The sequence below is a fragment of the Pagrus pagrus genome (genome assembly GCF_965226575.1).
Source record: "Pagrus pagrus genome assembly, chromosome: 7".
Taxonomy (NCBI): Eukaryota; Metazoa; Chordata; class Actinopteri; order Spariformes; family Sparidae; genus Pagrus; species Pagrus pagrus.
Genome location: NC_140191.1, coordinates 1,458,565 through 1,529,367, shown reverse-complemented (window position 1 = coordinate 1,529,367; position 70,803 = coordinate 1,458,565). Strand labels below are relative to the sequence as shown.

The window sequence follows — 70,803 nt, the reverse complement described above, 5'->3', positions numbered from 1 at the left end:
CAACAACCAGTGTGTTGTTTGCTGTTCTCTTGTACACACACACACACACACACACACACACACACACACACACACACACACAGTTTCCGGCTGACGTGCTGAAGAACGAGGTCAGAGGTGTTCTGTGTTTCCAGTGGAGCGACTTCGTGAATGAACATGAATGAGAAGGTATTTCACCTGTTTGGCAGCGTTGTACTTATGCAACATAACAGCAGTGGAAATGTACAGCTGCTGCTGCTGTTTTCATATTTACAATCTCAAATTCATCAGTTAAAGCTGCACCTGGACCATTTTTATGACTCATGACATCTTCAGAACCTGCAGACTCCTGAGAATCATCTGAGCAGCTCATCCAAACTCAAGAGTCAGATAAAAAAAGAAAACAGAAACCTGGTCCAGTAAAGACTTATCTGGTTTAAACTCTGATCAGTAAACCTCAAACCTGGACTACAGCACCACGTCCTGTTTCAGCATCTAACCATGAAGCGTGAACAGTAGTGAGGTACGTGTAGATACAGTAAGACTATAAACTAGCACGGAGAATGACTTGTTGTGACTTTAATATGTAAAGTATGAACAATAAACCAGAATACAGAAGCAGAGCTGTGATATAATGATAATAAACGCGCTGCTGTGTTTGTAGAGAGAAGAAGAAGAAGCCTGTTTGTCCACTTCAGTGATGATACAACACTGAATATCACACTGACGAGTCTGCTGCTGTGTTTTCCCTCGATGAGCCGGCTGCTTCACTTCAGGTCCAGATGAGACTCACCACACTCTGCAGTGTAACGACTGCAGGACACCACTAGAGGGCAGAGTGGCATCAGAGCACAGAGGACACCTTCAGGCCACAGCAGCAGAAACATCCATTCACACCTGTCCTGAGTTCGGATGCTGGCATGAACCCTGAACACCCTCCTGGTGCAGTGGGCCCTGGGTTCCTCCTGGTGCTGGTGCAGTGGGCCCTGGGTTCAGTGGGCCCTGGGTTCCTCCTGGTGCTGGTGCAGTGGGCCCTGGGTTCCTCCTGGTGCTGGTGCAGTGGGCCCTGGGTTCCTCCTGGTGCAGGACATGCCCGGCCTCATGGGGCCAGAGTGAGAAGACAGCTCCTGGATGATGAAGGCATTGATGTCATTGACTGGCCCTCTCGTTCTTCTGACCTAAATCCAATGGATCACATGTCTGACGTCATGTATCGGTGCATCCAACGCCTCCAAGTACCAACAGCAGCTCACTGACGCCCTGATCCAGGTCTGGGAGGAGATTTCCCAGGACACCATCAGCTGACTCATCAGGAGCATGCCCAGATGTTGTGGGGACTGCATACAGGCCTGCGGGGGCCAGACACACTGCTGAGTCACATTATGAGTCGTCGTGATAAAATTCACACAAGTTGGTGTGCATCTGGTGAGACATGTGAATGTGGTCTGAGCTACCAGACCTCAAATGCTTCCTTAGTCTAAAAGACGTCCACCGGAGAGCCAGAGTTAAAGTTTCATCAGCTTCATCACAAATCATAATTTGGTCACCAAATCTTCATCATGTAGGAAAACGTTCCAAGGTTGGACCAACACGTGGCATCTATTTAGGCTGATGAAAAGCTCTCCTGCTAAAGTTCATGTCTCATTCAGACTTCTGAGTTTGAGACCTGGGGTTCAAATGCAGCCTGTAGTTTTTGCTGCGTGAAGTAAAATCTGTCCGTCATAACAGCTTTAATATTGAACTCCAAGAAGTTCTTTAGAGTCTGTGACTGAAGCTGAACAGAAGTCTAACATTACACTTACTCACTCGATAGTGAACGTTGAAAAACCCTTTTAAAAAAACCCTTTCAGTCTGGCTCTCCACAGGACGTCTGTTCAACGTCGGCAAAGAATGTCTTTTGGATCTGTTTTTACTTAGTGGGTCGGACCAGTCACATCCGGCCCCATGAGGACACATGAGGACACATCAGGCCCCTCCCAGGCAGCTTATAACAGTCACTGGTGATTCCCTTCACAATTTTTCTTCTGGTTGGCAGGTCACTTGGTTTTGAGAGAGGAATAATTATGCCATTTTCAGAAGATACATTTCTCAAAAATCCTCTGGATTACCTTGATAAATGCAAAGTTAAAGAGATGGAAGAGGTGGCTAAATTTTATGGACTCAAGTTTCCCACGGCAGGCAGCAAAGAGGAACGAAAGAAAAGGTTCATTAATAAGTTCATCTTAAGAGGGCTGTACCCACCAGCTGCAGCAGTCGCTGATGCTCAAGCGGCGGACGCGGGAGCGGCAGCGGTAGATGATGCTCAAGTGGAAGGTCTGTCTCACGGGACCGCGCTTCTTCAACTTGAAGGAGATTCACCACGTGGATCACAGCGTTAGTCCCACCTTTCTGTGAGTTGACTCTAATAGCTGTCGCTTTAAACTGCCCCCAAACTGTATTTCAGACATACAGTTTGATCTTGTCGGCAAAAAGTTAGAGATATTGATAAAACTCCCAACCAGAGGTTAGTTGATGAATGGTGTGTTGAGGGCGCCTGTCTTCTCTGCTGCTGCTGCTTTATAACCAACACTCACACTAAGTCGCTGCTCTCAGTGTTGCCGATGTGCCAGTTGTGTGTGTGATTCAGATTGAACTCAGTAGCTCTTTAAAACCTTTCATGTCTCAGGGCTTTGTTTCACTGACTGATGAGGGTCGTTTCCCATCAGTCAGCTGCTTTGAAACAAAACTTTGAGTGAGTCTGTTTCTTTGGTGTGGGCTTTTTAAAATGGAGGTCTGTGTGTGTGTGTGTGTGTGTGTGTGTGTGTGTGTGTGACCAGGTCCTGCAGCATGTGACCTGGTGCTCTCTACAAATGCACCTGTTGTCGGTGTCGGTGCTTTCTCATTTTGTCATTTGCAAAATCAGCTGGATCATGTCAGGAGTGAAGGAAAGGGTCAAAAGAGGACGCCGGATCGTGGTTTCTTGATATGGCATATCTGGCCCTCCAAGCTTGTCTCCTGCAGCTCGCTGGCAGATAAAGGCTGCATGACCATTTCCTGAGCCTCTTCATTTTTGCTCCTTCTCTTTGCTGCAGGTCTTTCTCCTTCTCTGCTCACTAATGAAATGACCCCTCAGCAGGATCATGTTGATCTTTGGCTGTGACAGCAGCAGGTGCACAGACACACTAACAGTTGTCTCTGCTTTGTTTTTGAGTACAGCAAAGACACATGAAACACATCCCTCAAAAGATGACATTCTTTCACCACTGAAATGATCAGTGTGTGCTTAGAGATTCACACACACTCTCTCTCACAGGCACACACACACACACACACACCTGCGGCAGGTGGCAAACTGCGCCTGCTGAAGAGCCCTGGTCTCCACGTTACCTGCTGCCAGATGATTTCGTCAGTTCAGCGTGGTGTATGGCTCCTGCTAAGTCGCTTCACGAAGCCTCTTGTCAGTGTTTTCGTGTTTTCTCTTTGAGATCTTATTGTCGTTTGTTCTACCTCCAGCGATCACCTGCTACCAGTGGCGACGCACCCGCAACCCAGCTCAGCACCTCTGCAGTCACCACCCTCGCCCTGAGCTTACCTGAGCCTCCACGAGCCACACTATCCACCTGTGCCACCGGGAGCAACCTCTCCTCCAACACCTCTCTCCTCTCCGACGGAGTCTCCAGCCAGAGCTTCTCTCCACCTTCACCTGCATATCTCTTGTGTAAATCTTCCTGCGCTCCACTCCTGCCTCGCTGTCCACTTTCAGGTCCTGCCAAGCACGACACGGCGTAACATCACGTTCACCAGCTGTGTTTGTGTCGGTCTGAACTGCTGGTGTGGTGCATTAAAGTGAGGGTATCTGGACATGTCAGTGCACACAGGCACAGGAAAGGGGCTTTGTTATAACTGTGGTCATGTTGTATGGCAGGTGTGTGTCTCTTTCCATCACTGTGACACTGTGCATGATGTGTATGGGGTGTGTGTCCTCCTGTCCATGTTAGTGAGGGAGGTCAGTCTGTGTTACCTGGTTTCTTCTGAGCTCCTCAGGTGATGTTCTCTTCCTCCTCAGTGTGATTTGTTGTGTTGGTCTCTGCTCGCTGTACTTTTCATCTCCAGTTGGGATTAAACTGAACCATACTCAGTAATCTGTCTCTGCGTCTTCACAACATTAATGAGGTGATAATACAAACTGTTTCTCCATCAGTGAATAAACCAGCTGCTCTCAGAGGAACATAAGGTCCCAGAACACTGTTTGAAGCTAGAAAGGTGGCAGGGTCCGCCACATATAAACACAGTAAACAGTATAAACTGTGTTGTCCTTTAAGGTCAGTGTGTTTATTCAGTCATGAACACAAAGAGAGTTTGATTTTTTAGTTCTGCTCGTTAACATTTCTTCACCACAGCTACAGACTGCTCCTTTAATATGTAAAGTATGAACAATAAACCAGAATACAGAAGCAGAGCTGTGATATAATGATAATAAACACGCTGCTGTGTTTGTAGAGAGAAGAAGAAGAAGCCTGTTTGTCCACTTCAGTGATGATACAACACTGAATATCACACTGACGAGTCTGCTGCTGTGTTTTCCCTCGATGAGCCGGCTGCTTCACTTCAGGTCCAGATGAGACTCACCACACTCTGCAGTGTAACGACTGCAGGACACCACTAGAGGGCAGAGTGGCATCAGAGCACAGAGGACACCTTCAGTCCACAGCAGCAGAAACATCCATTCACACCTGTCCTGAGTGACCACCTGGGATCAGATGTCACTTCCTGCTCTATATGCAGATAAACATCACTGAGACAAACAGACTCCATGTTTCTGCTCAAAGACAGAAAGAAGTTCATGCAGAACATTTGCTGAATTCACAAGAAGGAACAAATAAGTCAGAATCAGTCAGAGACAGAGTTTCACACAGTTTATAAAGTGTCTCCAACTCAACAACTCACTAAACTGACACATTTGTTAAGGGAGTCTGGGGACAAAGAAGTCGCCTATACTGGTTACTGGTTAGTGTGTTTGTAAAATGTGACATGTTTAGATCAATAACATGTTTCTTCTTTCATAAATTGAGTGTAAATGGTGAAATCAGTGTAAACAGTGTGTTCAAACAGCTGCTAAATGTTGGCAGGTAAGACTTTAGCACTTTAGACACAGAAGCAGACAGGCTGGTGCAGCCATGCTGCCACAAACTGACACTTTGTACAAGGAAACAAACAACTGACTGTTTTCATTTAATGCTGAATTTACAAGAAGGAGACAATGATTCAGAGTCTGTCAGAGACAGAGTTTCACTACGTTACAAAGTTTGTTTTAACTCAACAACTCTTAAAATCACCACATTTGTTAAGGGAGTCTGGTGATGAATCCGGTTGTTTAAAGCTCAGTGCCAACAGCAAACTGAGATCAGAAACAGCACAAATGAAGCACATTTCCACAAATGTGCTGTTGATTAGTAATCGTATTAAACGCTGGATTATAAAACGTCACCAACAGGAGAGAAAACGGGGATTTGTTGGAGCTATATTAAGACTGAGACACGGGGAGACAGCCGGAGGGATGTCGACATGTTTGTGTGTGAATTTTAACCAAATAAAAGAAATATGAATCTGACGTCATGACTCAGACTCATGAGCGCTGCAGGCGATGCTGCGGGCCTCACGTCACATGCTGGTCGTGTTGAAGCGGCTGGTTTCATGTGAGATCAGCTGAAGTCTGCTCAGTGAAGAGTCCAACAGTCCTGGCAGACGTTTTCTCCTCGACCGCCTTTTTTAATTTTCACCATCCTGTTTCATCACAGACGCTCTGAGTTCTGACCCAACTCGTCCGTGTGTCTTCAGACTGAACGAGAAGTGAGTTTTAACAGCAGAACTGGAGACACGTCTCTGTCAATACGATGATGAAATGTGTGTTTCTGTAAACGGACTCTGGTGGACGTGTGTTACGGTCCCACAAGGACCTGCTGCCAGCTGAGGTGATCGACTGAACCACATCCAGAACCTCAAATATGTAAACAGAAGGCCCGGATTAAAAACACTGGACTTCCCCTGTTAGATCATGTGGAGGGTAGAAAGAAAGAAAGAAAGAAAGAAAGAAAGAAAGAAAGAAAGGTCCACGAGCTCTTCACCATCATCATCCGACTAAAAGACAAACAGCATCAAATATTAATCTTTGATGTTTAATATAATGAATCTTTCATCGTCTGATCTTAACTGTTGTTTTTCCGTCTCATTAAGTTTCATTCATCGTCTGAGCGCCGGCTGTGTTTGGGGCTGAGGCCTGGCTGGTCGTCATCAGTCTGTCGGCTGATGTTTCCCGGCTGTTTATCTGATCGCACAGACAGCTGCTGCTTTCTGCTGCAGGCTGAGAGGCAGCAGGAGCTGAAGTGTTGTCAGAGTTACACACAGTTATATCATCACAGCACAAAGCCTCCATCCTGAGGAGGAGCAGGCAGAGGACACACTGTAAACTTCAGTGGATATAAGTCCAGTGTGAGCGTCCTGAGAAACCACACGGTCTTTGTCTCCTGAGACGTAGATGACCACAGTGTGTATGAACATGTGGACATTACACTGAGACAAAGTTCACCAGAAAACACAAAGGCAAGAAGAAACTGTTGTTGGTTGTTCCTGTGAGGAAAACAGAAATGATTCAGTTGTGTTTTGTTTTGCATACAGGGAATAATCAGGTTATGATAATATTCTGATTTGACGTGTTTGGATGCACTTTAGTGACGCGATAATGGAAAGAAAAACAGGTTTACATGATTTCTTTCCAAGTACATGACGTAAAACTGGGATATTTCAGCTGCTGGATGCGTGTGAGGAGGATGTCTCGAGCCCGAACCACCGACGAGATGACGGTACGTGACCTTATACCTATAAAAATGCAAGTAGCGTTGTACAAGCTGCAGAGAGTGTAGGTCGGGATGTAACATCGTTGATTTTAAACGTGTTACTTCATGTGAAACTCATCGTGCATCGTGTGGTTTTTCTGTCAGGGCCGCTCCAATAATTGAACATTTCCCTTCTAACATCGGTGGAACATTCTCTCAAATGTGAAAAGATTAAACACAGATGACGAGGACGTCTCTGCTGACTGACGGTCTTTATTCCTGCAGGTCGAACAGGTCGAACAGGTCGGACAGCACAGTGGTCGTAGCTGTGGCTCTGGACTCACACATGGTTTCTCTTGAAGATGAGTATTGTATGCAGTAGATGGTAGAAGGTAACACAGAACAACACGGCTCTAAAATGTGATTAAAGCTCCAAATAATCAACATAACGTCTCTTTTTCAGTTTCATTAAACATCCGAGACAGTTTGTTGGGTGTTTTTGTGCAGGACGACGCTCCGCAGAGAACAACACGGCTCAAACCAGCTGAAATACTGAAGCTGTGATCTGCTCATGTTTAAAATCAACAACGCTGGAGTGAAGCTGCTCGTTAACGACACCACAGCTCCTTAACAGCCGTCTTACAAACGAGCGTCGCCTCAGCTCAGTCTGCAGTTCGTCAGTCTGACGCGGTGGACAAAGTGTGCAGACGTCTGCTGAAGCTCTGCTGCTGCATCGCTTCATGACTTCACCTGAGAGGACGCAGACCTTCACACTTCTGTTAGCACGCTGCTCGTCAACACGCCTGCAGCTTCACTGTAGATTATTCTGGATTACTATAAATACAAACTGCTGAGGTTGTGATTAATGATGCGAGTTGTATGAAGTCCTTCAATAGGGACGAATTAGCACTTTCAGCTCAGGTGTGCAGAAGCTGACCCACTTTGGACTGAACAGGACCGGTTTCCTCTCCTCTCACCTCCCGTCACAGCTGGGAATAACCTGCCAGCTTCGTCCTTGGAACGATCTCCGTCCGCCCCCATCGTCTTCCCTCTGAACAGAACTGGGCTAACGAGGAGTCCCAGACTGGGAATTCTGGGAAAGCGGGAATGACCCGAAACAGGCGGACGATGTGTCGTCCCCGTCGGCTCGCGCTCTGGAGCGGTCATTAATCCTGAGCAGCTGACACGTGACTGAAACACTACTGCATCCGAACTGCAGCTAATCGTCTTTATTTCTATTTATTTACAATAAAATATCTTTTATCTATTCGATCAAAAGTCCAGAACCAGAGAACATTCAGCTTTTTGTGATATAAAACAGAGAAAAGTAGAAAATCCTTCACAACTTGTGGATTAATAACTGCATTAGTTTCAGTGCTGATCCAGACTTTCATCAGTTTGGATTAAATCACTAAATTCATTAAATCAAGTATCTTTTCAGATGTGTGTCTATTTTCTGGTCCACACACTTTGACAACAATCTCATTAAATATGATTGTTGGATTATAAACTGCCGTCAAAGAGTTCGGTCCTAAAATAACCTTTGAAATCTGCTGTGAAAGTTCAGTTTTGCCCTCAGAGAGAAGATGTTTGGTCAGTCAAGAGGATGTGACTTCTTCTGTCCGTCCATTTGAAGCTGACGTCAGAATAAAAAGCTCTCATGTTTTCTGAAGGAGGAACATGAGAAGAGATAAAAGTCAGAGTCGATCCTCACATCAGCGGATGAATCCAGCTCGGAGCAGAAGACTCGGCCGATAACTCCTGCGGCTCCACATGTGGCTGAACACGCTGTAAACACACCTGCACCACCTGCACGGACCCGTTTCTGCATCGTGTTTCATGAGGACGAGACAAAACTTCTGTGTCCTCGTTGGAGCGAAATGTATTCAGGGAACTTGTTTGCAGAAAGACAACGAGTCCCGGCGGAGAGGACGGAGTCGGGACACGCCGGCGGGCAGGAGACTTGTCACCAAACAGGGACGACTCAGCCAGGAGGACAGAAAGTGACCAGAGGACAACAGGGGACGTTTTACTGTCGAACAACTACTTTTACTTCTCACACTTTAAGTATAAGAATGATGATGATTCTCATGAACTTCTGTTTAAGTTGGATTTGAAATGCAGGACGAGTAAAAGACCTGAAGACGTCCACCACCGCTGGAGAGCAGCCGGCATTCAGAGAAGAATTCATGTTGCAGATCAAATCATTGAAAACGTGATAATCTGCTGCAGCTTCTGTCTTTTGTTACGGCAGAGTTTCATCAGAGGAGGAGGAGGAGGACGAGGAGGAGGAGGAGGACGGGGAGGAGAAGGACGAGAAGGAGGAGGAGGAGGAGGAGGAGGACGGGGAGGAGGAGGACGAGGAGGAGGAGGAGGAGGAGGAGGAGGAAACACCGGAGAGAATTAAAACAAGTGGAAGGTAAACTGTTATGACAAGCAGAGACTCTGATGACGGCCCGAAGAAAAAAGACTTTGAACGCCTCATGGAGTCTGTTGAGTGTCTTCATGTTACATCCTGGAGGACTTTAACGTCCACAGATTATTTTAATGAATTTAAAATAAACTACAAAACACGACGACTCCATCGAGTCAGGTTATAGTTTGTGTTTGATTATCGGTTGGTTCAGTCGAGGTCTTTAACTCTGGAGTCCAGGGTTTGAATCCGCGTGAAGCTAAAGGACAAGTTCATGGAGTTTGGTGCCTTTATTTTGAAAGTCTAAGCAGCCGGCCAGCTGCGACAGGTTTGATCAGAGCCTGTTTCTTAGTTTAATTAACGAGCTGAGTCGTCATCACTTCTCTTCAAACCTGTATTTAACCTTCGAGCCTGCAGGTAACACGTCCTCGTTCTCTGCTGACTTGCTGTGTTTCTTTCTCTGAGCTTCAGGTAGGACGTGAAGATTTGAGCTTCAGTCGACGGATGTCTGTTCACGCTGCAGCTCGGAGGCTTTTAAAAGCTCCTCCGACCGTTTCTGTAAAACAAAAAGAGGACACGAGGAGACGGAGCGGGGAGTCAGTGGAAAAAATGAGGTTCTCTGGGGAACCTGAACGGGCTTGAGGGGATAACGAGCCCGTCTGAAGTGAGACGGCGTTAAGTAGGACAGCAGAGCCGCCTGTGAAGCTCAGAGCACAGGACGCTGTGATTGGTGGAGCTCAGCGTGGACACGAGGAGGAAATACAGCATGTGTAACAACTAAAGGCTCGACAACACGTCCTCATCACCCTCCTCCAGTCCGCCTCCTCTGGGGTGATGTTTGGTTTGTTTTATAACTTAGTTTATGGTGTTCTGGTGTTCTGACCGGTGTCGTACTCTGGCAGGAGGTCGTCCACCTCGAGGTTTCACTGCAGTATCACAATCTGGACTTTTTCCAAATCAGAACAAGCTGCATCAATTTGTCGCTCCATCACTAGTTTTACCGCGGCGAGTTGAGACGAGCCTCGCCCGGGACGGACCCTCTCCAGAGGAGGTCCAAATCAACATCAGCCGACCGGCGCTGACCACCTTCTCTGAGATACAGACGGTTTTAGCTTCTCTCCAGTGTCGCTCTTCTTCTCTCACATATCTGCTGTGTTTGAGTGTTTCATCACGTTTGCTTTCAGCTGTTTCAGGAGTCGTGGAAATCCAACATCTCCTGACTTTGCTGCTAAATGATGGAGGATTTAAAGGAAAATAAACATGTTATAGTAAATGAATGGAACGAAGGAGGAAGAGTGTTGGTTTTTACAGCCAGTTCTCTGACCGCTACACAAGACAAGCTAACCATCGGTTAAAGACGCACCTTCAACCAGGCAGCCATCGAAATGTAAATCTCTGCCGAGCCGGGCTGACGTGCCGAGTCAAAGCGAGCAGAACCAGGCCGGCAGGTGTGACGGTGAAACACTAATGTCTCACGTCTGCGTTGGTTTCTCTGCTAGAAGTTAAAGCTGAAACTGCAACAGAACGGTCGTCCAAGTCGTAATTCAACCTTCAGGAAGCCCGAAGTCGCTGATATAAACTCATGACATCACACATGACATCACAGCAGTATGGCGGCACACGGTGACCAGTTACTTCTCACACTGAAGCACCTGGATGACTGAGTGATAACACGCTGCACGAACTCTGCCTCCGTCTTACTTCTGTATTTTGCGGGCACCTTCAGCACAGCGACGTCAGGACTTCCTGCCTTCACAGCTGACCTGGATTCACCGTTCGATGCCTCCGGCTGCAGCCAGGAGGTAAAAAGAGTCTGTCCACAGAGACCTCACAGGGAGGGCAGCGTCAGCAGAAACCTCAACTCCTCCATCACCAACAGCAGATAGGCTGATAGCCAGGAGGTCAGAGGTCACAGCAAGAAACAGGAGATCAAACATACAGACAGAAGAGAGGAGGGTGTGGTTCAGTGTGTCGCAGCACAGCTCGTACAGTCAGAAAATATTGTTATCTGCACCACAAGTTTGTGATCCGCTGCGTGAAAGTGTTGGACGAGTTGACCTGATGATGGCGCTGCAGCTGCAGACTCAAAGTTCAGTTCATCCCGAGGGAAACATGAACGTCTGACACAAATCTCATGACAAACAAAACCAGAAATAAACAGACAACTAACATCCAAAGACTGGTCCTCGCTATACTGGAAACTCATCTTTACTGGAGGTTAGTCTGTCTGTGCGTTCACGTGTTGGAATAATCAGAAATACGTTTTTCTGACTGGAAAGTTGATGTCATGTAACGCTGAAAACACGGCGGGTGAAAGCGAACGCTGGGTTGATGGTAATGTGGTGTTTTAGCAAAACTAAACAACCACGTTGCTCCAATTCTGACTCGACGCACACGAACACACCGAAGTCGGAAGAAACGAAGTGAGGGACCATCCGATGAGGACGTGAACGCAGCATCGACATCTGCTTTGTTTAATCCACAAACACAAAGAAGAGTGAGAACCAGAGGACACGACAGGTTCACACCTCAGGTGTGGAGCATCAGCTGAGAGCCTGACACAAAAGTGTAAATCAAAGCAGAGAAGAAGAACGTGCTGCTAAAAAAAAGATAAAAAGGTTGTGTTATATAATCACACACACACACACACACACACACACACATACACACACACACACACACACACACACACAGCCGCTGGATGTCACCGACGGTTCTCTGTAACCTTTTCTTCATGAGACGACACCTGAAGCCGACACGAGAGGCGTCTGTTCAAACTGTGAAACGAATCGAAGTTAACGAGGCTGAAAACAGACGAGACATCACACCTCCACTGTGTGTGTGTGTGTGTGTGCGTGTGTGTGTGTGTGTGTGATGTCTTTGAGGTCTGGACCCCTGATGAGGTCGCACGATAAACAGATGGTGTGTTAATGTTTTTTAAATGATGACACTGCAGGACAACAAACCCTGAAGTTAGCAAGTCAGCATTTCTCTGGTTGTGGGATTATTGAACTGGATTCTGGATTATTACAGAAGATAATCTGAAGGTTCTGATCCGTCCAGGTTCTGTTCAGCAGATAATCTCCACAGATGAACTCCACTCTTTGATGTTTGAAGGTAAATTAAATGTGTAGCAGTAAAAAGCTAATGCTAGGCTACAAACAGACGACATCACGGTCACATGACTCAAACGTCTCCACCACTGAGCGTCTTACTGCACAATTACTATCCAGGTTTCTATAAACTGATCAATGTACAAGTTGTAAAGTCAGAGTGAGAACAGTGTGTAACTAAAGTGGGCCTGTAAAGACGGACTAGTGAGGAGACGAGTCTCCGTGTTCGCTGTGAGGACGTTTAATGTCCCCGACAACCTCTGTAGTCTCATTCAGACACTTGTTAGCAACCGCTAACAGTTTTTAACACATGAAGAGCTTCATAATTAAACTGTGGACATTTATGATGAGTTTATGTTGGAGAAGTTCAGCCTGTGGTGACCTCACAGCTGATTACACTCATTTAACTGGAAACACATTCAACACTCTCAGACTTTGAGACGAGGGGAGAGGAAGTTAAACTGTAGTCATAAAATATTATATTTCTGACTTTATTTTATTGTAAAATTAAGACATTTAACACTTTCTCTTATAAAATTACAGCTTTACTCGTGAAATATCACTTTTTTCTTGTACTATTATTTTTTTTGTCTCTTGTGGTGACTTTAGGAGCCCTGGTCGTCTACAGTTTAGCATTATGGGGTTTTTCTCCAACATTTTCTCCTCATCCTCGTTAAAATTGCCTTTAATAATCCTTTTATCCTCTTAAAAAGAAAAAGAAAATGTAAATTACTTTCAGATTGGCTTGCCGACACTCATGGGGTCCGGGATCAGGAGGACTTTGGACCTAAAAATACGGGTGCAGATAAACTAGGTTGAGAACATCGAGCATTACGGGTACGATGTAAATATCACATTTTAGGGTCAATACTTGTGTCTGTGGTCAGAGGCAGGTTCAGGGTTGACCGACATGTTTCTCTGCTCTCGATTTAAAGGAACATTTTAACATTTTGTGTTAAAAGTACCTGAACTCAAATCCACACACAGCAGCTGATCTCCAAACACGACCGTGAGGAGGCAGAAAACACGGAGGCAGCCGCTCACAGGTCAGTGTTTTAATTCAGGCCTTCAGGCGTCACTGTGATATTTGAAAAGAGCACTCTGAGCAGCAGAACGAGGAGCCTTTATTGCACGACTGAGCCACAGAGCGACAACAGAAACTACACAAGAAGCACCGTGACCAAAAAAACAGCCTGAAGGTTTAAAACTGACTTCTACACAACATGTATTAATGCATGTGACCTCTCTGAGGAGGTGGTGCACAGAGATCATGTTTGGACGATGAAAACACAGAAATATTCTGAATCCAGAGGCGTCAGATCCTGTTTCGTGTCACATCACGTCCACGTTTCAACATTTAGAAGTCTGGACATTTGAAACACGACGTCGGGACGCACACAGTCACGTTTGAGGCGACAGAATCAGGTATTTAAATCCCAAACATGATGTTTCTGACCACAGTTCATAGATCACACCAACAGAAACATATAATATCTGGTTTATTCTGCAGTTTGTGTTGTTTTCGATGCTGCAGCTGTTTTACTGTGACGCTCCAGAAATGTTTTGTGGACAACGAAACCTGCCTTTCATCAGCGTGGAGGTGATTGAATTTAATCTTCCTTCAACGTCTTGACTGTTTTTGAGAAGCACATATTACATCACTGCATAATCCCCCGTTTGATTTCAGCTGGTGTCGCATGTCATATCTGTCACGCTGCAGCAGAGACGCTGCGTCAGACAGCAGGCGGGAAATGTGATGGATGAGGTTTAATAAGGATTTCTGCAGCACCAGGAGCAGGCGAACAGAACAGAACAATCTCAGAAACACAGAAAGAGACCGGACCTAAATACAAACTGAACTAACGAGGGGATGAGGTGCAGGTGGAGGGAGGCGGAGAAACACAGGTGAGGGAAATGAACGGAAAAACACCAGACGCAGACAAAGAGCTGGGGAAACACTGGAGGGAGATGAAGTGCAGGTGAGGAGGGAAAACAGAAGACTGCAGAAGGACTCAGGTGACAGGCTGGACTAATTAAACAGATACAAGACAGGTGAGGAGGAAAAACACACAACAAGAACCCAGAAAACACACAGATAACACACACAGTGAAACTGAAATGATCCTTCTCTCTCCCCGTGTTTCCTGTTTGTCCTCACTTCCTGTCTTCACCACCGACCCTGAAGATAATCAGTTCGTATAAAACTTATATTTCCTCTTTTAAATCTCTTCAAAAACTCACTTGTGTTTAACAACTTTTTCTGAACTGATGATTTTTGTTCAAACAGCACTCTCTCTCTCTATTAAACTATTAAAGTGCGTTAATGTCGCGGTCTGTGTCGGACATTAGAAACAACCTGACGTGTCGCAGCATCAAGTCTTCGTCAGGACTTATTTGCTTTAATGATTTATTTGTTTTAATTATATACAAATTATATTTTTGTTTCAGAAGCTGAACTCAGAAACTGTTGGACATCTTTCTGTGAAAGTGATTATTTGATTAATTTTCTTAATGTTTAACTTTACGTCAGTCTGGAATTAATCTCTGTATAAAGGACTTTACTGCAGTGTCAGCCATCTTCATCTGACCTCCAGAGGGGTCAGAGGTCAGCCAGGAACATGAGCTCTGACAGCAGTGAGGGTGTCAGTGCCTTGCTCATGAACCCCTCAGTCATTGACTCTTGGGACTGGACCGGTCTCAGTCTCCTGGTTCTGGTTCTACCACCACAGTTCTTCTCCTCCGCTGCTCCGGGTGCTCACCCTCTCTCGCCCGTGCAGCCTCAACATCTCCAGGACGCTCCGGGCGTAGGCGTCCCTCAGGTTCACACTCCCCGCCATGCTCGCCCCGCCCACAGAGCCGCGGGCCAGCCTCTTCAGCATCTCGCCCTGCCGCACCGCCGCCTCCTTCATCTTCAGGGTGAAGTAGCAGGCGGAGAAGCGCTCGTTGATGATGGCGATGGGGAGCGCCAGGATCAGGATGCCGGACAGGATGCAGAGGAAGGCCAGCACCTTCCCCACAGCCGTGTCCGGGCGGATGTCTCCGTAGCCCACCGTCGTCATGGAGGTGGTCGCCCACCACCAAGCGGCCGGTACGCTGGTGAAGGTGGTGGCGGGGATGTCGTGCTCCAGAGTGAAGACCACCGTGGCGAAGATGGAGATACCGACACCGAGGAAGAGGAGAAGGAGGCCAACCTCCTCGTAGCACTGAGCGATGGTCATCCCCAGAGACTTGAGGCCTGGACAGGAACGAGGACAGAGGAATATTTTAGCTCCTCAGCAGCACATCACACGTTCCCACATTCAGCTCCAAACATCGTCTATAAAAGTGGTTTGAACTTTCACGTTTCAGCAGATTTACAGTCACAATCATGAACTTTGTCAAAGTTACAGTCCCTGAAAAAAAAATGTAATGTGTCCAAATATTAAAAGTTAAAATTCACTGTTTTCTTTCTGTAAACCAGAATTAGTTCATAAAGTCTACATTGACTCATTCCTGCCGGTCGGAGCTGACCAACAGCGTTTCTCTCTCATAGCAGCAAAGAAACCTCTTTGTGACGGAGCTGACAGCATGTGGTCGTCTCCTCACTTCACTCTCAGGAGGGACTGTGAGGAGAAAATAACAAGCGGCAGAAAAGAGGAAACAGCAAATTTATAAATACAGCCACATGTGAGCGCTGACAGCGCCGACGTTCACACCCCAGAATGACTTATTCTCCTCTGAGACAAAGAAGTGAGCTCTGGTGTCGAGGGTTTGAAACGAGCTCATAAAGAGGTTTTTCTTCGGTGCAGCTGTGTGAAGCCGCTTCTTTACTGCAGAGATTTAAGAAACTGAATCGCAGCTAATCGGCCTACACGACTGTTTGCTTTCATTGTATTCAGAGTTCAAAGTGTGAAAGCCGTTAAAAAGTAAATGCTGCTCTCATGGATTTGAACAGTAGGAGGGTCAGTCGGGTCTGTGTGCAGCTCCACGTCAGCCTCCGTCTGATCCCGCTGAGAGCAAGAAGATACAAAACAGGAGATTTAAATAAATATGAAGTCCATGAATGAGAGCTGCAGAATATGTTGTGGAGACGTCTTCTCCTCTGGATCTGTTCAGATCTCAACCGAGCTCACAGGAACAGCTGAGACATTTGGATCTCAAGGCTTCAGGAGACTTGGACGAGCTGCGTGGAGACATCTGATCGGTCGTCCTCAGCTCCTTCAGATGCTCAGAAGAAGAAAGGAGGAAAACATGTGGACTTAATACGCAGGTTCACTGCAAACAGGAAGTGCTGATAGTTAATTCTGCAGAGTTTTAATGAAGTTTTGGAGTATTTTTATTTATTTCTTGGTTGTTTTTCCGTTTTAAATTAAGTCTCCAGATACTTCAGGTGTTTAGATGACTGAGATTGTCACAAATGACGACTGGATTTACATTTCTGGGTGAACATCATGATTCGGTCTTTAGAGAGTTGATGACTGTATTCTTGCAGAGTTAAGTCTTAAAAATATCATAACACCCAGTGCTACTCTTGTGCGCAGTGACGGTTGGTTGGTTGGTTTGCGATCAATAACTCTCCAGTGTGTCATGTTGGTGCTGTTTGGCTGGTGAAGCTTCCTTGTATGAACAGCTCTCACATGGCTTCCTCTCTTTTTCATTTTCTGTCGCTCCCCTCCTCCTCGTCCTCCTCGTCCTCCTCCTCCTCCTCGTCCTCCTCCTCCTCCTCGTCCTCCTCCTCCCTCCATGTTCCCTTTTATTATTCATGAGTTGAGTCCAGGGATCATCATCCTTCCCAGAATCACTCAGATCAAAGCGCTCACACGTCCCAGTCTGACACACTCAAACACACACACTCCTCTCTTCCCTGCGTCTCCTGAAGGAATTTACCAAAATATGAATCAATTTTTTTTCCCCCCGTCTTCTTTGTCGTCCTCAGGAAACCTCCCGGCTGTAATCTCGCAGCAGCAGCTTCTCACCGAGGAGAATTTCGATTTCTTCTTCTCTCTCTGGATGTTCGCGTCGTGTACTTGAAATCCCCTGACAGGCTGAGAACATGTGCGGAGGTAAACCCAACGAAAAAAAAGTCTCCTTCAGCTGCTGATCATGTGCCCTTGAGCAAACTCATCGCGTACTCATCTTCAACGCCCATTTTTCAACGGTTGACAGGGAAAGTCAAGAGTTGGCAGCGAGGTAAAGAGCTCACTACTTTGTTTTGTTTTAGAAGATCTGATAAAGTTCAGCTCCGCCTCTTTGCCCATCTTTGATTAGCCAGTCAGGTGGAGTCAGGTGGAGTCAGGCGCTGCCAAGATGGCGACGACCTCCCACTCTGAGCTTCGTTCTGGCTCTTCAGAAACCCGTGGGTGACGTCACCGTGGCTCGCTCCAACCTCAAACCTCAGCTGTGCCGAGGCACAGTTGAGGCTTCAAGCTAAATGCACATGACCACACCTGACGCCTGAATCAGACCTTTTACATACGATACATGAATTTCCTTAACAAGATGCAAGTGAAGCTACATAATTACTGAAGCAGTGTGATCTCTGCTGTTCAGACGTGTTTACCTGTCGAGTGTCGTCCCAGCTTCAACATGCGGAGCGACCTCAGGAGTCGGAGGACCTGCACCACGCGGCCCATGTTCTCCAGCTCAGTGCTTCCTCCGTGGAGGTTCTCCACCGCCAGCGTCACGTAGAACGGCAGGATGGCCAGCAGGTCGATCACGTTGGGGATACTTCGACTGAAGCGGCACTTATCCCTCACGCAGAGGAAGCGAAGTGCCAGCTCACCGGTGAACCACACCACGCACACGTACTCCAGGGCGTCGAACAGCAGCGGCGCTCTGCTGCCAACGCCGCTCACACCCAAGTCCTCCTCGAGGTCCAGCGAGATGAGCACCATGTTGATGACTGACACCACCACGAAGAAGACTGAGAGCGAGCCGAAGGTGCGAGCGGCTCGTGACGAGTCAGGTTTCTCCAGAAGGTCCCACAGGCAGCGGCGGAAAGCCGGGCAGGCGGCTCCCACGAAGTCCTCAACGTCGTCCTCGGCCTCAAACTCTCGCTGCACGTCGAGGGTCTCCTTCTGCTCCTTGCGGCGGTAGTAACGTTCCCGGCAGCAGGGGTTGATGCGAAGCTCGTCGATGCCCCAGTACTCGATCTCCTGCAGGAAGGAGATCTCACACAGCTCCTCCCTCACGTGAAGGTGACCCGTCTGATAGTAGTTCATCACATACCTGTCAGCAGAAACACACACCAGCGTCACAGCACAGCTTTACAGAAGTAATCCATGAGCTTCACAGTTAACACACAAAATGGGACTCAGCGTACTCTTTTTTGTGTCATGAATATCTGCAAAGCCCGGGTGGTTTATCTCAGTGAGCCTGCAAGAAGAAGCTGAACTGCAGATCAGCCACGACTACATCTGCTGTCGGTCTTCTCATGTTGTGATCTGATCTCAGACACACAAACAAATACTTCTATCAACTTCCTACACAACACAGGACCGCCTGATGAGAGAGAAAGAAAGAAGTAAAGAAAGAAAGAAAAGAAAGAAGCAGTTCCTCTCGTGGCTGTGCTCTTCCCTGCCTGTTATTGACTTGTGATCTGCATCAGTCGTCACAGTTGAGTTCAGTCCATCAGAACTTCACCAGGTAACGAGAGCTGACAGCTCACCTGTGCGGACGACCGCCGGTTTGAACATCAGGTGCTGCCGTGACTCAAACTCCCGTTTGACTCGAGGCAGGAACGCAGTGGAAGCATCAAGGTGAGCACAGTTCAGGTGCGTCGTGTTATTTTCAGATGTTCAGCCTGAAGCTCATACACCATAAAGCCACTGACCTACATTAATGGTTTATGTAAATGGTGTTTTACATGCAGGGTGAAGTTATTTCATTAAAAGTGCTGCACGCTGCTCAACACGATGGATTTCAGTGTGACAGTTTGTGTGTAATCTGTAATCTGGCAGCCGGATCGAGAGGCCGAGAGCCGACTGCTGGTAGGACACAAACACAAACAGCCTCATCCGTCAGATACTTTCACTTTTGCTTTGAGAGACTCGTCAGCAAAATGTAGTTTGTTTCAGATGTTGCAGTCATTTCTCTGGTGAAGTCTCTCAGAGCTTAAAGCTGCATGTTGGACGGTCGATAACCTCGACTGAGACCAAAAGTCTGACATTCACATGGGTTCATTATTTGCGTCATTTAAACAGCACTTTCTTGTAATTAAATATTAAACTGATATAATGAGTTAACAGGCTCATGTTTGAAATAAGTGTCAGCTTCACATGTATTTAAATATATATTTAATAATGGGCTTGTAATGTATTACCCAATATATCAGATTATATAATCTCTATTGACAAATATAGCATATTTCATACATTGCAAAAAAATAAATTACCATATATAAAAATATATTATTTATTAATAAGAGCTAAATAGATTTTAAGTGATAGATTTTTAAATACATGTCAGTGTATAATACCAATGTATTATCAAAATGTACATGTACTATATATTCTTGAAGGGAAATGACAATATTTATTTCATTGTGCTTCCATATATATTACATGTGTTTTTAATATGCAACATTATATTTTTCTGTATGTGTCAATATGTTTGATCCATGAAGGGAATGAAAAAGTAAAAGTCCTTTTCGGTTTATAAATAACTGGATGACTCACACATCACTAAAAATAAATCACAGTTTGTGATGACAGCTGATCTGTGCAGCTTTTTGAAAGGTTTTCTTTGCACTTCATTTCCAAATCGCACTGGTGTCAAATGGTTTTAACACTTTAAAGGTCTTGCACTTGTATTTTGAAGCTACGATGGCCAGATTAGTACACATACGCCCGGAGGAAGAGAAAAAGGCTCCACCTACTGGAAGGTCTGTGAGTTTCGGTCAAAGAAGAACTCGTTCTCCAGGAAGTCGGCGTCGTCGCAGAGCTCCAGCGCAGAGTCTCGGCTGCAGCAGGCTAGTTTCCCCAGCCGGGTCTCCGGGTAGGACGCCAGCAGCTCCTGCGACAGCACGTAGCGACTTCCCCCAACGTTGATGATGAAGACGTCGAGCGGGTCTTTGACGCAGGACGCCGTCATCTCACTGAAGAAAACACTGGAGTCCAGGGACACAGGGGAGGCGCTGCCGCTGTAGAGCTCTGCCTCAGAGCTCATGGTGGAGGAAACCTGAAGGGCGAGAGGAGTCAGAACAGAAAGACCAGTTTATGTCAAACCCAGAGAAGAGAAGAGCTTCGAACCTTAAAGGTGTATTTACTGGTTCTTTTACCACGAGGGGGCAGAGGAACTGAAGATGTAACTCACAAAGATGGTGTGGCTAACATGTTAGCAAACAGCTAAACACAACATGGTCATCCTAATAGAGTCAGCTCCTTCTGCCTCACTCCACCTGCACCTCGTCCTCTTATTAGTTTAATTGTAATGAGGTCCAGTGTTTAACTCAGTCTTTGTCCAGTCGTCTGGTGTGTTTGAGCCCGCTCACGTGGTTTATTTTGAATAAGCGTTCTGAGACTGATCTGCCAGCCTTGCATTTGGGTCCACCTGCTTCTGCCCTCAGCCTGACAGTCGCTCTGCTTACGCCTGTTCTGATCAACGGTTTATAGCCGTAGTTTCCCCAGTAAACACACCGACCTCTTCAGCCTCCCTCCTGGTCTTCTGCTGCTCCTCTTGGTGTCACTCGTCCTCCAGAGCCGCTCTTTTCACTGCAAGAGTGCAACAGGCCAGGTGAACACAGGGCTGCTTAACGAGCCCAGAGACTCAGTGATGTGTTTACCAGGTAACTTCAGCTCACACGCTGCTGTATCAGCTCGCTCGACCGCTGTTTGTTTTAGAAAACAACCAAAAGTAAAGCACAGACGCACATTAACACCAGACGTCATCTGTGGGCAACTAAAGACTGGGAAAGTTGTTGAATGCTCCAAAAACGCCTGTTGGTAACAGGTGACAGTATCATGATTGGGTGTGAAAGGAGCATCAGTCGAACAAAATGTGACATCTCAAAAACAAAAAGGCTGTCAGGCGTTACATCCCCCCCTAAAAAACATTTTAAAGTTGTTGTTGTTTCTTTTTGTCATGTTGTGTAATAATTCCACAGCTACAGGAAATGTATTTGAAATGTTCCCCGAATGATTCTCCATTTTTATTCTCCACACATCTTGTAGTTTTGTTGCTGTTGTGTGAGACCCGGGACGGCTTAAAGGAGCTCTTTCATGAATATCCTCACTTAACCTCGGCACAGAAAGAATGAATCAAAGAGGATCACAGCCAAAAAATGCGGGAGGACAAAAGAAAAGCGAAAACGCAAAGATGGGTCTACGAAATGAGAAACAGAGAGATGTGGAGTTGAAGGAGATGAAGCCTCTGGCGGTGTCCTACTTCTCGCCGATCTCTGGCTGCTGCAATATTTAAATATTTTAGCTGGCTTAGCTAATTGATAGATCTGATGCTACTGCTCCTGTGATCATTCATTCTCTTTTGCTAGGTGTCTCTGTCCAACACAGTCATCTCACTAACGCTCACACTCTGAATGTTACATGAGGCCATTTGAGCAGAGACTGAGGTGGGCTGACAGACAGACGGACAGAGTTCTGGGTCAGCGCCGTCCTCGTGCAGCTGTTGCGGTTGCAGGGCGGCTCTGAGTCCTTCAGCGGTTCTGGAACATGCAGGTGTTGCAGAGGTTGGTTGTCTCAGGGCCACATGTGATTTGTTGTCAGGGGCCCACAGCAGGAGCCTGCGTGTTCGTTTGAATCATTTACACCAGAACATGAAATATGCAGCAGCAGCTCGTCAGCAGCTCGTCAGCTGCTCGTCTCCGGGGTTTGATTCTGACATGTGAAAATATAAACATGGTGTGAGACTGATCACTTTAAACGGCTCCCTATCTCTGCCATTGTTAGACGGTCACATATGGGTCAGTAAAGAGCATCAGATTAAATAAATAATAAACAATAATATTCATTAATAGAAATTATATTCACCAGAAATAAAGATTCCTGAGGTCAACAACAAACAGCCGCCTTCAGTGATCCAACAAAAAACAACAAAAGATAGAAATTTAGTTTGTTACAAAGTTCAGTTTCTCAAATCTGTCCAGAGTGAACCGTCTTCACATTCAAATCAATAAAGGATCTCTGACAAAGAAAACAAACCAACATGTCCGACACCGTCAGAGTTTGGTACCAGTCAGCTGATCGTCTTCATCACACAGGAGTCTGGAAGTGACGCTGCAGGCTAACGCTAAGCTAGCTGTGCCGTCCTCAGACACACTCGAGTGCTTTTGATTTCGATCATCGAAATCGAGAGTTTCCTTCAATCGATTATTTGAATTAGGATCAAACTCGTGACACCACTAAATACAGACTGCAAGAAACCCAAATTGTATTTTTACATGTCAAGTTTATTCTCTCCCAGTGTCTGCACAAAGCAAAGTCAAATATTAATAAATGCATAATTAAGTGTGTGTGTGCATATTTTAAGATCTGAAGACAATCCAGTCATCCAGAAAAGTTCGATTATGTGAAATAAGTGAATGTTTTTCATGCATGTGTGTATGGTGTGAGCTGGAGGAAGTGTGTTTGTGTGTATGTGTCACTAATTAATGTGCATGTTTGTGTGTGTCTGAAACTGTGTGACGTGTTTTTCATGCAATCGACGGACTCATGACCTCACACAGCATCACTGAAGTTACTGAAATGGATTCAACTTATGTGAGAGATGAAGAATGTTTCTGAAACGGTTCAAGACTAAACAGAAAAATCCACTTCATGTTTAAATTATCACTCGGAGGCTGAGATGTTTGTAGAGATGTTTGATGTCTGCTCGTCTTGTTTTGTGTCATACTCAGATGGTTAACTTAAGTAAAAGTATAAATAGCAGACTGTGAAAATACTCCACTACGTGCATTCAAACATGCATGTGTGAGTACTGTAATCAAAATGTATTTAAGTATGAAGAAGTACTCATGTCCTCTTAGATCTGATGCTGTTGTATTAATATCACTGCTGCTCACTTGAACTCCTTTATCTACTGTTGGCTGGTTTCATCTACAGCGATGCATCATTTCCTATAAGATCGCCATGTTTGTCTCGTGGCTGTCCTGGATCTGTTTTCAGCTCTGTGACAATGAGTCTCCAGCTGATCTGAGAGGGTTTTTAGAGATTTAGAGTTATTTTGTCTTCAGGAGGAGGAAGATTCTTCAGTTTATCACAAACATTCAACATCAACACATCTGGAGATAAAACACTGAATACTGAAGTAACTAAAGCTTTCAGAGAAATGTAGTGGAGTAGAAGTATACAGTTGTAAAAAATGGAAATACTTTTTGTTACATTCTGTTTTGAAGGATTTTTTTTTACAGTTAAACACTAATGAATATTATTGGACTTGATACTCAGACATGTGATATTTGCTGCATCTTGAGCCAAAGTTCAGAACAAACAGCTGATGAAACAAGATGAATCTTACCTGATCTAACTGAAGAGGATCTGAAACATCCTGGTTTGATGATAGCTCCACATTTTCACGAATCCTCGAACAAAGCAAGTTGACTTTATCTAGAAATGATCACATGATGTGAAGAAATCCACGTTTGCTCTGAAAATACAGGAGGAACTGTCGGCATCAGTGCAGAGAGGCAGCAGGAGGAGGACACGGCTGCTGCTGCTGCTGCTGCTGGCTGCACTTCGCGGTGCAGGTTTTAAATGGAGTGGTGGAGGTATGAGAGGTGATCAGTGACACACAGGAGGCGGGGGAGGAGTCTGAGGGTCCAGTGGTGGAGGAGGAGGAGTAACCCTTTAATTAAGTGGAGACACTACAGGTGAAAATCTATGGCAGAGTATGAGGAACAGGGGTGAGAATAAAAAGGGGGGGAAGTTTTATGTTTTTTTTAATGATGCACACCAAGAAAAAAGTCGAAATGTGGAGAATAAAGTTGACATTTAAAGATTAAAGTCGACCTTTAGAGACTACATCAAAAAGCGCATACGACCAGTGTTGGGTAACGTTACTTTTAAAAGTAACTCGTTACGTTATCTACTGAGAAAAGTAACGCGTTAGAGTACTTTAGCTTAACGGTAAAACCCATTTGCGTCTTGTTGTGCATGTCAGTTATATTGTGTAACCAACTGTACATGAACCTTTGAATATATTGTCTCTACCGTCATTTTGTAGCGTTCAGTTACAGTCGGTAACATCAACTTTCACAAAACTTGTAATACAAAAAAATAATTGTATTAATGTAAGTAATCAACTGACAAAGCTCTATAGTCTTCCTTCAAGTAAAAGCATTAATACTATAAAAATACTCAAGTAAGAGTCCTGCATTAAAAGTATAACTTAGGTTAAAGTATTTAACTATAATCATGAAAATGTACTTGAAGAATCAAAAGTAAACAGTAGAGCGGTCAGTAAAATGCCCTGTGACGTATATGATCTCATTAGAGGATTGAGACTCAGTCGTTAATGTAGATCAGGATTTTACAGTTGAAACTCATTGTTAAGTGTTTTGTATCAGACATGACCCTTTTTATTAAGTACTAACCTGCTGATTATCTCCTCAGTTAACCAAAGTGTTGTTGATTATTTGGTTTGTAAAGATGCTGAAAATTGTGAGAAATGTCAACTTAATTGTTAAATTGTCTTCTTAATTACCTGAAGTTGATTTTCATATCTTCACTCTTGTTTTTCTGCCTGACGCTGCAGCTGCATCGTCTCTGTGAAGCTGTCTCCATCTAGTGGCTGAAGCAAAGAACAACACTGTGACCGTTTCATCCTCCTCTCCTCATTTGTGATTTGACTGCATGATGAATTTGTGTAAATGTGTTTTAAAGGTGCTTCTGTCAGATCTTAGTTGAACCCGGCTCCCCTCCAGGTTGTGCTTCTGCTTTGGGCTGAGATCAAACTGAACTCTTAATAATGCACATTACAGCAGCACATTAATGTGCACTGTGTCACAATCACATGTTAGACAGATATATGAGGGGAACTATCAGTTGTCTGCATACTTGAAAGGGTTTGAGAACAAAATGCATCAGAAGGAACCGGTTTGAACCAGTAAAAGACGAACGGCCACTGTTGTCGTTACGTTTTATTTACAAGTTTAAATACAAAAACCGTCCTGACTGTAGGACTGGACCTGTTTGATGAGCCAAACATCTTCATCATCTGAGTGTGAACTTTCTGAACTGTTGAGAACTGTACGGGTTGAGTCAGAGTGAGAGTCCGCTCATTAAAAACACTGACTTTGATAACAGAGCTTTGTCATCTTTTGTTTGTGTTTGCGTCAGCGTAAGTTCAGCACTCTGGAGAGGCACGGATCCACGTCACAGAGGGCGGCGATCAGAACTGAGCTGGCTTCAGTTCCCTTTCTTCGCACAATGTCAATCACGTCTCGTGCTTTGACTGCTCTGGTTTTTGTTGTGGCTGACTGCATTTCCTCATCATTTATGACATGACCTTCCAGAAGTTTATCCAGGAGCTGGTTCAGAACAGGTTCGGACACTCTTTTGACAAACTTGCTCCGAACCAAGAGCAGCCTGTCCTCTGCTGGGACACTGTCGTCAGCTGGGACGCTGTCCTCTTCTGAGACATTCCTTTGTTGAAGTTCCCTTCTTGGACCTGAAGGACAGCCAAGGAAAAGACTTTAGTTTAATAACCAACACTTTCAAATACATATCTCTTAACTTTAAACTTTAAAGTTGACCTAAAATTAACTGTTGTGTTTTTGTCTGCTCTGCCAATGTTGGCTACAGCGCCAGTTTGTTTACGTTGTTTTCATTTCCTCCAGCGAACTCTTGTTCCCTACGGTGCAACACGAACAATCTTTTGTTCCCTACAGTCAATCACCAGCAAACTCTTGTTCCCTACGATATGACACCTGCAATCTCATGTTCCCTTCAGTCAAGCACTATCAGTCTCTTGTTCCATATAGTGTTACACTGGCAATCCCTCATTCCCAACAGTGCTATCACCCGCACACCATTGTTCCCTACTGGGTAGCACAAGCAATCTCTTGTTCCCTACAGTGTTACATCTGCACTCCCTTGTTCCCTATTGATTAACACCACCAATCTCTTGTTCCCTACTGTGTAACATCAACACTCCCTTGTTCCCTTCAGTGTAACACCTGCACTCCCTTGTTCCTTACAGTATATCACAGGAAATCTCTTGTTCCCTAAGACTGGCACTTCTTCATTCCCTCAGGTGTAACAGCATTACTTTGTGCAAGTCTACTATGAACGGGAAAAGTAAGAAGAACTAAGGGATGACGAGGGATCCACCGATGGCTGGAAGATGCAGACAGCTGGCTCTGTCGCTTCTACAGTGAAAAGACCACAATTTTAGCTACAATATGTAAAAAACTGTTTTGATATAAAAGACAAGCTCACTGTCTTAGAACTGCTCAAACTAATACACAGCTGACCAGCCAGAAATCCATCTACTGATCCTCAAGGCAAACTGATCAGGTGTCAACATTCCCAGCGGTGGATTGAGAATAACATGTAAGCTAAATAAAGAACGACATGAGACGGAGCAAATGTGTTTTATCCTCTTTTATTCTATTCTATTCAGATGGAGTGCTGCTGTAAGAGGGGGAAGCCTTTACCTGCCAGGTACAGCTCACGTTTCCAGACTTCTGTCCTCTCTTGGTCCTGGACCATCAAAGTTAGTTTCTCTGGGATCGTAGTCAAGATAACTTCAAATGTTGGATGGAAATTTGGTCCATACTTTGATCGAAATTGTGCAATCTGGAAAACCAGTAGCAATGTGTCATTTAATACTTCCCTTACTGTGAATATATTTTCAACATGCAGCCAGAATATCATTCATAACAATAGTGTTTATGACCATTATAAGTGTAAAAGTGAGTTGATTCACCTCAGGCTGTATTGTGAAGCCCTGAGGTTCACAGTGGACACTGTACCTCTGACCAACGCAGAGATGACACTCAGCAGGGATCCTGATGTACTCAGCATCACCTTGTTTGGCAGCAACCTTCAGCAACGGGACATTTTTATTATTGTGTTTTATAATCAGACAGTCAAGTCAAGACCCTGTCCAGGAGTTTTGACTCTTGGATATTAGGTGGTACACAAAAACATCCTAATACATTTTTGCAGTTATTAAAAAGGGAACGTGAGAAATGTAGCTTTTCAGCAGGGTGATCCATATCAGGAAGTTTGTAAAGAGGTAAATAAGTATTGAGATTATATTGATCACTAAGGTGAAAGTATCACAAATTACCCTTAATAAAAAGGAGTGAAGTGTGACTGACCTCAATCATCTTTCTGGAAACAGCGGTGGCTTAAATCATAAGTTTATGCTGATGCTAAGCATTAATGAGAAATAGGTTTACCTGATTCACAGGGATGTTTTCCTGCAGCACAAATACATAGAGCACGCGAGGCCATGTTTCTGGGGGTCGGATGAACAGCAGGACTTGACCGTTTACTGGCAGCGTGATGTTGAGGAACCTTTTAACAGCATCCCATACCAGACCAAAGTCAGATAAGTGAGGGACCTTCACAACCACATGAGTCTCTGTAATCTCCAGTGGCTCCAAGATGCTCATCCCACCATCAGCGATATGGATGACGGACAACCCGTTATCAACAAACAAAGCTGTGAAAGCAAAGAGCCATTAACAGGTTGATTTTCACCCGATTCCTTTCTGACCATGTGACGTCTGAGAGTTAAAATGTATCTATTGTCAATAACACGGACAGTTGGCTTTTATTCTTTAATTATAACTTTAGATGTATTGTTATTTTCCTGTCATACCTGTGAGCTGTCTGGATGTGATGCACAAATTTCATTTTTTTTGCATGTTGCCTGTGCAGCTTATTTTAGGAACAAAAAATGGCATTAATATAATCTTTGAACGCCACGTCTTTACCATCCTTTGTTTCACAGTGGGGGAGGTGGAGCTGACAGAGAGCGTCCTCAGAACACTTGATATTGAACAGCAGCCCTGCAGCCATCTTGCCAGCTGATTGAAGGAGATCCTCATCCCATTGGACAATCCTGTACAGCAGCTCCGCCTCCTGAGCCATGTCGAACACCAGTCCAGTCAAATAACACTGGAACACACCTGGACCAGGACACCTGAACCTGAAGGACAAGGACACAGCAGGGCCAAATTCATATATATTAGATATTCTGATATGCTGTCATTAAAGCAAAAGGGGGACAAACTAGATACACAGATATTCTGAAATGTACTGTATGTTCATGTTTTTTTAAAGATTCAACTTTTCTCTCCGATTGTTAAGATGATATCATTTGTAATGTAAGTATTTTGACTTGAAATGGTGAATAATGAAAGAAGTTGGAGACATGTTTTGTCATTGTAGAGATTACCTGTATTCAGATTCATTATTGTACGTTACATGTTCAGGTGAGAAGGATAAAGGAGCCTGGAATCAGAAATGCACAAAGTTAGTCAGGTTGTTGCAGTGTTTAACAAAGTACTTATCCTGCAACAACTGCTTTGTTTCGTTGTTGCTTTGAGTAAAAACATACTTGTTGTCAAAAAAGAGTGGAAACAACAGTACATGACGATGATTCAAATGAAAAATACTTAAAGTGTACTTTGTGTTTGCAGTTGTGATACATTAAATTTTTTACAGTGGTTTTTACATGTTAAGTCATTAATGATTCATAATGAAAGATTCTCGATCTCCTCGTGTAGCCTTTGTCTCTTTCATCTCCCTCCCTTGCTTTCTTTTTTCTTTTTCACCTTTATGCCTTCCTCTGGCAGGTTGTCTTTCACAACCAGTTCGACAGCAGAGTCATCTGATGCAGAGAAGAAGTAACAATAATGAAAACTTGATAAACATTAAACCAAATTATTGAATATTTGTCCAACAAATGTGACATCAATCTGATCACTTTATGATCAGATTTTAATATACGATAGCTTGATTAATGGGGACAGTTTTCCAATACTTACCAAATAACTTCTCAGCTTTGATCACCTTGTCGTTGATCCTGTAGGGATTAAAACAAATCCAAACGTAAAGGATGATATTAAGGATGAATAATTGTTTATTCAAGTCCTGACAAAAGCTGACTCATAAAATATTTAGGATTACATCACATCTGCAGCACAATTGACTGTGACATTTATGTTCTGAGCCATTAGTGTGAATAACTAGATCCAAGAAAACATAACAGGAAATTAAAAAATCTGTATTTTCACTCTTTCACACAGTCAGCTTGAAGGTAGAAGTGGAGGGATACCCCAACATGGGTATTGCATTAGCCTGCCTTTAAGTTTAATATTGCTTAAGCAGCATGGACTGAATTAAACCCATTACTGACTTGAGAGTCTCCAATCTACAGTGTGGACTCTTCACAAGATCAGACAGCAGCTTCACTCCTGAATCCTTCAGCTTGTTGTAGGTCAGGTCCAGCTCTCTCAGATAGGAACGGTTGGACTTCACAGCTGAGGCCAGAGAGGCACAGCTGATCTCTGACAAACTGCAGCGACTCAATCTGAAAATGGATGAGATGATTCTTTTGTTATCTTTTGTGATTTTTTTCATTGCTGTAGTGGTGATGAAAAACCTTTACCAGCTGCTGGTTATGATATACAATTATGATTTCGAAAAGAAAATCATTGGGGGCTTATTTGCAAGTCGCACTGTTGCTCTTAGTTATGACTCAAAAAATGGTCGCAAAATGCACTTGGATAGTGGATAATGAACCAAAGCAATGCTCCAAGCTATAAAGAACTATTTAGCATAGAAGCAGTCACCAGATCTCAACCCTATTAAGCTGTTATGGGAGTAGTGAATGTATGGTACGTAAGAATTCAAACCCATTAAACCATTCCAACCAGTAGACCATCAGATTATACAGACTAACTGACAGCTAAAAGGACAAAAGTCTGCAAGTGATGCAAATGAAGGATTCTTTGGCAAAAGCTAAAGATTGATTCTTACTGTGATGTAATACCGTCACCACAAAAAAAGAAAAAAGAAAAACTAATATACTGTAAATTTTAGGTCATATCACCCACTCCTAGTGACACCACAACTTTCACATCATATTCATCTCAGCACTGAAGTTAAAATGGTGTCTGACCTCAGAGTCTCCAGTCTACATTGTGGTCTCTGCAGAAATTCACACAGCAGCTTCACTCCTGAGTCCTGCAGCTTGTTTCCACTCAGCTCCAGCTCTCTCAGATGGGAGGGGTTGGACTTCAGAGCTGAGGCCAGAGAAGCACAGCTGATCTCTGACAAACTGCAGTCACTCAGTCTAAATAAAGAATAAAAAATGTAGAGGAAAAATATACATGTATATATCGTTTTATTTTTGGAAAACACAATGAAACTAACGGAAACCAAATCGATTGATTGATGAGCAGCTACATGTGATTGACTGTTATTAAAGACGGTTCCAGAACAGATCAGACTGAATTGTTATAGATGAGACCTGGAGGAGGACTGAGCTTCTGCTCTCAGATGTGACGGGTTGGACTGAGCTTCTGCTCTCAGATGTGACGGGTTGGACTTCAGAGCTGAGGCCACGACATCAAAGTGAGTCTCTGAGAGTCCAGAGGTAGAAAGCCTGTCATGACACATGCATTACAAATGACGATGTGAATGAAAACAGATTATAATTACTTCATGCATTTGATGACAAAACAGTGTGACGTATGCTGTTTTGATTAACATTTGCTCCTCACATCAGTACTTCAACTAACCTTATCTCACTTTTTGACATACATCAATAATTCTCATCTCTCTCCCATACCTGCAAATAATGTTATTATTTGTAAACTTGCAGTTGAAGGGAGAGAAAAATATTTAGGCTTCCACTATGCCCACAGCCTGATATGATCCCATGTTTGTCTCCACAAAGTTAGCATGATGCACTAAGTAGAAAAATTAATTTATCAAACAGAAATGAGACATATCGCTTGACCTGTAGACTTGTATGAGAGGTGGAAGAAAAAAATCAATTGATTAAAAATGGAGGTGATGAAAAATGAATGTGAATTGACAAATAGATTGATGCATTTTAAAGTGATTTCATTAATTGAATTCTGATTTGATTTAAAAAACAGTCATGGTCTGACGAAAACAGACCCATGTTTTATCATTAACCACGTCTTACATTCATCATTCATAACAAAGAAAATGTATCTTTATCTGATCTCTGACAAACTGAAGCTGCTCAATCTGAATAAAGAATAAATTATGTAGATAAGAAATCAATTTATTATAACTGTTCAGGTTTTAGATGTCTTAAACATGTTTGGAATTTACACTACCGCTCAACAGTTTGGTATCACTTAGAAATTTCCCTGTTTTTGAAAGAATTTTCTTTTTTAAATTAGACAGCATTAGATTGATCTAAAATTCATTAATTATTAATGTGGTAAACGATTGTTTTAGCTAGAAATGGTTGATTTTTAATGGAATATCTTCATATGTGTACAGAGGACCATTTTCAGCAACCATTACTCTTGTGGTCCAATGGCACATTTTGTTACCTTAAGCGAAAACTGTTGTGCTGATTAAAGAAGCAATAAAATTGGGCTTGTAGACCAGTTGAGTATATGAAGCATCGGTATTTGAGGGTTTGATTTTGGTCTCAAAACGGCAAGAATTTCTTCTGAAGCTCATCAGTCTGTTCTTTTCTGAGAAATAAAGGCTATTCCACGTGAGAAATTGCCACAAAACTAAAGATCTCTTACAATGGTGTATACTACTCCCTTCAAAGAACAGCACAAACTGGCTATAACCAGAACATAACTACCGTCACCACAAAAAAACAAGAAACAAAAAGGAAAAACTGTAATATACTGTAAATTTTAGGTCATATCACCCACTTCTAGTGACACCACAACTTTCACATCATATTCATCTCAGCACTGAAGTTAAAATAGTGTCTGACCTCAGAGTCTCCAGTCTACATTGTGGTCTCTGCAGAAATTCACACAGCAGCTTCACTCCTGAATCCTGCAGCTTGTTTCCACTCAGTTCGAGCTTTCTCAGGTGGGACGGGTTGGACTTCAGAGCTGAGGCCAGAGAAGCGCAGCTGATCTCTGACAAACTGCAGTGACTCAATCTGAATAAAGGATAAATGGTGTAGATGAAAATCAATTTATAATCTAGTCAGATGTTTTCGGGTCTTATGTGTTGCTCAATATAAAACATTTTCAGTTTGAACAATTCAGTCACTATAGGCATCATACAGCTTCATAAAAAGGACTACTCCTGAATGTATTTATGGTGAGATGAAATAGAGATATTTAATGTTTTGTATTTATATTTTTTTAATGTTAGTTATTTAAAAAAAAACATGATTGAAAAATGAATTTAAAAGTCTTTAAGGGGTTCAGAGTGAACTATCCTATCCAGCATTACTTTTACTTAAATGAAGGTTTTAAATATATTTGTTCTGAAACAAATATCTGAAAGATCTGATTTGCAAAGGATCAGGTCAGATTTTTGTGTCCAGACATCACCACCATATGCGCATGGTTGCTGTGGCAACGATGTATGTGTCAGCAGCACTGTATGCTGATGACACAGTTTTCAAACACAGAAGCTGCTAGTAGCAACACAGCTCTACTCATAGCGGCTTTTCGCCTGCAAGTGAAGCAAAAGACACTTTGAAATCCAAAATGACTGTCCACAGTATCCAGACTGTTGCTGCACTCCATTGCACCTCCATTGCACAACAGTTATCCAAGTCAGAATTCCAAGTTGGAAGCTCTAAGTGCCCTAAATTGTTAAATCAGTTGCTGTGGTTGCTTGCAAAAATCACAGTCTTTCTATACAAACATCCATTTGCTGGGGGCGTCTATGTTTTCCCAAGCAAACGCACCGAGACACATTTAGATTGGAGGTTAAGAACACCAACTTGGAAATACCAACTTCCGACTTGCAATGGAATGCAGCATCACACATCTGCAGAAATCCAATTTCAAATCACCTCCAAATGTGATTTGAATTGCATTAGCAAAAATTGCATTTCATGTGGTTTGCTGTCCAGACTTCTTAAAATCAATTTGGATACAATCTGGATGTGCCACAAAACAGATTTGGGCTGGTAAATTGAACATAGCCTTATAGACTTTAGCATTAAGATATCTCAAGTTTAATTTTAGCACAAAAGTCAATAGTGGTGTCTGACCCCAGAGTCTTCAGTCTGCAGCATGGACTCTGCAGATAATCACACAGCAGCTTCACTCCTACATCTTGCAGCAGATTTCCACTCAGCTCCAGCTCTCTCAGATGGGAGGGGTGGGACTTCAGAGCTGAGGCCAGAGAAGCACAGCTGCTCTTTGAAAACCTGCAGTATTTCAGTCTGAATAAAGAAAAAATGATGTAGATAAACATCCATTCATTGTATCTGTTGATGTGATAAATTTGCAGTTCAACATTACTATGTCCTAATGGTAAGTGGACTTTCCAGTCTATGGACGTAGCATCCTGCCGACCTGCTCATCAAAAGTGATACATGATATTTCTATGCTCAGCCATTCACACACACACACTGACAAACTGATGTAACAGCCATCAGGTCTCAGTATTTGGGGTTTAGTCTCTATCCAACACTTTGACATGCAGCTGGAGCCAGGGATTGAACCTCTGACACCTGGATTAGTGGAGGACCCACGCAACCTCCTGAGCCACAGCCACCCCAATCAATCAGCTTTTCCCGAAAATGTATTGGTTTACTTTGTCATCTTGTTATTGTGGATAATCATAAGCCACAGTCACATTCCAAATGACACATTGGAGCAGCTTGATGCCGGCACTGCTTGGTTCAGTGTGAACTAACAAAGGCAGCGTAAAGGCAAGCCTTCGTTGCAGTGATAATGCAGAGTCTCTGTCTGAAAAGGGCTACTATGTCAAACTTTTACAGACATCACCCAAATGTCACACATTCACACACTTATTCATGTAGATACTGAAGGTGAAAAGGTTCCTTCCTAACCCAACTATGTAAGCTAGAGTCTGTGATCTTACCTCAGAGTCTCCAGTCTACAGTGTGGACTCTGCAGTCCACGAGACAGCAGCTTCACTCCTGAATCCATCAGGTTGTTTTGACTCAGGTCCAGCTCTCTCAGATGGGAGGGGTTGGACTTTAAAGCTGAGGCCACAACATCAAAATGAGTCTCTGAGAGTCCTGAGTCAGAAAGTCTGTTATGACACATGTATTTCAAACGACGATGTGAATGACAACAGATAATTACTTTACACATTTGATGACAAAACAGTGTGACATATGCTGTTATGATTAACATTTGCTTGTCACATCAGTACTTCAACTATCCTTATCTCACTGTTTGAGACAATAATTAGCTAGCGTGCTATTTCATAATTGTATACGGATGTCTGGTGGTACTGTATTGTATCAATGTCTTTCTTGTTGTTGGTTGGTAAAGGAAACATTCAGTGGCGGAGCTGATTAGCAGATTGTGAGCTATAGTTTGCACACCAACCTCTTCAGTTGTGAGAGAGAGTAACCCAGAGTGACACTGCAGCAGGCCGGGCAGGATGCTGAAGAGGTTGGTGCATTTACAGGGAAACTAGAGATCATAAACCTTTGTATTGGAGCTGCCACTTTTTTCTACACACCCGAGGTAGACAAAATATAGACTATGCTTGATTCAAACTGTGAGTTTGACTCAGTCATATTCATACCTAAATTTGACCAATGAAGGCAACCAATTAGAGGCATAGAAGGGCGGGACTTGCTGAGTAGGTGTGATCTTTGTTTTTTCAGGGCAGAAGTAACAAAAACTACTTGCTGTAAGTGATGAATGGTAGTCCTGTTAAATATCAGAGAAATAAGCAGATAAGATGACAGTCAAGTTTATCCATTTTAAAAAAAATATCTAAATTATATTTTAACTTATATTACCTGTATGTATGATTGCATAGGACACCTTGCAGAACCTACTCAAGTAATAATTACTGACTGCATTCATTGACTAACATAAAATATTGCTATATGTTGTGATAAAATGCCGCTATGATTAAATTTCAACCACAACTGTTAAGTCCTTCATTTGTTTTGTTTTTGTTTGCATGTCGAAGAAAAATTTAAAAAAAAACTGTAAAATGTAACAATTATCAGAAATAACTACAATATGTGTGAATTTACTTGACAGCAAAACCAACTGAAACATCAACATTTTTGGACCACTGTGTTTAAGAACTAAATGAATAATCTAACCTGGTTTATAAAATCATTCACATCTGGACTTACAGAGCCTTTCTGCAGTTCCTCACAGCTGGAATCAGTCTCTGTCGTCCCTCCCTTGATGTGTTGTACTTCTTCAGGTCAAACTCCTCCAGAACCTCCTCTGACATCTGCAGCATGTAGGCCAGAGCTGAGCAGTGGATCTCAGAGAGTCTCTTCTCTGATCTGTTCTCTGACTTCAGGAACTCTTGGATGCGCTGATGGACTGAGTGGTCGTTCATCTCCGTCAGACAGTGGAAGATGTTGATGCTTCTGTCAGGAGAGATATCGTACATGCTCTTCTCCTTCAGGTTGTTGATGGCTCTCTGGATGATTTCTGGACTGTTGTTTGTCTGACCCAGCAGGCCTCCTAAGAGTCTCTGGTTGGACTCCAGAGAGAGGCCATGAAGGAAGCGAACAAACAGGTCCAGGTGGCCATTTTTACTTTCAAGGGATTTCTCTGTGGCTCCCGTCAAGAAGTCATCCAAGTCGGGATAATCAGTAAGGACACGGCCCCACTTTTTCCCCAGGAAGTCCTTCAGTACCTCTGTGTTCCTGTTGGTGTAACAGTGGAACATGTAGACTGCAGCCAGAAACTCCTGAACGCTCAGATGAACAAAGCAGTAGACTGTTTTCTGGAAGATCACACTCTCTCTTCTGAAGATCTCTGTACAAACTCCTGAGTACACCGAGGCCTCTGTGACATGAAGACCACAGCGCTCCAGGTCTTCTTGGTAGAACATGATGTTTCCTTCCTCCAGATGTTCAAACGCCAGCCTCCCCAGCTTCAGAAGAACTTCCCTGTCAGCCTCCGTCAGCTCCTGTGGACTCGTCTCATGTCCCTCATCGTACTTCTGCTTCTTCCTCTTTGTCTGAACCAGCAGGAAGTGTGAGTACATGTCAGTCAGGGTCTTGGGCAGCTCTCCTCTCTGGTCTGTAGTCAACATGTGCTCCAGAACTGTAGCAGTGATCCAGCAGAAGACTGGGATCAGACACATGATTCGGAGACTCCCAGAGGTCTTGATGTGTGAGATGATTCTGCTGGACAGATATTCATCACTGAACCTCCTCCTGAAGTACTCCTCCTTCTGGGCGTCAGTGAAGCCTCGTACTTCTGTTACCCTGTCGACACGTGAAGGAGGGATCTGATTGGCCGCTGCAGGTCTGGAAGTTACCCAGACGAGAGCCGAGGGAAGCAGCTTCCCCTCGATGAGGTTTGTCAGCAGCACGCTGACTGATGACTTCTGTGTGACATCAGACACGACCTCATGGTTCTTGAAATCCAGTGAAAGTCTGCTTTCATCCAGGCCGTCAAAGATGAACAGAAGTTTACAGACAGCGAGCTTCTCTGCTGTCACCTTCTGTAATGTTGGATGGAAAACATGGAGCAGCCTGAGAAGACTGTACTGCTCATCTCTGATCAGGTTCAGCTCCCTGAACGAGAGCAGAACCAGCAGACTGACATCTTGGTTTTCGGAGCCCTCTGCCCAGTCCAGAGTGAACTTCTGCACTGAGAAGGTTTTTCCAACTCCAGCGACGCCGTTTGTCAAAACGACTCTGATGTGTCTCTGTTGGCCAGGTAAGGCTTTAAAGATGTCGCAGCACTTGATTGGAGTTTCATTGAAGGTCTTCTTGGAAGCTGTCTCTAGCTGCCTCACCTCATGTTGGGTATTAACCTCTTCACTCTGTCCCTCTGTGATGTAGAGCTCAGTGTAGATCCTGTTGAGGAGGGTTCCACTTCCTTTTTCATCAGTTCCTTCAGCCACACGTTCACATCTCCTCCTTAGACTGATCTTATGTTCATCTAAAACCTCCTGCAGACCACTATCTGCTGGAAGAGAAAGAAAATGAGAAGGTTATTATTTCATGAACAACATTAAAGCAAGCAATACAAAAAAAAACCCTGTGTGCATTTGTGTGCCTCTGTACAAGTTGTAGTTGACAATCAAGTCAACTCAAAATGCAACGTTCAAACTTTCAGCAACACATCTGTCTCTGAGTATACCCCCGACCAGTAGCAGCCCTCTCACACCATCTGAAATGTCCTCTATACTCCCTGGTGAGCAGACCCATAGTGCATGTGCTCCAGGACTTCGACAAGATGCAATATTTTTTTCTGTTGCATATGTTTTTGGGGTTTGTGCATTTTTGTATTTGCACATTTTTCTAATGGGAGTGTTTTGGGCCACTGCTGGATATTTGGTTGTGTTGTGTGTATTTGCAGTACATTTCCTAAATGCTGCACATGTGTTGTCATATTGATGAAGATGGCAATAATCCACAGACATCCTCAATCACAAAAGGCGAGGAGCACAGGCTGCAGCTCCCCCTAATAACTTCCAGCATTATATGTGTTTTAACCTCCTCATCCTGACTTAGAGGGATTCTACGATGACACCGCTTAACTGCGGTGTGGTGTCATGGTGTATGACTTCGGTGCAGCCCAACTCACTATCACTCCCTGCAGACACATCTGCATTCTCATTCAACAAATTGTTAACCTAAGCTACCTGCTGCTCATCTATATGACGACAGTTAATGTCAAATGGAAACTTGGGTACCCCTGCTGATTGCTGCTCCACTGTGGCCTCCACATGCACTCTGATGCTTCCACTTCCTGTGGCCCTACTTCCTGGAAAGCTACAGGGATAACACCCCCGGTCACCGCCTCTGTTTCGCGCAACTGCATAGGTTCAAGCACACATTTGCATGACCAAGATTAACAACAGGGACCATTATTTCTCCTGCTTGCATCCACACATAAGATGTTGACACCAACAAATTACCAAGTAGCACCCCTTCATTCACTCCTGAAGCCTCCATTACCACTGCCCGACCCGTGGAGTTGTTACTCTGGAAACCCGAAGCGGAAACCACCATTCTGTACCAACCAAAGGCACATGGACCCTGCAGGTATTACAGGATGTGAAGAGGCTAGCACCTTAGCATAACCTTTAGTAGTTGCTGAGCAAACCAACTGTGGTGCTTCGTTAACCCACTTATGGATGACAGTCTTACCTTCTGCACTCATCTTGACAAACTTGCAGACAGCGATGTGTTTACGCCTCGCTCTCTGGATGGCTTGAGCATAATAGTTATACTTTGTCTCCTTCGCCTCCTCCAACAAGAGCTGCAGAGATGAGAACAAGACAGAGACAACAAACATAAAGGCAAGATGGAGACAGACCCTGATAGGCTGGATGGACTGAGGGTTTATGCAACAGGGATGTCACAGAGTTGTTTCCACATCAATGCATGCTGAGAGTTATGAGGACTGTAGTGTTTGGAGTCATTTCACAGACCAAAACTGAGAGAAAAAAATCTGAAATAGACCAGAACAGCCTGGATAAATGATCAGGAGGTTCTTCTGCGGTTCTGGTTCAGGAACTCTGAACCTCAGTGTCCCTGGTAACAGTTACCGTTGACAGGAAACTTTACTTTAGGATTGACCACTACCTGAGCTACGTTTCCTGATTGTGCTTTGAAGACTTTGGTCTCCAGCTGGAATTGGTCCTGGTTCAAGTTGATGGAGGTCAGAAGAACTCCCTGGCGCTCTTTTCCTTCGATGAGGCCGGGAGACCTTTGTCAGGATGGTGAACACAAATTTCTGTTGGCATATTTGAAGCAGCACGACTAGGGTTGGGTACCTTTCACATCTGGATCAATAACCCTGGGATCGGGTACTGGTGTTAAAGGATAACTTTTTTTGGGTACTTTACTCTCTCTGAAATGACAAATGTGCCATTTCACTTGTGAAGAAAGACGACGAGCATTGCATCAACAGAGGGAGCTGTTCAAAGACCTGGAAGCAGCTGGAGAAACTGTTTGTCCTCGTGCACGTTACTCCAGCTGGTTACAAGGTTCAAGGTTCATTTATTTTTCATTCTTCAACATGAGTTGGTTTAAAACAACAAGTATAGTAGCAGTAATGCCCACAGTGACTCAAAAGTTATGTCAGAACAATGAAAATTATTTAAGAAATTATTTAAGTGTTAACAATATTAAACTTCGATGAGCATTTCAAATTCTTAGATTGGCTGTGATGTATGTGGCAGGTGGAACCACCATGACTGTGTGATGAGTCCTATATGAGTTACATACAAACACACAGTTTATACACTATACACACTCAAAAGTGTTAAAATCAGGTCAATGACCTGAGCTAAAATAACAGTGGGTTAACCAGCACCCAATATCAGTTCTGCTGACTGATACATGAGCTGTTAACACTCAGTAAGGACGCTTCAAATCAAACTGTAATCATCTGATAAATTATTTTATAAACTTATATGTGACCGTTCTCAACAGACACATTACCTGGACATACAGGTCATATTCCTCTTTCTGTCCCCTACAAACTAAATATGATGGTTTTCTGTCCCAACAGACACTTTCACAGGACTGAAGGTCAAAAGATCATCACACTTTTTGTTTTATTTTTAAATAAAATCCATCATCATCATCATCAAGTTATAATATGAGTTTTGTGTGGGTCTCTAAGGAAAGTAGCTCAAACCAACGTTAGGACTGAAATAGATATAAATAAGATAATGGCGCATATATGACCATATGTAGGGCTACACCTGCGTAATTAGCACAAACGGATACGTTCTTTCCACAAAGAAAAAAAAATCATGTGAAACAGCTGCCGAATGAACAAGTAGGCCAACATAGTTAAGCTTGTGTTGTCGACAGCGTCTCACAGCGGTTGTACAGTTTCTCCTAACGCAACAAGTTTTAAAATTGAGCGTTTTTTAAAGGGAGTCCGGCGAAGAAGTAACAGGCTTTCACAGCGATGCCGCGAAGAAACTGACACTTTTTACAAGGAAAGAAACATCTTCATGTATTGTACTCAGTGCCGAATTCACAAGGAGGTATCAATGAGTTAAAATGTGTCATAGCCGGTTCACAAAGTTGATTGAGTTTCTCCTCGTGATGCAGCAACTCTTAAAATCAGTCAATTTGTAAGGGAGTCTGGGATATTGCCGTGACCTTCCTTATCCGCACCATCATAAAAACACAAACACAACAGGCTCAGGTTCAGACACTGAATACTCCCAGTGAAATTCATTCATGTGTTACTCGTTATGTCTGAGAGCTGAACGAGTTACACTGGACACACACACACACACACACACACACACACACACACACACACATTAGCAGATTAATCAATAGTAAGACTAATCGTTATTTGTAACACTCACCTGTCTTCCTGTCTTCCCCCCTCTGATCTGCTCAACATGGAGTCTGACAACAAACCAGCTCAGTATCTGGGTGTGACTCCCCCTCTGTCCTGTCACCTGCTAATACTAGAACATCTGTTGCCCACAGTCCTCAGGTCCAAATCATCTGTTCAGTGTGTGTTTCTGAGGTTTTTGGGTCATTTTATTAATAAAGACCAGAGTGTGTCCGTGCTGCTGCCACTACTACTCATTATGTTCATCGGTCATTAACCTGTATGTTATTTTATCAATCAATCATTTAATTATTTGATGAATAAAAAGCAGAAAAATAAATAAAAATATGCCCAGTATAATTTCCTAAAGCCCCAGCTGACTTACTCCTTCAGCTTTATTGTCCAATGAGCATTAAAAGGCACTGTGTAGTTTAGTTTACAATAATAGTACAAACAAAAATACAAACTCAGAAATATGTATTTTTTCCATTAGTGAAAAATTGCATGATGAGTTTTCTGATTTGCTCTCTGTGGCATTAATCCCACTTCATACAGGACTGCAGGTGCTCAGCTCCTTCACTGAAGTAGACCCAGCCTGCTGACCACTGAGGGCGTCTGAGCAGCGCTGCACATCTCCAGCAGCAATTACAGCAGCATCCAGACGTCAGCCTGTCATCCAGATGTTCCTGCTGCACATCACTGCTGCCCCACATCTCGTTATTCATGTACGTCAGAATAATGATCCCTCAGCCGGTCAGGTCAGTTCAGCTGGGACATTGTTAGTCTGTCTGATAATCAGAGGTGTGCAGGAGACACAGTCTGTAATCCTCATCTTATCAAAAATGATTGAAATATCAATGTGGAAGCTTATATATAACTTTAAGATGAGTAAATTAACTGTTGTGTTGTTGCACTGCTGCCATAGTTTTACAATCTGAACACTAACAAGCAAAAGTTGTCCGGTTGTGCCAAAGTCAGTTTAAAACAGAAACTTTGTGACCCAGTTACATGATCCACACTACCTCCAAACATGTTGCACTCAGAATGATCCCGTCTCTGAGTGTCCTGCTGATGGACACCAATGATACATGAAGCTTCAGCTCACAGCTAAACTTTCTCTGGTGATACATGACAATAAAGTTTGGTGTGTGTAAACAACTTTGCAGCATTTCCTCAATATTATTTTTGTGTAACTTGTGATTTAATTATATGACATTGTAAACATTTATCATGGAGAGCTGTTGAGTGTTTCAGTCCATTTATTACTTTTAATACTTTTACTACTCTCCATTTTCTAATGCAAGATAGTTTTAATTCTGCCCACCTGCACACACCAAGAGCTCCTGTGTATCTTTCCAGATGGCAAACACAATGTGTGACTGCACACAGTTTGATCTACCAATACATTTGTGTAGTCCTCTGCCCCTCTAAGGTTAATGTAAAGCTTAAAGTTATTGTCTCCCATAGAAGAAACAATAAAAACACATCAAATAAAAGCATGTGTGCAAACATTAGTCTGATTAAATAAGCAAACTAGTAACATGAGTTCACTCTGGTAAAATTCTTCTTCTTCTTCTTCTTCTTCTTCCTATTATTATTATTATTATTATTATTATTATTATTATTATTATTATTATCAGACTCCAAATAGTGCAACCCATTTTCGCCTGAACGCCATGTCGACAGTGCAACACCAGGGGGCGGTAATGCAGCCTTAACGGGCTCGAGCCACCATTAACAACACGAAGAAGGACAACGTCATCAGTCCCTCGTCCAATCAGTGGAGCGGCCGCCGCAGTAATCCCCGCCCCCCTGAGAAACCGCCATCATGAAATTAAAAACAAGAAAGTGACAGATGAGACGCAGCTCTGCTTCATAACAAGGTAAAACTTTTAGCGCCCAGTCCGCTAACGTCACGGAGTGATCGTTTGGATATGTGCCGACATTCAGCTCGAGTTAGTTGCATCGCTTCATGAAGTTGTAAATGGTTCACACCGTTATTTCTCTCTAATTACCGCGCTGTGAGTGAACGTCACTAACATTATGGTAGCTAACGTCAGTGTTAGCAAGCAGTGGCTAGCTGTGTGTTAGCAAACATTTACGCCTGGTTTGCTTTTTAAACTCCGCTGGGAAAAAAGTTAACAACGGATAAGTAACGGACAAACAGCGAGTGGTGGCACAGACGGGCCTGTGGAAGTTGTAGTTAGTCCCTGAGCATCATAGCGGGGCTAACTGAACGCGCAGCAGCTAACAATGTTCGGCGTAATGCAAAGTTACAGCGCGCCAATCCGCACGGACGTTTATTGTGAAGGACTGGAGACACTGAACAGCATGGAGGACAGGTGGAGTACGGGACATAGTAAGCCGACGGTCTCCTGAGAAGCTGACTCAGGTCTGCGACTCGCGTTTCATCTACAGACATAAGTTGTAATTGAATTTAAGAGTAGATTCTGCTCAATAGAAGTCCATTGACCGTAGTGAACATCTGCTATTAGTGTGAACTAACGGTAATTCTATCCAAGCCACCAGACACCGTTCATAATTCTCTCAAGTTTATGGTAAAACGCTCCTACTTGGAAAAACACGTATTCACAATGCCTAATTATTAGTCAGAACTGATTATTAAGAGACACATCAGCGTTCGGCATACGTCTAATACACCAAACTACGTAAAATAAAGAACATATTTAACATCTGTTGATGCTGGCTCCAGGGAAATATGCTTTAAGTGGACGTTGAGTGGAATTTTGTCAAGCAACGCTAATCAGGTTTTGATTGATTGATTGATTTCTGAACGGAACTTTTACTTGATGCTCTCACTCAAGATGTGCATCCAACCAGTCCCACGGGTTAAAACAATACAGGTCCTTAAATAAAAGTGAAAAACTCCAGCATCTTGCTAACTGTGGCATTGTGTGAGGAGAAATGTGTTCAGTTATTCAGCAAATTTAATACAGATGCTTAAATGTAAAGAGTAGAAACTTCTATTCACAGAAATGATTTATTTCTGCACGTGAGTGAGATCAGTGTTATCAGTGTTTCTTAATTCATAACTGGATACAAGGCTCTGTAAACGCTCTTGCTGTAGCTTTTGAATTATTTTGTGTATTTATGATTGTGCGTGTGAAACACATTCATTACCAGACCAGCATCAGGGGGGGACTACAGTGATATAAACATCTTTCTCCTGTTAGGATAAACTGATACCTGGACGGACAGAGGCTGCACAGATATGAGTGAGGTGGCGGAGGAAGCGATGGACAGCTCTGCCGTGTCAGAGGAAGAAGTGGAGGACCAGCAGGAGACGTCACAGGAAGACCAGTCGAGTCCGAACAAGAGCAACTCCAAAATATCTGGTAAAGGAAAGAGGATGGTTTACTCCCTCTGTTCAGTCTTCCAGTCAGCAACTAAAATCACACCTGATGCTGAAGAAATCTGTCTCTGGTGGTGAGACATGTAACACCACTCTGACACATTTAATTAATTACCCATGTGTTTAATTACACATCCGAGGACAGGATGTTTTACTGTTCAGCCACTCCTCAGTCGTGGTATAAGAGCAGCCAGTAATGTTGGTTTATTTTTCCCTGTCATCGCAGCTGCAGGTGATATCATTGAGGGCAAGCGGGCAAAGAAGAGCGTTGAGAGGCTCGATTTCCAGGCGCCGAAGCAAATGGAGAAGCTCAAGATTGGAGATGGTAAATATTTGACTTTGACAGACACAGTTTTGGTTGTTGTTTGTTTGAGCAATGGCTGGATAGATTAGCTAACAGGCACTTGTTTAATTTTCTATATTTTCAGGTAGCGGAGATAAATTGGGTGACATTCCTCGCACCGGCCACCAGATCACCAAGATGAAGCCGGCTGACCTGAAACCTCTGCACGCCATCCTGTTCGACAGACCAGGAAAGGTACCAACATCTGGATGACTTAAAATGAGCCAACATAGAGACAGAGACTGAAGGTTCAGTCAGTGGGAGGGAAGTTTAATGATTGACTTAATACATTTTCTTTTTTATTACATCACTTATTACTGAGATTTACTGAGATTACTGAACATGAGCAGACGGCGTCAGAGAGGAGAGATCGTTCCTTTCAAAACTTGACAGGTTGTTTCTCTCTTGAACTCTGTGCTGTGAACAAAACTACTAAATACAAAAAAATAAACATTTGCAGTGAAGAATAACTATTTATGTCAAATTATTGTTTGTTTGTTTTATCAGATGGCAACAATAAAGAAGAACCTGCGTCTGTTTAACGGCTTTGCTTTTGATGCGGACAGCGAGCAGTACACGAAAAAACGAGAAAAACTCCTCAAGTAAGTTTACGGCCGACACACTGTCTATTCAATCATCACGTGGACTCAGGGAGAAGGAAGTGGAGAATGTTTAACTTTTCTTCTTTAATCAAGAAAAAAAGATAAAAATAGAAGTGGCGTCCCATTTTAAGATGATTTTGTCAGATGAATTAAAGATGTTTTAGGATTCAAACTGCTTTTTACTAGACTTACTGGACTTCATCATGCTACAGATTCCTCTTTCTTTTCATCTGCATCAATTAATGTGAGATGTAAGTGGATTTGCACTTAACTGAATGTGCTGGAACTCATGTGATATTGTTTATTCTGTGTGAATATCCACTGTTCTGTGTGATAATGTGTTGTGGTTGAACTGAGCACAAGGTCTGTGGGACAGGATCCTTATTTACAAAGTTGAGTAACCGTATAAAATGGCATTAAAGATACAAAATATTAAGAGATACAAAAAATAAAACCGAGTATATAAATACAGTTCGTATCATAGAAGATGCCACATACAAAAAACAAGCACAACAGAGTCTAAATGGTTGATAATCATGGATTTAAATTCTCCAAATGGTATAAATTTTTCATTTCAAGCAAAAAAAAAACAAAACAAAAAACAGCAAGTATTCAGTAGTCATTGTGAACTGTTTGATTATTCTAAGATCTGCTGTTTGTATGTGCTGTAGCATATAGCGGCACCAACATATAGCGTCACTAGCATATACCTGCCTCATGTTGAAAAGACCGTGCTGCATGTTTTAAGTTTTTTTTTTTTTTTTTTTTCCTTCCCCCAGACAAGACCGCAGTCACATGAACTATTTGACGTATCCTAATTAATTGGATTTTCAAAAATCATGACCAGGGATGCAGAATATATATCGAACAGACAAATTATCGTCCCGATAATGGAAAATTGACATTATCGGTTATCGGCAGATAATGAAACTATAGCAAAGTCATATAGCTTTTGCTGGCTTAACAAGTGCAGCATCTACGCACAGCAGGTGGTGGTATGCACCTTTAAAATTGTTTTGTGAGCAGCCAATAAAAACAGAAGAACAACAAACACGCTGATGTCGCGCTCATAACGTCAAACTGCTGCAGCTGTGTAAAGCCACGCAACGTAGACGAGCATCACTAGTAATAAAGCTTAGAGCAGAATGATCAAAAGCAGAGTGGAGGCAGATACATGCATATAAACCACATCACTGTAATCCATAAGAGAGAGAGACATCTTTTACATCCTGTTTACTACAAACCTTTGGAAAGTTAGCTCGACTTCTATAAAGAAAACAAAACGATCATTGTCGTCATTTGGAGAGAAGACTGTACGATATCTGAATGTTTATCTGAGGTATTTATATTCTGCAACTCTCTCAATGTTTGTTCATTGTACGGTGGACATAAAGTTTTTGCCATCTACATCTCCAGTTTTATAGATCGGTCCAAAAAGATGGCAGCACTATGTTTTTAATACAATAAGCACTGTCCTTTGTTCTGTGTTTGAATGTAGGAATTCAAATTTCACCAACACCAAACTGAAGGTCGTCTGTGGTGTTTTGGACCTGGAGAAGAAAGGAACCCACACAGATCTGGTCGACAGGATCCTGACTTTCCTCGTCGCACCGAAGAACAGCGGGAAGGTGAGCAGTGAGCTCGCCTCAGTGGCTCTAATTCATCATGTGATCGCCAGTTATGTTATATTCTTAATCAAGAACAGTTTGTAGTTTGATATACTTTTGTCGCTCTGACCCCACAGAAGCAGTTGAGTTAAAAAAAATTAAATTTGGGGGTTCATGCCCCATGTTTATTGAACTTTTGGCTCCTTCACTTTTGCTCCTTCTGTCTATAAAAGTCTAAAATACTCTTGAGTTGGTTCAGGGTTGATCGTAGATGACTGCGGTACAGAGACAGAGCTGAGGACACTCCCTGTGAGTTATTCTACAAAATGTCATGAATGAACGATATGTTGAGGTCATTCAAAATATGTTGTGGCGTTGTTCCTTCGGAAAAATAAAGGATGAATAAAATGCTAAAATGTGTCGCCAAATATACTTGTGGCGGACCATCCAAGTAAAATGTATGTGTGGGAAACACTGGTATGAGTGAGTCGCCTGATAAATGCTTAAAAGGTTTAACATAATGATTTTAGCATGACTGGTTTGTCCTTTTTAAAGAAAAACATTGACAATTTCTCCAATATACAGTGAATTATTAGACTTTGAAATTTATTTGAAATGAAAATATAAATCAACCACAAACTTTTACTCCGTTCTTTGCTCTAGGTACGTTTTGAAGAAAGAAATTCAGACCTTTGAGGTTTCCTCTCGATCAGGAAGCAGCTCATCATTTCATGTGTAAACTGAAAGTGCTGTTTTTTTCTTTGGCAGCGTTTGCCCGTGAAGAAAAAGAGGAAATCAAAGAAGAAACTGTCGGGCGACGACTCGAATGCCAAGACCAAGAAGAAGAGCAAACCCAAACCCAGGAGCTCGTCGTCCAGTCCCAAGAAGTCCAAAACAGGAAGCAAATCCAAAGCCATCGTCATGGACTCCAGCAGCGACGAGGATGACGATGAGGAAGATGAAAAGGCAGGCGCTTCAGCTGAGGCTGAGGGATCAGATACAGAAGACAGACCATCAGAGAAGGAGGAGGACCAGTCGGACAAGTCGGAGGAGTCTGCAGACGAAGAGGAGGAGGAGGAGGAGGAGAAGGAGGAGGAAGATGATGAGGTGAGGTTGTCCAGCGATAAGTCGATAAACTGATCAGTCGATCAACAGAAATTAATCAGAAACTATTAACTATGAATTGATTCATCAATCAAGTTATTCTTGAACAAAAATGTCAAATATGAGTTACTTTATTTTATTTATTTCATCTTGAGCTCACAGAAAATCTTCTTCTGACATTTTAGAAATCAAGAAATTAATGGAGAAAATAATCAAACAGTTGTTAGTTGCATGTAAAATACAGATGTTACTGTCTAGTTGAAGGGACCCTGTGGAGTTTTATTGCAAAAACAAAAGTTATGTTTAGAAAACTGTATTTAATCCAGCATTGCTTACGTCCATATTTCCCAGCAGGCAGTCGTCAGGTTTTAATCCACAAACATTTTGTGTCAGTCTCCCAAGTCAAAGTCAGGCAGAGGGAAGTCGGCCTCCAAGAAATCGGCACCAGTGAAAAGACAGAGGACACCAGCGAAGAAGACGGGTCCTCCTAAAAAGAGATCGAAGAAGGAAGTTTCAGATGAGTCAGAATCTGACGCCGACAGTGATGATGAGAAGGTACAAATCACGTCTTGTACGATAAATAACATTTTTAATGGTGTGGCATTAAATGGAAGCAGCCTCAGAGACGAGCAGTGTGAACTGTGCGTTTGTATTGAATCTAAATCCATTTAACTCTCATTTATTTTGATTCTGATTGTCTTTTTTTAACTTGCTCCTGGGTGGTTGTGTAATGTCCAGTCCTGTTCACACATGAGCTTTATCCTTATTTACATGCTCGTTTTCCTGCAGGTTCTTCCTCTCTCTTATTTTTAAGCTTGGTAAAGTTACAGCCTCGTGTGTTGTTGAGCTGATGTTTGTCTGTTTGTTGATTTACAGCCCAAAAAAAAGAAATCAGCCAAACCTGCCGCCAAAACCAAGAAGGCTGACAGTAGCAGCAACAGCAAAAACAACACAAACACAGGTGAGTTCATGCTGATCAGCACAGAATGGACGATTATAGATACTGAGAATATTATAGAAACCTCGTTGATAACTGTTTAGCTTAGTGAAGAATTTTAACTCAGAAAATGAAAGTTCAGAACATTTCTGACTAATCATGAAACCGAGTGAAAAGCTTTGAATGGGAAATACTTCTATCAGTATTTTAGTTCCTTAAAGTTGATTATTGTCTCTCATTTACACACAAGAGGCAAAATCTGTCTGAAGGTGTAGTTTCATTTTACATTGTTTATGTATATTTTTATATTTTAACATAACTTTTATCCCAAAACATTGGCCATTTCACTGCTGTACAGTTTGTGTGGAACAAGCTGCATTTAAAATGTGCTTCATCTCCTCGTTTCACTATAAGTTGTGTTTGATGTAGAGGAACAACAGCTGTGGTGAAGGAATCTCTGAATTGGCTGTAAATGTGTTCTTGTTCTTCTTCAGACGTTTGACTCGTGAAGCCGTTTCACTGCAGCATCATTCACTTCTCTGTGTTCTTCTGTTTGTACCTGCAGCAGAGGACAGTTCGGACGACGACGAGCCGCTCATCAAGATGGTGAAGAAGGCGCCAACTGACGAGCAGCTGAAGGAGACGGTGAAGAGTCTGCTGAAGGAGGCCAACCTGGAGGAGATGACCATGAAACAGATCTGTCAGAGGGTAACGAGCCTCCTCCTGTTGACACCTGCAGGACTGACACTCACACTAAACAGTGGAGATGTTAATGCCTTGATTTCAATGAAATCCACATTGTATATCATTCTGCGAGTGCAGTGGTCGCATTATATTGTGTTGTATGCCCTAAAATTAATAACTTGGTAAAGAATATATTTGTTTTCTTGTGTCCTGCTTGTTTTTAGGTGTTTGACACTTACCCAGACCACGACCTGACCGGCAAGAAGGACTACATCAAACAGACCGTCAAATCTGTGAGTGTCAGAAAACTTATGAGAAAACAGCTTCCCTCTCTGAGAGTGAGAGCCAGACAGGGTCAGCAATTTACTGTTGGTGATTGTATGATGTCATTTAGACCAAAAAACTTCTATTTGTCACTTTCCACGATGCATCGCGGGCCAGGATCTCAATCACAGCACATTATAACAGCATCCATATGATTAGAAACAGTTTGCTGAGACATTGTTAGATTTCAAGTGTTAAAACCAGGTGGACACATGCTAAAACATTATGGTCTGCATCATCACACCTCTTTTGGTTCGAGTTTCCAGTTTCTCTCCGTATCTGCTGCTTTTCTCTTGTTACGTCAAAATAAACAGTACAAACAATACAACAGTTACAGTCAAGTATACACATTGACCTCACATCATCACCAACTATAAAGAACATACAAATATTTGTACTCTTTGGGAAATTATTAATTATTAATTGCTTTCAGTAGCAGCAAAGAAAATGATGGTTAGTTGCTGCCTCCTCTCCCTGCACGACCCTTGACCCTGAAAATAGTCACAAAAAATCAAATTGTCGGCCAATCTTTGATACTGTGATTTCACTGGACATTTAAAACACAAATAATTATGGGATACTCAAATAAAAGCATACTGAAATAAAAACATACTGAAATCTGCAGCCAACACTGTGACTTGAGAAAAACATGCACATCCTGCTGTTCCCCAGCAGAGGTCACCTCATTCCCCTGTTGCACACAAAGGGAGTAACACACAAAGGGAACAGGAAAGAGGAAAATCTGAATAAAGGAGATCTCTACAGAGACGCTTGTTTTCTGTGAACATATTCAGCCATGTTCTTGTTCACAGTAGAGCATGTGTATCCTAACAAAGACCAACGAGCTGTCAACACCAAGAACGAGAACTACAACAATAACTATAAATAGACAGTTTTAAAACATCTTTCTGACTCAAGTGGATGGCAGAGTCCACACCACAACTATAACAACAGCCGTAGTGAGGAACGATATCGTTCAGAGTAATTAGATGAATGACAGAAGCACTGACAGACAATCAAAATACACTCAGAATCATGTTTTCCTATAAAATAATGTTGCAGGAGTGAATATGATGTTGGTTTCTAACTGTAGCCGACCTCTTGTATGTCGGCTAACTGAAGACATTCAGGAAACACTTTTCAGATGGTTTACTCTAAGAGCTCAGTCTTAGATATTTATACAATAATCATCACATCTGTCTTCAAAAGAAAAAGCAACTCTTCATCTTTGAAGATTTTCAGAGAGCCATATTCTTCTTGAAGAGACATCTGAAGGTGACCCGTTGGGCTCTGGGAACCTGTGATGTGGATCGTAATGGATCAAATGATAAATTGAGAGAATAATCAGTAAACTGATATAAATATATAGAATGAAATAATCAGTATTTTCACCTGTTTTATCTCTTAAAGGGGCAGAAGTTTTGTTCCAGTGGAGAAGATTTTATCCATATTACCAGTCCTGATGCTGACTGTGTTGAAAGTGTTGTGCGTCGTGTAGCTCCTGTCGTTATTAATATTAATTTGTTTGTCGGCGCTGTTTTCTCTGTTGGTTTGTTCGTTACTTCATGCTTCTCTGAATGTTTCCTCGCAGCTCATCACATGAAGATCTGAAGAAGAATGAAGCTGCAGAACGTCACAGGAGGAAACTTCAGTAGAAATGACTGAAAAGCTCCTTTTTCATTAGTTTCATATCAGTTTGTTTTCATACAAAACAGTTTTATACATTATTATGTTTTTTATGAATGTGTGACCCGTGTATAGATTTCAGATCAGTGTTAATCAGCAACTCTTTTTTTAATGTTCTCTGGTAAAGTTGAGATTAACGAGAAAAAAGACATTTCTGTTTTCGGCCGTGTGAAGTTTGTCAGTCGACTTTTAGTCATCGTGTTTAAAAAGCAAAAATAAGTCAGAATTTTCATCATTAACGCCAAAACTGATCTTTGCTTGTGACTCGCATCAAATTCAGACTCATGTTGTAATTAGATGAAGCCATTTTTGATTAACACACTTTGACTCGTCTTTCTGGATTTCTGTTTGTCTGTTTTGCTCCGTCAAACGTTAATGTACATTAATAATTTACTTACTTATTAAAATTGTACCTTTTTGAACAAAATTGTCTTCATGCGTTTGAAATATTTACTCATTTCAAGAAAGTTGAGATTCTCAACTCACGATCAAACGTCCTTAAATATTATATTCATGTTTTCTGTGTGACCTGCGTGACCAAAGGATGTATCTGCAGTTTTTGATGCTGCAGCTGCTTTTCTGAGACGCGACTGTGGAGATGTGAGGAAACATCTGCTGATTTTCTTTGGAAGTAAGAAAACAACTTATTTGACTTTTATAATTTCACTTCTGAAATCAGTTTATTTGTTGTCTTTGTGATTTTTTTCAGTTTGACAGATTTTCAGTTGAGACCTCAGTTGAAAATGTTTTAATATAAATATCAGTTATTGAAATGTGAAGTTTAAACTAAAGCAGTTGTGGAAAGTAAGTAATGCACTTCGAGCTATATTCGAATATTCATATTTTATGCTTCAATACTTGTAAATCTAGATTTCACTCTACACTTATTTACTTCAGTTATATCTTCTTTATTTTGAGATTTTATGTTCAATAAGATCTGTTTTCTGTTTCTAAGATATGATCCATTGATATTAAACCACCAGTTAGGTTTTCAGGGTCAAAGTAACATGAAATGGTTGATGATTGTCAGTATACAACCTCCCCGCAACAGTGGACTCTTGACTGCTGTAAAATACAGATGGGAGGATAAAGATGATGATGATGATGATTTATTGTCTTTTTCGCCCTGGACTTCACCTCTCAGGTCGTCCCACCTGGATGTTGAGTGTGCAGACAGTATTCAGGACTGAAGGAAACATCTGGACCTGAGCAAAGTTTATAGGTAAGAAGTCACAGTGATAGAATAGTAATAGAAGATTTTTTTAACAGAACATGTTCAATAAAAACAGATCTGAGTTCAGGTGATTCAGATGTTCAGGGAAACTGTTAAGATCCGGAGAGAGACTCGACACAGACAAAGATCTGACATTAACCGGAAATAACTTCTAGGTGGTTTCTGCAGTGAAGAGGTTTATTTCATATTCAATTCTTAATATTTATTTAAAGCTTTATAAATGATATTCAGGCGCTAACATCGATGTATTTCTTTGCATTTCTTCTGCATAATTTGCACTTTTGTTTAACATGTTTTGTTGTTGAATCGATTTTCCCTCCAACTTTTTTCAAAAAGCTATCTTTGTGTATGTGTATATGTATATGTGTGTATATATTTTGTATATGTATATATTTATACGTGTGTGTATATAGGCTAAATATAATATAAATACATATGTATGTATATATATAATAATAATAAACTTTATTTATATAGCACTTTTAAAAAAACAGTTTACAAAGTGCTTTTGACAAAACAAAGCAAAATTGTAGTGGACAAACGAAGTAGATGGCATTTAAAGTTAAGCAATTTGTAACAAATAACTGAAGAACAGAGGTAATGGAGAAATGGAAATAATTCAAAAATGGGTAAAATAAACAAAACAAATACATTAATATAGTAAACTCAAACGGTAGGAGCAAAAGGATGACATCACAAAAAGTCAATAAAAATGGGTTTTAAGAAGTGCTTTAAAAGAAGTTACCGATCCTGCGAGCCTTATCTCCTCAGGCAGGGTGTTCCAAAGGTCGAGGGGCCCTGCTGGCGAAGGCACGATCACCTTTGGTTTTTAGCCTCGACTTTGGAACGGTTAGAAGGGCCCCGCCTGTGGATCTAAGGCTGCGAGCTGGCTCATAGGGAATTAAAATGTCTGTTATATAGGTCGGAGCGGAGCCAGCCCCACAAGTGCTTTAAAAGTGATCAGTAAAATCTTAAAATCATTTCTATAACGGACAGGGAGCCAATGAAGGGAAGCTAGGACTGGGGTAATGTGATGTCGTCTGTTAAAACCAGTTAGAAACCTGGCTGCTGAATTCTGTACCAGTTGGAGGCGCGACAGTGATTTTTGATTGATGCGGGAGAGAAGTAGTCTAATCTGGAAAAGATGAAGGCATGAATGATATATGTGTGTGTGTGTGTGTGTGTGTGTGTGTGTGTGTGTATATGTATATGTGTGTGTATATATATGTATGTATATATATGTGTATGTATGTATGTATATATGTGTTTGTATATATGTGTATATATATGTGTGTATATATGTATGTATATATATATGTATGTATATATATATGTATGTATATATATGTGTATGTATGTATATATGTGTTTGTATATATGTATGTATATATGTGTTTGTATATATGTATGTATATATGTGTTTGTATATATGTGTATATATATATATATATATATGTGTGTGTGTATATATATATTTACATATATGTATGTATATAATATATAATATATACTATATATGTGTTTATGTGTACATATGTGTATATATATGTGTTTATGTGTACATATGTATATGTATATATATATATATATATATATATATATATATATGTAAATATATATATATATATATATATATATGTAAATATATGTATTTATGTATATATATGTACATGGATCAAAGTTCTCCGTCGCTACGACGGATTTCCGTCATTCAAACTTAACAGAGGACTTGTGAGATCAATGTAGATCGGAGGAGAACTGTTGGCTGATTTATTGACAGATTGTCACACTCTACAGCCAATGGTATCATTAACAGCGTGTGCTCGCCTGACCAATGACAGTGTAGAGACCCACACGGGGCGGGATCTCAACACGGAGCGGCGCTAAAGTTTAGCTGCTTAGCTAGCAAGGACTCGTCGCGCTGCTACGTTATCAGCTGTGTTTAGTCAGCACGTGAGAACTCGTCTGACACGGAGAGTCTCCTGTTGTGTGCTACATGTGTGAAACAACAACTATAGTCTGGACTTTGTCTGCAGTGTATCTGTGTAAACGGCTTCATTCAGCGTCTCTCCCTCCCCTCTGGCACCGTGAGTTACCATGGTTACAGGACCGCCATGAAACTTTATACTGATGATCAATAAGAAGTGTTTGGTTAGTTTGACTGTACAGAGTCATGAATGTTGCCTGATTGTAGCTCAATGCTGAAATCTTGTATTATAACATATAGAACAAAGCCTCAGAGCTTCTTTGATTATTAACATGTTAGTGATGACAGAAAGTGATAACTCGCCATCAGACTGACAAGGCTGCAAGAGTTGCTGCTTGTATGATGTATTTTTCTGTTAAACGATAAGAGGCTCACTTTAAACAATATTATTATTAATAATAATTAATGATAATGATAATGATGATGAGAAGAAGTAGAAAATAGCTACTGAAAAGTTCTGTAGATGGTTGATTATTAGAGTAAAACCTGAGAGAAGCTTGGCAAAAAAAAAGGCACAGATTGATTTCATAGATTGAAAATTACATTGAAAAGACAAAAAACATTTTAAGTGTGAATAGAACAGCTGTTCAGATCATCCTCCTGTAAAACACTGTTGGTCAAATATTTAAACTTGATGTCTGCATTAGAGAACATGGTGTGGGGTGAGGCTGTAAATCTTATCTTATTTTTTTTAGCACGTGTCAAGTAAAATGCCCTGTAACATGTTTCACAAATTACAAATTGGGAATATGACTTGGCTACAGCTTGAAAAAACATTTCAGTCAAAAGATTTTTTTTTTTGCTTTAATCCATGTATGTATATGTATGTATATATGTATATGAAAAGACAACCGAAGCCAAGGAGCACTTAAGGTGTAAAAAAACGTTCTGCTTTCTTTAGATCGTAGTAAAGCTCGGTGTAGTCTGAAGTGTTATTGATCTCCTTCTCATAGATTTACTGAGGGCTTGAAGATGAGTGAATCAGCATCTTCGACTGACGGCTTTAAGTCTGCGAAGGCTGACGGCTCCAAAGATGATCCACCAGTCTTTGAAATTAATCCTCCATGTGCACAAACAAGGTAAGAGACGTTGTTAATTTCATCAGACGAGATGAGACGAAAAATATTCGTCAACAATGGTGTTTTTCATGACGAAGACGAGACGAAATCAATGCCCTTAAACACTGACTGTGACGAAATTAACACGCATTTTTTGTTGATGAAAAAAGATGAGACGAAATCTACTTAATCGTAGCTTCATCTGGGTCGATTTACCTGCTTAAAAAAATAAAATTTGGTGGGATCTTTGGCAACCTATTACCTATCTTACTTCAGACATCACATCAGTGCTTTTGGTTCACATCGGTGTGGCACAGGCCGACAGAAAGCAGCAACACGTGTCTTTGCAGCTGCTCCTCTACTCTCCGGCGTGTTGCGGTAGCCTACTGTCAATCTGCTTTCAAAGACTAAAAAAAGACTATTGACTAAAACTATACTAAAATACTTTGGATTTTCTTTGACTAAAACTAGACTAAAATGCCAAGACTTTTCGTCGACTAAAATGTGACTAAACAAAAAAGAATACAAGCTGACTAAATATGACTAAAACTAATAAGGGCATTTGACAGAAGACTAAGACTAAAACTAAATTGAAAAATAGCCAACAAAATTAACACTGGTGAGAGATGTTGTTTAAAATAAAATAGGGAGGACATTGGAGGAGTCTTAAAACTTACATTTCCTCTTAAAATGTAAAAGACTAAGCACCTCAATTGGGGTTTTAAAAGTTTGTGACACACGGCCTGTGCGTTGTAAACAAACCAGCCAACAATTATATTCGCCAGGTATGTAATGGGGATATTTGTAATAGTATTAACTTTCCATTTGCCATGTAGCTCAGTCAAAATATTGTGTTTTTGTAATGAGGGCAAGAAACAGATTATTGTGTGCATGTAGACGTAGTCATTCAGCCCTGTCACTGACCTTTTTCATAGACTTGCTGAAGACCTGAAGATGAGTGAACGTGGATCTGAGAGAGGATCAGCGTCTTCAACAATCAGCTTCAAGTCTGCACAGAGTGACCGCTCCAAAGGCCGTGTCCCATTCTTCAGCAGTGAACCCAAACTTTTACAAACAAGGTAAGAGCTTTACTGCCTGATGAATGAAACTGATAGATGTTTGTTTGACTCATTTAATCTCAACCTGATGTATATTACATCATTTGGGATGCCAGTATCAGGCATGTTGATGCTAACTACATCCACTACTCCACATTCTGACTGGTTGCCTTCATGAATCATCTGAATTACTTGTATGCAATCTTGAAATTCCTGTTATATTAAGTACATTGGTCTAAATTAAGAGAGTAACAGAATAATGACAAACAAGTTAAGAGATGTTGAAAAAATCATACAACATGGAGTAAATTTGAGGAGTCTTGAAACTTAAATTTCCTTTAAAAAAACTTCATGAGTTTAAAGACGACTTCAGAGTCAGCGCCTCAACTGGGGTTTTGACAACAGTTTGTGACACACAACCTCTTACCTGATTACTGCATATGGTTAGCTCTGTGTGTTGTAACAAACCAGCCAAAAGTTAGATTTGCCAGGCTTGTAAATGGGAATATTTCCCTTAAAAGTGGCCACTGTTAGTTTAAGGATCATGCTGACTTTGCACTCCCCACCTCCGTTGCAGAGGTTTAGAGGAATGATGACATTTGTCATGACCTGGCTCATGAGCCATGACAAAAAGAGAAGACATGGTTTCAACGGAAAAGCTTACAGGTTTATTAAATAATAAACAAGAACTCCAAATGCATGATGGGGTTATGAGGTGCGTGAGTTAGAGGTATCGGTGTGTCAGCAGATGGATGCGTGAGTGTGATGGGTGTAAAGTGTTGGAAAGGTGCAAAACTAAAACTGCTGACAAGGCTGAAGCCAACTAAACAAGACCATGGCACCACCGAGGGGTGAGGATGAGAGAGAGTGTATGTGATTCGCTGGTCTTTCACAACTGGGAGACATCTCAGCTGCTCCCGCTTGTCTTAACTAATTAACCCCGCCCACCGAGTACCTGCAGGAACGCAGCCAAACAACAACAAGCAAGGGGGAAACACACAAAGCAGGCCCTACGGAGGCAGGAGGCCATCACTCATTTAAAAAAAAAAAAGGAAATGAGCAAGCATCCTACACCTCTCCTAACAAACATGATTTTCACATACCACGGATAGGATGAACTTAATTTTACTGTATGTTGCACTGACACACTTTGCTTCTGCTCTGATTAGGTTTCATCACAAAAACCACTTGGTTAAGGTTTGGAAAACATCATGTTTTGTTGGCTTAAAATACCTGTTTTGGTCACTACAAACACAGCAAGAGATGGTTGAATTCAACTTTATCTCTGAGTAGAACTGAGCAATTTATCAAAATATACTCTAAAGCACAATATGGCCAAGTGCAATATTTAAATTACAGGAGCTACAATTTATTGATGAAGGTCAAATGTGTCACATCTTGTCACTATAAATGGAGCATTGTGGTGTTTCCAAGATGCCCGGCCCATAAATTTTCCTGGTGTAAGGGAACAAGCTTGTTTGGGACTGATCCCAGAAAAATCCCTTCTCCATCATTTTTATTGCTAGAAGTATTTTTTTCTGTGTGTGAAAATAAATTGTGAATCATATCACAATATCTGCCAAAATAATTGCAATATGTTATTGTTTTTCATAACATTCAGCCCTGTCACTGACCTTTTGTAGACTCGCTGAAGACCTGAAGATGAGTGAATGTGGATCTGAGAGAGGATCAGCGTCGTCTGCAAAGACTGACCGCTCCAAAGGCCATGTCCCATTCTTCAGAAGTGAACCCAAACTTTCACAAACAAGGTAAGAGCTTTATTGCCTGATGAATGAAACTGATAGATGTTTGTTTGACTCATTTAATCTCAACCTGATGTATATTACATCATTTGTGATACCAGTATCAGGCATGTTGATGCTAATTACTACATCAAGTGGAAGATGTCAACATCCCCTCCAAAAAAATCTCAGTGTGCTGATTTTGTTATTTGGTTCATTTGGGGGCAAAAGCCCACCTTACAACGAAAGCAGATTGTCATCAGCATATGGGTTGATATGATGAAAAGTATCACAAAGTCATAGATTTTAATTGATGACTGCATTATATTCGCTAATGACTCTACAAGTAAAGTAAACAATATTCATGAGATTTACTTGACGTAGATGATGTGGTCAGCAGATGTACAAAAAGCAATTAAAGAACAGATTGTTTTTAGAGATGGACGATCTGACAGTTGTAGATTGGGTTCGATCTTAAAGGCGTCCAGAATCTACTTTTCGGGTGAATCATGGATTCTTCTCGTAGGGTCCTTTTTAATTTTTTTTTCCAAACTTCACATAACCTTATTAACAAGCCGATCCGTGCAATGTGAACAAGCCAAAAGAGCGATGTATCCAACTAGATCTGCTGATTGGATGGATGACTTCACCTGGCTCCTGGATGACATCCTAAAAACAATGCAATGTTGTGTTTTAATAGTGCAAAAGTAGAAATTCATTGGGAATTTTAAGTCTGGGCTCAAATTAGAAATTCAAAATAAATCCCATTTTAGATCCTGGTTCGTTATTTCTATTAAATAGATGGTGATATGAAATTGTGTGAATGTTAAAGACAGTAATACCTACAAACTTGCTCCATGCCACAGTGGGTTAATAAGGACAAGGTTTAAATCACATTTGAATCTTCATTAGGTCAGACTGTTTGAAAACCACAAACATATTTACATATCATGCACATCGTGATATAACAAGCTCTATGGTGGCAGGTGTGGTTAATCATCCAAACTGTCAAGGGTAATAAGATCCAATGCAATTAGATGATCAGTAAAGTAAAAAGTACATGAAGAACAATATATCAGAACATCAAACAAACATGATATAAATAAATGTTAACTCAAATCCATGATCTCATAAATCAAGATCCAAAAATTACATGAATTTACAAATAAATTGAGGTTGGATAAGAGAGAAAGCAAAATCTTAAAATCATGTGCAGAAATGGGCTTCCATTGGATTAAAACGTTTTCTGGATGCAATAGGTAGAATATTTAAATCGAAAGGCACAACAACAGCAACTCATTTTTGGATACTGCTTGTACTAAAATACTAACTAAGATATGGATGCTTACTTTTTCAGTGACGAGAATGCAGCAAGCATGCATCAGAACCAGGACACCCTGAAGGTAGGCAGTGATATAAAAATCCACTTATCTTCATAAGTAATTAGTTTTTGTTCATCATGACAGTTTCTGCAAGTCACAGAGGTTCACTCAGTAGTGAAAGGGTCACACAAATAGTTAAAAGTAGGAAACTATGAGCAGATTTATTGATCCATTTTTAAACAATAGCACAATGGTACAGGTATACATGACACTGTAAAGCAGATTTTGACTCAGCACAGACATTCACTAACTAGTGTTTTTACACAATGATTATAGTGTCATTACAGTAAAATTTTAATTATACAAAATATAACTGTATGATGTAGACCTACACCTGAGGGAATAGGATGCTGATATTTTAAACATTTCCATGATTTTTGTCAGGACTTTGAGTCTAAAGCCATGGCTGTAGTAAAGAAAGCTCTGAGAACCCATAAGAAGGTCCTTTCTGCAAAACACAAAGAATTGTTTGAAGAAGACGAGCAGGAGGACGTACTCGATGATCAACTGGTGGAGATTGATGAAAAAACTAAAGAAGCAGCTCTGACGATTGCCCTCCATATCTTGAGGTCCATGAAGGAGGATGAACATGCTCACACTCTCGAGCAAAGTAAGAGACTGCAAGTTACTTTATGAGTTTGTGTTTGTTAGGAGAGGTCACTGATGTTCAGTGAAATGTTACACGTCGAGTTTCTTACCAATTTGACAATTTCTCAGGTGTCAATAAAGATTAATTGATTGATAAGGTGAAATTTTAACATTAGCATTTAGGGTTGTCACAAGAACCGATACTTCAATACCAATTCGATGCCGACACGAAAAAAATAATACGACACTTGCTTTTTTCTGGTAACGTCAGAACCGAATATACAACTTTTCACTCGGCGAGCCGTGTCGATTCTTGGCAGAACTGATGGGGGCAGTATACGCGTGTGAGCAGCACAGAGCAGTCAGCAGCGCTGAAGAAGAAAACCTGCCGTCTTAGAAAAAATGGCTTCAGCAAGTGAGAGTGAAAGCACAACACGTCGGCTCGTCGACAAGACAGGTACTAAGAGTCGCGTGTGGAAATATTTTGCATTCGAGGCGGATACGGAGCAATTCTAGACTCAAACAAGCCGACATGCAAACAGTGCCTCAGAAAAGAGGAAGCACGTCAAACATGGCCACACACCTCAAGGACAGGCACCCCGACTTGTTTAGAGAATGCAAGTGAGTTTCGAGTGAGTTTCCGTTTACTGTCACTGTTGTGTCACGTCATACGTTAACCCGAATATGCCTACGTTCCGTCATTTGGGCATGAGAGTCAGCTGGGGCGCAGGCTTCTACTCTCGCTCAGTCGCTCACTCATGTAGATGTTTAACGTAATGTAACGGTACGGTCTGCGTCATTATACGTAAGGTGACATGATGAGATACTGTCTGACAGTCTCTTACCTTATGTTATTTAAACTAAAAGTACCTTTTGGCAGTTGGCAGCTGGTACTGCAATTTAAATTCTGTGCAAAAAGATGTTGAAGCACAGTGGTGTTAAATACTTGACAGTTTGAAGCAGTTTTCAATAAATTAGTGAATTTAAAAGTACATGGGTTCTGTTGTTGTTTTTTTAAATTGTGGTATCGAATTAGTATCGAGAATCGTGGAAATTCACAGGTATTGGTATCGACTACTGAAATTCTGGTATCGTGACAACCCTATTAGCATTAGGGATGCACGATATAGATTATTTTCAACCGAATACCATAACTGATAATTAGCAATAACTGATTGCAACCAATAACTGATAAAAAACGCTTATTGTTCGTTTATGTCTTTGTGTTTTAAAAAGTTCCAAAAATATAGTTTGTGTGTACCTCAGGTGAAAAATGCTAAGCTGTAGTGAGGTAAGATCTAAGAGTTTTAGTTAAGAGTTGAGCTCTAAAATCGATGTGACATCACTAAAACCGACAAAACCAAAGAACAGTTCTGACTCTTCAAATATTCATTTATTTTCTCTAGTAAAATACATTGAAAAACATCAAACATACTTTGGCTTTTATTTAGCACTTTATTCTTTTAAAATAAGTGCTTTGACATAATCAAATGAGACCCGTCAATTATATTAAATAAAAGCAACCACGTCATACAGGGCAGGTAGGGACACGTCTGCAAAGCAGCAGCGGCTCGGGAGAGAATCCCTGGACTCCAAATTTACTATTAGCTGGTGAAATTCTTGGTCTTCGCTGGTCGTCAAGTGCAAAAAATTCTGTGCTTTTGTCCGTAATTGCTTTGGCCTTTGGGTTATCTTTAGAAAACTTCCTGCGGCTTTCAAACGCCTGTTGAATAGGCACTTCTGTAGGCAGTGGAGCACTCATGTTTTTCAGTATTTAGTATTCAGTATAGTTGTCTTCCTCTGAAACTTAAAAAAAAATTGTCAATATGGGCGACAACTTCTCTGAGCCGCTAGCATGCTGTAGTTGTTGTCATTCTGCTCTCCCTCCCCCTCTCTTCCTTGTCTTCTGTGTTAGTGGTGATTAGCAAACCAACTTTTAAGCAGCATAATGCCACCTGTTATATTGGGGGAATAACAATAATTAAAATCTCCCGTTATCTGGTGGATAAATTATCGTGCATCCCTTAATAGCATGTTTACAATGCTAGAAGCTCAAGTGAGCCAACTTTTATCTCAAGCAGATGAATGTTGAGGCAAGTGCAAAAACATATAGAGTGAAAGTCAAGTCTTGCAATGTAATGAGCATTTCAACCTCATCAGAACTCATATGAAGGATACCAAGAGGGATAAGCACATGACAAATTGTTGTTGTTGATGTTACACATTTCTGTCCTGTTAGGTCATTATGGAGCAATTTTCATGTACCAGAAGAAACTAAGATCTTCACTGAAGAGAAAGAATGAATGCATATTGGACGTAACTACACAGCAGTGGCCTGTGCCTCTTAAAAAGATTTATACAAAGCTCTACCTGATTGAGGGGGACAGCGGAGAGGTCAACAGAGAACATGAAGTGAGACAAATTGAGTCAGCGTTCAATAGACACAAGTCTTTGGAAACTCAGATCATGTGTGAGGACATCTTCAAGCCCTTACCCAACCAACAAGGCAAACCAATCAGAACGGTGCTCACCAAGGGGATAGCAGGCATCGGCAAAACTGTGTCGGTACAGAAGTTCATGCTGGGCTGGTCAGACGAGAAGACCAATCAAGACATCCAGCTCCTGTTTTCACTTCCTTTTAAGGAGCTGAATTTGATCAAAAATGAAAGAAGAAGTTTGATGGAGCTCCTGTACGACTTCTCTCCAGGCCTGAAAGAATCTCTGATAGAACTGAAGATGTGCAAAGTCCTGTTTGTACTGGACGGTCTCGATGAGTGCAGACTCCCTCTGGATTTCAAGGGAAATGAGAGATGCTGTGATGCTACACAGTCGGCCTCAGTGGACGTGCTGCTGACAAACCTCATTGCAGGAAACTTGTTACCAGAAGCAAATCTGTGGATAACTACCCGACCTGCTGCAGCCAGCTGCATCCCTCGACAGTATGTGGATCGGATGACCGAGATACGAGGCTTCAACAACCTACAGAAGGAGGAGTACTTCAACAAGAAAATTGAGGATGAAACCTTAGCCAAAAGAGTATTTGCAAACATAAAGTCGGCAAGAAGTCTGTACATCATGTGCCATGTACCAGTGTTTTGCTGGATTTCCTCCATCGTCCTGGGAGAAATGTGTGCCAAAGCAGCAGGAGGAAAAATGCCAAAGACTTTGACTCAGATGTACATCTACTTTCTGTCACATCAGACCGTTCGGAAGAAAGTCAAGTACTATGAAGATCAACAACTGGACTCCCAGGAGAATAAGGAGGTGATTATGTCACTTGGGAAGTTGGCCTTCCAGCAGCTGGAGAAAGGCAACCTGATCTTCTACGAGGAAGATCTTAGAGACTGTGGTATTGATGTCAAAGAAGCGTCCGTCTACTCAGGAGTGTGCACTCAAGTCTTTAGGGAAGAGTGCTGTATGCAGCATAAAGTCTTCTGCTTTGTGCATCTGTCAGTCCAAGAGTTTCTCGCAGCTTTGTACGTCCATGTGATGTACACGGTCAAAGGTGTGAACCTGTTGATGGAGGAACCTAAACAGATGACTCAAACCAAGCCTGTATTTGACTTGCACAAAGCTGCAGTGGACAGAGCCTTACAAAGTAAAAATGGCCACCTGGATCTGTTCCTGCGTTTCCTCCTCGGACTCTCTCTGGAGTCCAGTCAGGATCTGCTCAGAGGCCTGAAGATTCAGGTAGAAACCAGCAGCACACAAAGTCACTGGGAAACCATTGAGTACATCAAGAAGGAAGTGAATCAGTCTCATCATCCAGAGAAGTACATCAATCTCTTTCACTGTCTGAACGAGTTGAACAACCACTCTCTGGTGGAGGAGATCCAGAGTGACTTGGACTCAGACCGAGACTTGGTGATGGACGACCGCTCTGCAGCTCAGTGGGCAGCTCTGGTCTTTGTTTTGCTGACCTCACCGGAGAAACCAGAGGAGATCCACCTCAAGAAATACTCCAGAACAAAGGAAGGCCTTCTCAGGCTCCTACCAGCCATCAAAGCATCCAGATCAGCAAAGCAAGTGTCTCACATCATTTTCTAATGATTAATTTTTAAGAATTATCACTTGAACCTGTCCACCACAGATTTTTAATTACAAGTTAACTTTGTCTTTCTGTTTATCAGGTTGAATGACTGTAATCTCACTGCAGACTGCTCTAAGGAGCTGGCCTCCACTCTCAGCTTGAGCTCTAATGAGCTGAATCATTTAAACTTGAGTGACAACAGCTTACAAGACTCAGGAATCGAGCATCTCTGCCTCGGACTCCAGAGCCCAAACTGCAGACTGAAGACATTGAGGTGAGTCGAGCCGACGATAATGTGACTTAACAAAACATCTGGAAACGGTCCCACGTCTAAGGCCCAGGCCTTGAATCTTCCCACCAACGTGTTTCACTGTGGGTTTGAAACACTGTGGTATCATTCTCTCTCCTGTTCGTCTCCTCATATACATCCTTCTGTTACTGACACTAATGTCAAGCTTGGATTCATCAGTAAATACTTTTTTCATCATCCACTGTGAAATTCTGGTATGTCTTAGCCCACCTCAAGTGTTTGTCCTTGTTTTCCTCCTGAGAAGTGGTTTAGACGCTGCTCCTCATCCTACATTACACTACAAGAAAGCTTTTTGACAGGATGACTGCTGATTGGAGTCTCGTGTTGTTTATTTAGCAAAGTTTGTGTCTGTGATTCTACCTCTGGGGAACTGAGCTCGATGTTTTGGTCTTCTGATGGTGTTGTGGCACTTTGGATACAACTGATCCAGTTTCTGTAAAGTGTTTTGGGGTTCCTGCACTGCCCCCTTAGAAACCTTTAGTGTAGACATGATTTAATGCTGACAAAGGCCTTTCTGATTTTTTTTTTCAGGCTTACTGACAATATTCAAGATTTCAGTCTTGGACTTTTAGACCCCACAGTATTATCAAGTTTTTCAAACTGTGACAAGTTTTTTTCATATTTTTGAGGTGTGAATTAGCTTTGTGGTATTTCTAGTAGCATGTGTGATGAAACCAAAAGACAGAGGTTAGGCTTGTGCTTTGCTTTGTGATCAATAAGATATAACCAAAAGATACCGAGGCACCAAGTTTATTTACATTATATTTCATTTATTATAATTGTTGTTGTTGTTATTGTGATTATTATTCTTAATATGCTGTTTGTCCTTTCAGGCTGAACCGATGCGGACTCACCCAGACAGGCTGTGAGAAACTGGCTTCAGTCCTGAGCTATCCCACATCACATCTTAGAGAGCTCGACTTGAGTGACAACGACATTGAGGACTGGGGAGTGCAGCTGCTCTCCACTGGACTGGGAAATGTGTGCTGTAAACTGGGAACTCTGAGGTATCCCTCACAGAAGACTATTAATCCTTGTTTAGTATTTTTGAAGCGTATCAACTGTCAGTTAAGGATGAATTCTGTCACTCTGTCACAGGTTGTCGTTCTGTAACATCACAGAGAAAGGTTGTGTCTTTTTGGCCTCGGCGGTGAAGTCCAACCCATCGCACCTGAGCGAGCTGGACCTGAGCTACAATCACCTCGGAGAGTCAGGAGTGAAGCTCATCTCTAAAGCTCTGGAGGAAGGACGATGTGAATTTACCAAACTCAGGTAAAGAACACAGTCTAATGCTGGTTTTGTTTTGTGTCTTTACTGCTGGGACGTTATCCAGGCTGACGTGTTTCTATCTGCCCCACAGAGTCGACCACAATGCAGAACACTGGTTTAAAACAGGACTGAGACGACGTAAGTTGGGAATTTTTGTGTAAAAGTCAGTCATTGATGAGTAGAAACCTTTCTGATGATGTTTGGAAACTGAAACTGAACTTTTTGATTGTGGTTGTAGACATTTTTCATGCAGTGAACTGCACAGGCAGATGTCGAGGTGAAGAACAGCACAACACAAAGTGCAGCTTCTTTTTCTAAAACCAAGATTTTTATATATCAGACACCTTATTTAGCATTATTCGTTCATCTTTTCAAACATTTCTTTGTTTAATTCTTTGATTCAAGCCTTTCGACCATCGAGGCGTTCAGCAATCCAACAAAAGGAGTTTTATCAGCTGCACACCAGTTCTGTTTTGTGATTGCAAAACCTGAAGCAACATCCCCTGATGTTAGCTCACCATGGAGCAAACATGCGCATAAAGAATACATTTATTCCAACCAGAAAGAAACAATCAGATTAAGTGTTTATTAGGAGCTAATATTTTTCTATTGACATGGGGCTGCATATCACCAGAGTCATCAGCTAGCTAGCTTAATAAACTGTGCAGCTCGTGGTCTGAACTGGGAGCTTGGAGCACAGAGGAAGGACCAGTGTTCACACTGCTAGCACAGGAGATTTGGACCTGGCCGGACGAGGCTAGCTTGTTAGCCAGCTAACTCAAGTGGCTATCTCTGCAACGCAATGTCAAAACTGTAACTTCTTCACATTATAATGATAATTTCAGTTAATCTTTGTTTTAATACTTTCATGTAACATTCTCACATACTGCACCTTTAAAGGTTTACACCAGCCCTCTCATCTGATTTGAAATTCATACTGATCACTGTGTTCTGAGTGAGGTGGTTACATGAGGCATTTCTATCCTGATTATTAGTGGAGTATTAGGGTCCATGTAAACGCAGCTACTGTTAACCTGATCTAGTTTGAGGTTTCCTGAGATAAGGACACCCACCAGCCATATAGGAGCAGGTATAATCTATGGCTGAGTTGTATAAATTGTTGTTAAAGATGTCTAACTCGTTGACTTCTTCCTTAAACCAGATGCTTGTGAGCTAAGAATGGATCCTAACACTGCTCACAAACTCCTCATCCTCTCCGACGACCAACAGAAAGTTCTCCAGGGTGCTGAGGAGCAGCCGTACCCCGATCACCCTGACCGGTTTGACTACTGGACCCAAGTCCTTTCCCAGCAGGGCCTGCAGGGCCGCTGTTACTGGGAGGTGGAGTGGAAAGGAAAATGGGTCGGGATCGGAGTGGCCTACAACAGCATCGGTCGCAAAGGGCCAGAAACCGACTGCGTGATGGGATACAATGGAGTATCTTGGAGTCTGCACTGCTCTGGGAATGGCTACCGCGCGTTTCACAACTTCGAGAGCGTCATCCTCAGTGTCACTCCGGGTGATTCTCGTAGACTGGCGGTGTATCTGGACTGGCAGGCCGGCATCTTGTCCTTCTACAGAGTTTCTTCTGAAAGGTCGCTCACACACCTGCACACCTTCATCACCAAGTTCACTCAGCCTCTCTACCCAATATTCAGGGTGTGGGGAAAGGGCTCCTCATTGAGTCTGTGTCAGCTGGAATAACTTGGCAAAGAAAGGACTGAATCAAGGATATATATTTGTATTTAAAGGGGTCTATGTAGCAATTTCCATGTATTAATCACTTTTTTTAGTGGCCTTGTGAGCAGATTGTAACGAGACATGAAATGAGACCTTCCCCGTCTCTGTCCTTGTCTATATGAGCCTGTGGATGATTTGTTGAAGTGGTTTAATTTTGCTGGACTGTTGGATTTCTTTGTGAAGAACTCGGGTCGGATTTTGATCGACCGTCCAAAGGATGTGATGTTATGTATGTTCTCAAGTGCCTCATCTCTCTGCTCCACCAACGTTACCCCTTGACAATTAAATTCCCAGTAAAGTTTCCTGTTTCATTGTACTGATATCCTTGTAGACGTTCAAGCTCATTGTTATATGCCATCCAATACACGTGTTTGAAAACCACATTTAGAAAAATATGTATGAATATCAGATGTTTTTTAAAACTTTTTTAGGAACTTCTTCCTCGTGTCCTCTGGTCGTGTCTCTCTTGAACTTTTAGCTAAACTGCCCCCCTATGACTCCTGGAGGTTCTGCTCCGTTGGTCCGTATCCGTAAGCTTCAGAAAACGTGCAGAAATACGGACAGAAGGCTCGTCTGTATCTGTATCTGACTCTGAGGATAAATACATTTTTATCCAAACTCGCCACAGGACTAGATTATCCAGAGAAAAGTGCCTCCTCCCTGATAGTGAGCTAACTGCCACTGGTTTGTATGCATTTATATGTTTTATATAATGTAGGTTTAACGCATATATAGATAAACATACACATTTGACTATACTTTTGTATGTATGTCACCACTTGTAATGAAATGATGCAGATGGATTTAAACATGACAGTTAAATAATTTCACAGGATCAGTGTGTGAGCAGTGAAGCGTCGATGGTGCCACCAGGTGGCAGCAGTGCAGCAATTTCCATATTTTACCCAGAATTCAGTTTGGTTCAAGTTTTCATGTTTTACTTTCTGTGTGACCAGCAGATATTTTATTTCCAGTGACAGAAATATCAGTTCATGTTAAACTGTTTATCATCTGTGCAACGATCCTGTGGACTTATTAACCCGTCATCTTTAATCTCTGGATTCAGATTTTATATTTTAAATAAAGGTAAAGTGAATGTATCATTGGCTCGACTTTAGTTTGTGCACATTTTAACAACATTTTTTAAGGTAATTTTTACTTTAGTTTTATTTTTCTTTGGTGAGTTTTAATCACTGTGTCACAGAGCTTTAGTGCTTCAGGTGGAAATAATTGTTTGACAATAATAATTTCTTATTTTGCTGTTTGTGGCCGGTTGGTATTGAATATATTTGAATATAATTAAATTGTATGTGTTAGTTCAGAAGTGGTTGAATGCTATCGTTAGCTAATGGGTTATTAAATATGTGGTTTAACCTTCATATATGGCCGACGTTTTGGGATTTTCACTGTCCAACGTCTTTTCCGTTATCGATCATTAAGAAAGCAGTGAAATGACAACGATTGGTCAGATTTCTTGTGTTTACAGGAACTCAGCAGTGACATCTGAGCTTCTCGCCATGACCGTGATGTCACAGGAAAATGGCCGCCATGTGAATTTGGTCTATACCGTCTCCTTTTACTACAAAAACATAAAAAGGTCGTCAGGGAGCTGAAAGTTTCTGACAAGAAAACTCATCATCTCTACTTCCTGTTGGCTTCATCACGTTTCATTTCCGGTCAAGAAACATTCAGATATCCGGTTATTTAACTGTGTTTTCTGCTTCAAAGGTGAAGCTGTAACAAGCTACAATATCTTCTCAACCTCATCCATCTTAAAGTGAGTGGGTAAATTTCAAATCTGATCTCCATCCCACAGCTGACGGGTACGAGGTTTGTTGACATGATGTCACAGAACGTATAAAGTTTTTCTGAGGTATTTATTTTCTGCAACTCTCTCAATGTGTGTTCATTGTGCGGTGGAAATAAAGTTTCTGCCATCTTTGTTCCAGCTTTAGAGATTAACTTTGAGTGTTGCAGATTTTTTCTTTTACAGCTAGTTGAGCAGAGTCGGTCCAAAAAGATGGCAGCACTATGTTTTTAATACAATAAGCACTGTCCTCTGTTTTGTGTTTGATTGTAGGAATTCAAACTTCACCAACACCAAACTGAAGGTCGTCTGTGGTGTTTCGGATCTGGAGAACCGAAGCACCGAAGAACAGCGGGAAGGTGAGCAGTGAGCTTGCCTCAGTGGCTTTATTACCCTATTAAGTAACCACAGTTTGGCATTTTAGCTTGAAAAATGACTTATTTGTGTCGGAAATTGAATCATTTTGTGTTTTGGGCTGTCAGTCAGACAAAACAAGAGTCTGGAAGAACCGACTTGGGCTCAGAAACTGAGAGGAAGATTTTCTCTCGAGCACTTTCTGACATTTTAGAGATCAAGCAATTAATGGAGAAAATAATCAGCAGATTAATTGATACTCAAAACAATTGTTAGTTGCATGTAAAATACAGATTTTACTTAAAGTTATGTTTAGAAAGCTGTATTTAATTCAGCATTGCTTACGTCCATATTTACTTCTCTCCGTATCTGCTGCTTTTCTCTTGTTACATCAGAATAAACTGAATATCTTTTGAACACCTCCCTTTAGTTTAGTTTATTTTCCTTTTGGGAAATATTTTTTGTGACTAAAAGGAAACAATACAACAGTTAGTCAAATATACACATTGACCTCACATCATCACCAACAATAAACAACATAAATATTTGTACTCTTTGGGAAACTGTGAAGAACTTTTTCTCTTTTGGATGTTTTATAGATGAAATTATTAGTTGCTTGCAGCGGCGGCACAAAGTAAATGATGCTGCCTCCTCTACCTGCACGACCCTTGACCCTGAAAATAGTCACAAAAAATCAAATTGTCTGCCAATCCTTGATACTGTGTTTTCATGGGACATTTAAAACACAAAGAATTATGCGTTCTCGTATAAAAACATACTGAAATCTGCAGCCAACACTGTGACTTGAGAAAAATATGCACATCATGCTGTTCCCCAGCAGAGGTCTCACACCCTGTTGCACACTCAGGAAGTAACACAAAGTGAACAGGAAACA

General features: G+C 41.9%; 5 protein-coding genes across 7 annotated transcripts; 2 read left to right on the top strand and 3 right to left on the bottom strand.

Annotated features, from left to right (window-relative positions):
• Positions 1–13,799: 13,799 nt before the first annotated feature.
• On the bottom strand, positions 13,800–23,953 carry kcnv1 (potassium voltage-gated channel modifier subfamily V member 1). 3 transcript variants are annotated; one of them, XM_084356769.1, is made up of 4 exons: positions 23,769–23,953; positions 20,173–20,474; positions 17,857–18,524; positions 13,800–15,552 (listed from the first exon to the last, which is right to left on the bottom strand). In XM_084356769.1, exons 2-4 carry the CDS (start codon positions 20,460–20,462, stop codon positions 15,035–15,037), a joined length of 1,476 nt encoding a protein of 491 aa, XP_084212895.1. In that variant the 5' UTR covers positions 20,463–20,474; positions 23,769–23,953; the 3' UTR covers positions 13,800–15,034. The 3 variants fall into 3 exon arrangements, with proteins under 3 accessions (XP_084212895.1, XP_084212896.1, XP_084212897.1); XM_084356770.1 differs by lacking the exon at positions 23,769–23,953 and adding an exon at positions 20,788–20,909; XM_084356771.1 differs by lacking the exon at positions 23,769–23,953 and adding an exon at positions 20,575–20,636.
• Positions 23,954–25,455: 1,502 nt separating this feature from the next.
• Positions 25,456–27,930, bottom strand: LOC311259554 (uncharacterized protein). The gene is made up of 4 exons (XM_084356785.1): positions 27,658–27,930; positions 27,180–27,296; positions 26,908–27,049; positions 25,456–25,919 (listed from the first exon to the last, which is right to left on the bottom strand). The coding sequence occupies exons 1-4, from the start codon at positions 27,871–27,873 to the stop codon at positions 25,585–25,587; spliced, it is 810 nt and encodes a 269-aa protein (XP_084212911.1). The 5' UTR covers positions 27,874–27,930; the 3' UTR covers positions 25,456–25,584.
• Positions 27,931–28,147: 217 nt separating this feature from the next.
• Positions 28,148–38,555, bottom strand: LOC311260062 (protein NLRC3-like; the record flags this gene model as incomplete). Its single annotated transcript, XM_084357575.1, has 11 exons — positions 38,529–38,555; positions 35,538–37,338; positions 34,292–34,465; positions 33,453–33,626; positions 32,208–32,381; positions 30,390–30,563; positions 29,625–29,798; positions 29,254–29,291; positions 29,041–29,096; positions 28,662–28,717; positions 28,148–28,412 (listed from the first exon to the last, which is right to left on the bottom strand). The coding sequence occupies exons 1-11, from the start codon at positions 38,539–38,541 to the stop codon at positions 28,148–28,150; spliced, it is 3,099 nt and encodes a 1,032-aa protein (XP_084213701.1). The 5' UTR covers positions 38,542–38,555.
• Positions 38,556–42,484: 3,929 nt separating this feature from the next.
• Positions 42,485–51,776, top strand: dek (DEK proto-oncogene). The gene is made up of 12 exons (XM_084356772.1): positions 42,485–42,572; positions 43,884–44,045; positions 44,289–44,387; positions 44,491–44,600; positions 44,913–45,007; positions 46,506–46,635; positions 47,383–47,721; positions 48,112–48,273; positions 48,595–48,679; positions 49,221–49,363; positions 49,564–49,632; positions 51,255–51,776. The coding sequence occupies exons 2-12, from the start codon at positions 43,922–43,924 to the stop codon at positions 51,264–51,266; spliced, it is 1,368 nt and encodes a 455-aa protein (XP_084212898.1). The 5' UTR covers positions 42,485–42,572; positions 43,884–43,921; the 3' UTR covers positions 51,267–51,776.
• A 139-nt stretch (positions 51,777–51,915) lies between these two features.
• LOC311260177 (NACHT, LRR and PYD domains-containing protein 3-like) lies at positions 51,916–68,847 on the top strand. Its single transcript, XM_084357715.1, has 13 exons — positions 51,916–51,980; positions 52,494–52,571; positions 55,524–55,649; positions 56,564–56,707; positions 58,330–58,455; positions 59,786–59,831; positions 60,195–60,420; positions 62,638–64,420; positions 64,529–64,702; positions 65,572–65,745; positions 65,837–66,010; positions 66,099–66,145; positions 67,170–68,847. The coding sequence occupies exons 3-13, from the start codon at positions 55,543–55,545 to the stop codon at positions 67,709–67,711; spliced, it is 3,543 nt and encodes a 1,180-aa protein (XP_084213841.1). The 5' UTR covers positions 51,916–51,980; positions 52,494–52,571; positions 55,524–55,542; the 3' UTR covers positions 67,712–68,847.
• The last annotated feature ends 1,956 nt before the right edge of the window (positions 68,848–70,803 follow it).

Excerpts from the sequence above, each read along its gene's own strand:
- LOC311259554 (XM_084356785.1), bottom strand. The coding sequence starts at position 27,873 with ATGAGCATCTTGGAGCCACTGGAGATTACAGAGACTCATGTGGTTGTG. Across the intron at positions 27,297-27,657 it reads AAAACATCCCTGTGAATCAG|GTTGCTGCCAAACAAGGTGA; the intron begins GTAAACCTATTT and ends CCGTTGCTGAAG. Across the intron at positions 27,050-27,179 it reads GCTTCACAATACAGCCTGAG|ATTGCACAATTTCGATCAAA; the intron begins GTGAATCAACTC and ends CTGGTTTTCCAG.
- kcnv1 (XM_084356769.1), bottom strand. The coding sequence starts at position 20,462 with ATGAGCTCTGAGGCAGAGCTCTACAGCGGCAGCGCCTCCCCTGTGTCC. Across the intron at positions 18,525-20,172 it reads CGAAACTCACAGACCTTCCA|GTATGTGATGAACTACTATC; the intron begins GTAGGTGGAGCC and ends TTCTGCTGACAG. Across the intron at positions 15,553-17,856 it reads GCTGGGACGACACTCGACAG|GCCTCAAGTCTCTGGGGATG; the intron begins GTAAACACGTCT and ends GTTCCTGTCCAG.
- dek (XM_084356772.1), top strand. The coding sequence starts at position 43,922 with ATGAGTGAGGTGGCGGAGGAAGCGATGGACAGCTCTGCCGTGTCAGAG. Across the intron at positions 48,274-48,594 it reads CCGACAGTGATGATGAGAAG|CCCAAAAAAAAGAAATCAGC; the intron begins GTACAAATCACG and ends GTTGATTTACAG. Across the intron at positions 48,680-49,220 it reads CAAAAACAACACAAACACAG|CAGAGGACAGTTCGGACGAC; the intron begins GTGAGTTCATGC and ends TTGTACCTGCAG.
- LOC311260177 (XM_084357715.1), top strand. The coding sequence starts at position 55,543 with ATGAGTGAATCAGCATCTTCGACTGACGGCTTTAAGTCTGCGAAGGCT. Across the intron at positions 65,746-65,836 it reads TGTAAACTGGGAACTCTGAG|GTTGTCGTTCTGTAACATCA; the intron begins GTATCCCTCACA and ends ACTCTGTCACAG. Across the intron at positions 66,146-67,169 it reads TAAAACAGGACTGAGACGAC|ATGCTTGTGAGCTAAGAATG; the intron begins GTAAGTTGGGAA and ends TCCTTAAACCAG.